Source organism: Peromyscus leucopus, chromosome 8b (assembly GCF_004664715.2).
Source record: "Peromyscus leucopus breed LL Stock chromosome 8b, UCI_PerLeu_2.1, whole genome shotgun sequence".
In the NCBI taxonomy this organism is placed as follows: Eukaryota; Metazoa; Chordata; class Mammalia; order Rodentia; family Cricetidae; genus Peromyscus; species Peromyscus leucopus.
The window spans coordinates 57,454,173-57,526,261 of record NC_051086.1 but is presented as its reverse complement, the minus strand read 5'-3'; the positions used below and the strand labels follow the sequence as shown (position 1 = coordinate 57,526,261).

General features: G+C 41.2%; 4 protein-coding genes across 4 annotated transcripts in view; 2 read left to right on the top strand and 2 right to left on the bottom strand.

The window, feature by feature from the left end:
• Positions 1 to 9,031: 9,031 nt before the first annotated feature.
• LOC114691588 (olfactory receptor 3A1) lies at positions 9,032 to 9,986 on the top strand. Its single transcript, XM_028867028.2, has one exon. It carries the CDS (start codon positions 9,034 to 9,036, stop codon positions 9,979 to 9,981), a length of 948 nt encoding a protein of 315 aa, XP_028722861.1. The 5' UTR covers positions 9,032 to 9,033; the 3' UTR covers positions 9,982 to 9,986.
• A 16,521-nt stretch (positions 9,987 to 26,507) lies between these two features.
• LOC114691587 (olfactory receptor 1P1-like) lies at positions 26,508 to 27,461 on the bottom strand. Its single transcript, XM_028867027.1, has one exon. The coding sequence runs from the start codon at positions 27,459 to 27,461 to the stop codon at positions 26,508 to 26,510; it is 954 nt and encodes a 317-aa protein (XP_028722860.1).
• A 23,350-nt stretch (positions 27,462 to 50,811) lies between these two features.
• On the top strand, positions 50,812 to 52,021 carry LOC114691586 (olfactory receptor 1A1-like). Its single transcript, XM_028867026.2, has one exon. The coding sequence runs from the start codon at positions 50,880 to 50,882 to the stop codon at positions 51,816 to 51,818; it is 939 nt and encodes a 312-aa protein (XP_028722859.1). The 5' UTR covers positions 50,812 to 50,879; the 3' UTR covers positions 51,819 to 52,021.
• A 19,219-nt stretch (positions 52,022 to 71,240) lies between these two features.
• LOC114691585 (olfactory receptor 1A1-like) overlaps positions 71,241 to 72,089 on the bottom strand; it is a 938-nt gene continuing 89 nt past the window's right edge. Inside the window, 2 exon segments of the mRNA XM_028867025.1 lie at positions 71,241 to 71,896; positions 71,899 to 72,089. The exon segment at positions 71,899 to 72,089 is cut by the window's right edge and continues 89 nt beyond it. Coding sequence (XP_028722858.1) covers positions 71,241 to 71,896; positions 71,899 to 72,089 — 847 coding nt within the window.

Here is a 72,089-nt window from a genome sequence, read left to right as displayed (position 1 = left end):
TTGACTAGTTATGGTTTTCTGTAATGGTCTCAGTCTGCTGCAAGAGAAGCTTCTGTAATGAGGGGTCGGGACTACACTTACTGGTATAAGGATATGTATTTGGAAATGCAGTTGGAAATTATGCTTGCTTAGTATAGTAACAGTAATAGGTTCTCCTCTAAGATCCATGGTGTCACTAGCACCAGGTAGTTAAGTAGGTTTCCAGTACCAGGCTTGATGTCCCCCAGTTGAATAGACTTGTACCCACTATCAAGAGGTCCCCAGACCTCCTGCTCCATATACACAATTCTGATGCTCAGTGTACTCACACTGGCCAAGCATTCTAGATATTTTGGGACCTATATCCACACAATTTCTGCCTCATGCACACCCTAGATTGTGAAGTCAGGAAAGCATGACAACTTGTGATACCTTATTCCCAGTAGACATCCCAGTGCACACTCACCAAGTGGGAAAGCAGGAGATTCCATGAGTCACTCACATCTACAATGCTACACACAACCACACACTCCAGTTCATGAAATTAACAATTATACAAATTCCTAAGCATTTAAAAACTCCAGCTCTTGAGCCTGGAGGATGCATAAAGTCCTTGTCCCTGGAACAACCTTTCACCAAACAGCATGGAGTCTGGTTTATGAGGTCAGAAGCCATGGGCCCTGAAATCCAGATGAGATCACCTTCAAATATCCCATAGATGAATCAATACCAAGCCTCTCCATGTCTGAACTTTTAAAAATAATGAGCTGAGCAAAAGTCCACAAAGCAAGGACAGTATCAAGTAGTAGGGGAAGAAAACTCACACAGGTTTTGCAAAAAGTCATAACCAGCAAACATTCTAGATGAGTAGATCCAATATAGAAACACTAGTGTTAGGAATACTCAAGACAAAATGTCTCCTCTAAAAACTACCAGTTCCATAGCAATGGCTGCCATGACAGTGACTTAGAAGATTCCAAACAGATAACTGAAAACAATGATATAATTATATCCAAAGATCTCAAAGAGGACACAAACATGTGAATGAATTTTAAGAGCAACCCCCACAACCCCCCTCCCACAAATCCTGAATGAATTTCATGAAAATACTAACATTTGGATGAAATAAAGAAGTAAATTAAGATAAGAAAATAGAATTCAACAGAGATAGAAATACTGATGAAAAAGAAAACTGTAATGATTCTTCAAATGAAAAATTCAATAAGCCAAATGATAAAAAAATCTCAGTGGAAAGTGTCACCAATAGAATGGATCACATGGGGGATGAAATATTAGGGTTTGAGGATAAAGTAGAATTAGACCTTCTGGTTAAAGTCAGTGACAAAAAAAAGTTTGACTGGAAGGAGCATATGAGATCCATAAGACACAGTAAAGACTCAATTTATAAAGTATGTGCATGAAGAAGGAGAATGTGGTGCCAAAGACATAGAAAATATTTCCAACAAAATCACAGAAGAAAAAATTTCAAATCTAGGGCAAGAGATGCCCATCCAGATACAAGAGACACAAAGGATGCCAAACAGGACCAGAGAAGAAACTCCCTGCATCATATTACAGTCAAAACACTAAGTATTTAGAGAGAAGAAAATGTGGAGTGACAAACAGATGGGCTAAGTCATATACAAAAGTCAGCCCTTTTAGAATAACTAACCAATTTCCAGTGGAGTCTCTAGAACCCAGAAGGGGCAGAAGGTTGTATTTTTAGTTCTATAAGAGGAAAACTGCCAGATCAGACTATTATACCCAGCAAAACTATCTGTTGCTGTAGGGGTGGGTTGTCTCTGTGATCACCATGGCCATTAACAATTCACAGGAGGCAAGAAGGCAGTTTAGTTCAACATGACTAAGTAGCCAGTGTTGATTCAAACTTTGGGAATCTGACCCCAAGTAGTTTATTTTAGGCATATTCAAGCACAGCACAATTTGGTGAAAGCTTTCCTGGTGGTAATTAACTCAGTCCTGTGTGCTCAATAAAGCACACACAAACCTCCTTGAGGAACAAAGTAAGCTAAGTAAAGATCAGATGTGACTACATCAAAACTCTTTGTAAAGTACATGTGACACCTTCCATAAAGATGGGTTCTATAGACTATCTGTGACACCATAAAGATGGAAAGATATGTTCTCTAGATCAACTGGAAAAACAAGCTCATTTTAAGAGTCTGGGGCAGGATCTGGTGTGGTCTCAGCCACAGAGATAGCTTAAAGGCTACAAGGATATTTACCACATCTGCTTCCAGCTTTCTGGACAGATAACAGGTTGGGCATCACTTCCTTTGAAGGAGTAACACTGTATGTTTAACATCTCTGGTTCCCTTGTGCTTGTCTGTGATCACAAAGAACTCTGCCTCCTCCATGGCACAATGCAAGGAGAAAGAGAACACTCGTCTCATTATGAATAGTTGGAGTTGCATAGGTACTTGATAGCCTATGGTTATGTATTTGTGTCCCAGTGCCCAGTGAATAAATAGGAACTGTGTCTCAAAAGGAGAATACCTGCCTCCAGAATGCATAGGTTTGCTCTGAAACACTAACGTTCACATTTGACCCTTCTATTGGTGATCAGAAGAGGCCCCTTAGAGCTTCTTACTGCCACTAATGCTTCAATTATGACTAGAGCTACTCGGCTCTAGGTCCAAGGGCAAGAATAGCTTGGTCTGGAGCCTGAAGTTGTTCCTATCTTCCCTCACTTTACACCTTGGCCTCTTCAAAACCAAAGATTCTTTATTTCTGTCAGGCCTCTTCTGGGGCTGCTTGTCTAACGTAACTTTAAACTGAAGCCAAAGGTTAAATATCTGTATCATCTTTTCTCATCTCCTGATAAAATACTGACTAGAAGCAATTTAAGTGGGGAGAGGTTTACTTTTGTTCAGAGTTCCATTATGACAGGAAGGGTACAGAGCCTGGGTAGCTCTGTTCAAGGCTGGGGGAGCTTGACGCATGGTTGTGACATGTTTCTTGACAGTTAAGGAAGCAGAAAGCTTAGGCCAGAAGTAGGATCAGGTTGAAAAGGTGGTGGTTTAAATAGGAATGGCCTCCATAAACTCATGTATTTGAATTCTTGGCCCCTAGGGAATGGCACTATTAGGAGGTGTGGCCTTGGAAGATCAAACTACGCCCAGTGTGACAGTTTTTCCCTCTGCTGCCTGGGGGAATGTAGGACTCTCAGTTCCTTCTCCAGCACCATGCCTGCCTGCATGCTGCCATGTCCTACCATAATGATAATGGCCTAAACCTCTGAAACTGTAAGGAAGCCCCAATTAAATGTTTTTTCTTTGTAAGAGTTGCCATGATCATAGTGTCTCTTCACAGCAATAAAACCTTAAGACAGTCACTAGGCTTCCCACTCCAAAGATTCCACAGATCCCAAAATAGGATCCCAATATAGATCCCAAAATAGATCCCATCAGCTAGGGACCATGTGCTCAAACATGTTAGCCTGCAGGGTGTATTTCACATTCAAAGCATAAAAAGACACAATTACCAGTACAAGACTAACTTAAGTTGAAAATTCAGTTCAGCCCTGGCTTGTCATTGTATTAGGTCATTCATCTAATAATGTAGCAGTAGCTCTTTCCCTTTTATTCAAGAAATATTTAGGAAAGCATAACTAGCTTTCTCATGAATTTTATTGATGTTTTAGCTTCTGCTGTCATTGAAATATTTTCACTATAGTATTTTTGGTTTTATATTTAGAAAAAAAACATTGCTGAACAATGAAAAGCCTCTACAGTCATACACTACATCCTTAAGTAGACTTTGGGGACTGTGGTGGTTTGAATGAGAATGGTCCCCATAGACTCATATGCTTGAATGCTTGGTCCCTCATTGATGGAATTGCTTGAGAAGGATGAGGAGGTGTAGCCTTGTTGGAAGAGGTATGTCACTAGAAGCAGATTTTGAGGTTTGAAAAATGCACACCATTTCTAGTTAGCTGTCTCTTTCCCTACCTCTTGCTTGTTCACCAGATGCAAGCTCTCAGCTACTGCTCCAGCACCATGTCTGCCTGCCTGCTGCCATGGTCCTTGCCATGATGATCATGGACTCTAATCCTCTGTAACAGTGAGGCCCAATCAGATGCTTTTGTAAAATATGTTGCCTTGGTCATGGTGTTTGTCACAGTGACAGAAAAATAATGAAGACAGGGGCCAAGAATCTAATATCAATATTGAGAAGTCAGCTTCCCACATAACAGGTTTGTACTTTTTCATGAAGAGAGTAGGTGGCAGGTTTAATAGAATTGTGTGAAAGTAGAAGCTAAAATTATGATTTAGCATTATAAACCAGGCTAATAAGCATGGATCACAGGTTGCTATTACTGGGATTAAGATGTCTTGGGCTCATCTCCTGTTTATCCTACATAGACATCAATAGTCATCACAAATATCAGAACTACCAATAGTATCCAAAGGTGCTATGCAAGCTGTCAAGGGAGGAAGTAATCAATAGTCCTATCCATCTGTGAAGCTTATGAACCCCAACAATGAACAGAATGGCATGATATACCTAAGAGTACAATAGGGCACCTATGCCTTAGAGGGAACCAACAACTGTGTAACTGTATTTAAGATCCACTTAGTAGGAGAGAATTCACATCTAGTACTATGAACCTAACCAACCACTCATGGCTGGTGAAGTCATAGACTCTAGAGGACAGACTACTACTGCCTGTATTCTACATTCTTATCCTTAGAGCCATAAATACCTTTAGTTTTCACCCCTCATCAAAGAAGCTTCTCTTTGCAGCAGACAGAGACCATTATAGAAATCTACAAGTGGACAAAACCAGAGAAAAAATGACAGTAGGGTGCCAATCAACAACTGATACGTCTACAATGCAACTCCTACATCTAGGCTCAGGAAATATCAAGGAAGAGGAACAGAAAAACAGTAAGAGCTAGAGGACCAGGCAGTCTGCTGTGAGGTAGTGTCTTCTAGAGATGACAGCGAGTTACACCAATGAAATATTTACAGTATGGTTGCCTAAACAATCAAGACCCACACCATCTCAATACTAGTTGACATCCCAACATGGCTGAGGGAAATCTCACAAGGCCCTAAACCTAGACAAAGAGCTACAGGCAATTAATGGCTTCTAAGAGAGGAAGAAAATCAGTCTTCCATAGGGATGAGCCCCTAAATGATCCAATCCCAGCCCTAAACATACATATATACAAGCAACACTAAATGGGACCAGTAGGTTGTATTTATATAATAATAATCATAATAATAATAATAATAATAATAATAATAATAATAATTTTAAAAGGGGTCATGAACTTGAGAAGGAATAGAAGGGCACAGGGGGAGTTTAAGAAGGGGAAATTGCAGTGGGAATGATGTAATTATAGTATTGTGTATGAATTCTAAAAAATAAATGTTAAATGAGATAAACAGAAAAGCTAATGCTGCACACAAAAATAGATCTAAATGTATACTGTGTGGTCAATGGGTCTTTTAGAAGGAGATAGAGAGGGTGCCCCATAGCATAGGTGTTGAGACTATGTCCTAAGAAGGGTACAAACAAATATTTAAACCTCTCATCCTCAGATCCAAGTGTGGCTATAAGAAAATGATTGAATCATTTTGAAATTCAATTTATTAATCTGTAAAATGTGAGGGATATAGGTACATGACAGAATCATTGGAAGGACTCATTGGAACTCAGTCAATCCCATGTAAAGTACTTCATATGTGAATATAGCAAGCATATAGTAAATATTATCCATTGTTCTTAAGTTAATAAAAATATTGGCCATTCCCTAAAAGGAACTCTGTGTATATTATAGAGTTTAATTCTCACAGGAAAACTAAAAAAGAAAATCAGGGGCGTTTCACAGATAAGAAAGTTGAGGCTACTAAGAAATGGAGCACAAGTCTGTCCATCCCTCAGAGCGTGCACTGCACCAGGGGTTCGGGCAGCTGATCAGTTGTTGAGAGGGCTAAAGAGTTTGAAGATCGTGTTGCACAGCTGCTCTGATTCCCTCTTCCATCATCTGTATCACTGAGGCTCTCAGCATCGAAGAGCCTGGCCTGAAACCCACAAGAGGAAACAACTTTGCACCCCCCCTTCCTGTTTTTCCCAGCACAGTGCTTCCAAGGCCTTTCCCAGGATCATTACAGGAATCCCAAGACGTAGTCCCCGTGGCCCTCACTAACAAGGTTCTTGGTGGGAACACATTTTATCCTTGAGGATTTGGTTTGGTTGCCATGGGCCTCTTCTGATTCGCCTCCTTTCTTGAGTTTCCCTTTCATCCTCAGACCCAAAGATGATTCTCTCCTCATCCACAAGCTTAGAAGTCAGCCTTGCTCAGTCGTGTCAAACCCTGTTTGTAGCAGGAATGAAAAGGAGCTGTTTTCTTAGCCTAGAGACCCAAACAGTCTTGGTGCCACCTCTAACTCCCTGAGTGGCTCTGGGGCAGCAGGCAGCCCTGCATACCCTGTCTGCAAAATTGAGCTTGAGTCCATCTCCTTTGCATGGCTGTAGACAATATGAGGGTGAGAACAAAGACACAGGAAAATCTCTGGGTCCCCATGTGATGTGAGACTCCATTGCCACACCACAGTGGTGTTTATCAGGGCTTCTATCTTTGACCTGACCTTGCCTGTATGCACACCCTCCTCCCATTTCTAGGCACTAATTGTGAAGTCCCAAGAGGCTGACACTATGATGGAAAATCCCAGGACAGAGATGCCTCAGCCTCTCTTTGTCTTGTTGCTCCCTCTCTTTCTCCCTTGCTCTCTCTATATACAGCTCCTTATTGTTTTCACTGAAGCAGAAGGAGTTTGTGTGTTTCACATCATTTTCCACAAAACCACATTGGTCCTGAGCCATCGCTGGTGAGTTTTCATGACCCTTGCTCTGCCCTTAAGTCACCAGAAAGGGATTTCAGCTGTTTCTTAGGTAGTTGACCTTCCTGGCTTTACAGATATGTTGAACTGTGTCTCAAAATCAAAAAAGATACTTGCTCCAGATGACAAGTCTTCTGCAAGTGAGTGAAAGAGCTGGTTCAGTGTCAGCAATGGTCCTCACCAGTGGTGGTGCTACTAGCGATGATCTTCACCAGTGATGGTCCTCTCAAAATCCAATCAACCACAGACTTCTGGATGGTAGTCTTAGGTGACTTCATACATGCTTATTCTCTTCTTGGTAGAGATCAAGGCAACAGCTAGTGTTCTGTGCCATGGCATGACTGGGTTTTATTTTTTAAGGAATAATTGTTCTGACTGTAAAAATGATTTGTAAAGTTTATATTAAAAGGTATTTCTGATTATCATCTCAACTGGAGGAAAACCAGTGCTTCTCACTCAACTCTATCCACCCTCCTTTCAAAGTCTAGCTTTTCCAAATTTATATTTATCCCTTAAAAATCTTTTGAATAATTCTTGCTAGTCACAGAAGCTCCTTTTTTGTCAACTGGTGCAGCCATCCATTTACTTGTGAAGTGGTACACAGATACAGTAGATCTATTCATATAGGTCCCAAAGAGAAGTAAGATATGGATTCTTCCCTTGAATTAAACTGGAGTGATTAGGTAAAGAGCTAAAAGATTTCTATAGGTTAGCAACATGTAGAATATAATCAAAGTGTGTTAGGATTGTGAAGACACAAGTGCACTCTGGAATGGGCAGGAACCGGTCAGGAAATAGCATCATTTGCACCAATCATGGAAATGTGCCATAGGACACTGCAAGAACATTCTATGCAGAGAAACTGCCAGAAGTAATGATGAGGATGCAGGAAATCAAGATGAAAAGCTGCTGTGGCTATGACCCACTAAGGCACTCACTTGAACTTCAACTACTTGCCTCTAAGGCAAGACCTGGGGTTCACAAAAGCCCAGCCACAGGAATTATGAGTGGAACTCTGAGTCATAGGAGTGGTTCACAGAGAGCTTCAGGAGGAATTTAAGAAAGGCAAGACCTTGAGCCCTTGAGATCCTAGGATTAACTGAAGTTAAGAGCAGGGGCTATAGAGGGTTAAACCTGCCCGGCCCATGTCTCTTGCATTATGCATGTTCATGTTTTTCTTGATGTGAACAAGGAATAAAATAGTACTCATTCTACAGTGATGCTGAAGGAGTTAATTAACTACTACAGTAAAGTCCTTGGAACAGTGCCTAGCCTAGAGCAAGCTTACCAGTACCTCATCTGGAAGTGTTATCAGAGAATGTCTCAAGAAAACTGTCCACATCCCAGGCATTGGCTGCTGCAGAGAAAGAGAGCTGTTTCTCTTTTGCTGCATTAGTTCACTGTGATGTAGTATGTAGTAGGTTTACATGAGCAGCTCCAGGTGTGACACACATAGCATTTAAAACTCTGTGTCAACTGTAGACAGTTTAGAAAGCTGGAACAAGCAAGGAAGTAAATGCCATCTTAGTTAAAGCCAGTGGTGAGATTGCGATTTCCTTCTCCTCTTTCTCTCTCTCTCTCTCTCTCTCTCTCTCTCTCTCTCTCTCTCTCTCTCTCTCTGTCATTATCTCTTTCTCTCTCTCACACTCTCTCTTACACACACACACAACTCTCTCTCACATTCTCTCACACACACACTCTCTCCCTCTCTCACGCTCACACACACTCTTTCTCTCTCTTACACACACAACCTGCTTCAATCTTATAACTTTATGCCATGAGAATTTCACTTCTTAAGGAAAACACAATAGTGATTATATTTTAAGTAAATAGGGACTTCTTAAAATTTTAACTCCTATTGTCTTGATAGTTCTTTTATTTTTGCAGATAAACATTTTTTTCCATCATACAAACTTTGATACAAGGTACAAACACACTGACACTCAAGAAACCCTAGTTCCTCAACAACAACAGGTTACACTTCTTAAATGACTTCTTGTCTATTTTGAGATTATTATAAAATGACATCATTTGGAGGGAGGGAAGGGAAGGGAAGGAGTGATGTAAGTTCCCCCTTTAAGTTTCTAATTGGTAAGCTTTCCAGCACCTATGATTTAAATTTTCCCAATTCATTGAGAGAGCTCATGGTTCTCCTGCCTGGTTGTTTCTTTAGAGGAACTCATGCAGCCAAAGCCTAGAGCCAATGGAACAAGTGTTACTGAATTCATCCTGCTGGGTTTGGTGGAGACACCAGAGCTGTGGCCAGTTGTCTTCATACTCTTCCTCTTGGCTTACATGGCCACAGTTGTGGGCAACCTCAGCATCCTGGCAGCTGTCTTGGTGGAACCCAAACTCCACACTCCCATGTACTTCTTCCTGGGGAACCTGTCAGTGATGGACGTGGGGTGCATCAGCGTCACTATTCCCTGCATGTTGGTTCGGATCTTGTCCCACAAGCGTACAATTCCATATGGAGACTGCCTCACGCAGCTCTTCTTCTTCCATCTGCTGGTTGGAGTTGACTGCTTTCTGTTGACAGCCATGGCTTATGACCGGTTCCTGGCCATCTGCCGGCCCCTCACCTACAGCACCCGCATGAACCACACAGTCCAGAGGATCTTGGTGGCCATGTCCTGGGCTTGTGCCTTCAGCAATGCACTGACCCACACCGTGGCCATATCCACACTCAACTTCTGTGGTCCCAATGTGATCAATCACTTCTACTGTGACCTGCCCCAGCTCTTCCAGCTGTCCTGCTCCAGCACCCAGCTCAATGAGCTGCTGCTCTTTGCAGTGGGTTTCATAATGGCAGGAACCCCCATGATACTCATTTTCACCTCCTACATCCACGTGGCAGCTGCAGTTCTGCGAATCCGCTCTGCTGAAGGCAGGAAGAAAGCCTTCTCCACGTGTAGCTCCCACCTGACTGTGGTTGCCATATTCTATGGTGCAGGCATCTTTAACTATATGAGACTTGGTTCTATCAAACTGTCAGATAAGGATAAAGCTATTGGGATTTTCAACACTGTCATCAACCCCATGCTGAACCCGCTCATCTACAGCCTCAGGAACCCTGATGTGCAGGCTGCTCTCTGGAGGGTATTTACGGGGAGGCGGCCAGCAGCTTAAGGGGGTCTCAAGGTTCCTTCCATCTATTTCTTTCAAAACTAAACCCAGGAATGTGAGTGTCTTATAGCATCAAAAACTACAACAAATGTTCAAAATTCTTTCCATCTCAAAGCTTAAAATAAGGGATAATATTTATTGTCCTTGAAAGAGGTCATAGCCAGGTATGGATCGTATGTACATAGGTTCTCCCAGGTCTTCCCTTTGATGAGTTCCACCTTTAGTCACCTTATTTTCCCTTGAGCTGGAGTTCCCAGAGTGTCTCAGAAAGCATCCTCCTCAGGGGTCATAATTATTCTTCAATTTCTGGAACCGTTGGTCTGTCTATGCAACCTAAGCCTAGAAGGGAAAAGCGCATTCCTGTTAGAAAATTCTTATAATATTCAGAGGAAATGGGGAGGGAGCTCTCTCTGTGGTTTCATAGTCCCTTGTAATTCTAGAGATCTTAGTATCTGGATGTAGTTCACAGACCTGATTGTAAATATTAAAACTCCACTCACATGTCAAAAAATTTACAATGCAAAAACGAGTTTCCCTCAATTACCATTCTTACATGTTCCTAAATTTTTGAAAGAATTTATAAACTAAACATTTAAGCATTTTAACCCCCCCCATTATAAACATTAAATTCCTCTCTAAATTCCTACTCTTCTCCATACACCTCCAAGATGTAAACCCATGTGTGAATGCAGACCGCACTGGGATGCCTCACCCTGTCAGTGAAAGAGGCCGGCTCTAACCTAGAGTGTTCTTACATCCCATTTTCTGTTCACCAGTCATCAATCCAGTCATTGTTTTGGTGCATCTTCCTCCTCATGTGTTTTTTAGACTAATAACTTGTTCTTGACAGTATTGCTATCTAGTTGATATTTCTACAGACCATCTCTACAACACTCTCTTTTGACCTGAATTTGTGGCTTAACTTCTCCGTGGTATTTGATGTGGGTAGACAGAGTGAAGGGATGGGCTAAGAGAGAGATGGAAAGAAAGGGTATGGAAGAGGGACAGAAGCAAGATTGGAGGTAGAGCATTTGTGAGAAAACATGAGTAAATGATGGAGAAGTAAGGAGAAATTAGGATAGAAGATCAAATAAAGAAGAAATAATAGAAGCGTTAGTGAAGGTGACATGGGCTACAGGGATAGAAGAGCAGATGGGAAAGAATGCCAACAAATCAGTAAGATATCAAGAGGGTGTTAAAAGATTTGAGAGGGATAAGGTTTATATGTCAGAGATGGATGATTTGTGCTTCCCATTCTGTGTGGTCCAGCAATAACCAGTTCTTGACAGCCCTGAAGCTGTTTTCGTAGTCCATTCTCTGTCCTAAGAAAACAATATCTCCAGTTTTTCTGAGTGTGGTAGAGTGCCTGGGGGGCTTTTCTGCCATTTCTCTAGACAGAAAGGCACCAATAAAGTCAGGAAGAATGTCTCCCAGATGAGGAAAGAGCAGGAATGAGGGGATGTTGCATATGAATCCAACAAAGATCGTTATTAACACCAGGTCTACATTCCTGCCTTTTGATTCATGCCTACTAATGCTGTCAAAAGACCGGTGGAAAAATGGGTCTTTAATCATCTTTTCTGACTCACCAGACAAACTTCAGGATACAAACAATGAGCTTCCTGCAAGGGCCTGGGGAATGTCACGTGTTCTCACTTCATATCCTCTGCTGTCCATGATGTTCTTGACCTCAAGCAAATTCTTGAGCCTTTCTTGATTTGTATTTGGCAGGAGGGACAAAGCAGTCATCAAGGCTCTCTCACCACTAATGTTGTCTGGTTCTCTTAGTCTACGTTTCTATACAGATTCTCATTCTATTAGTGCAGGGAACGGCCACTTCTTCACCTTCACTTCTCGCCACCAGCATCTAAAACTGCAGTAAAACACAGCTTGTTTGACTCCAAGACCTCAGAGCATCAGGCTTTCCCATCACCTGGCCATCCACACCTTGCTTCAAGGGGTGACTAGCCTAGTGACTCGCCATGGCACTGTTGCTATGAGAGAGCAATGGACATCAGTATCGCAAAGAAGCACTTAGGGCAGTGACCCCACTTTTCTGTTTACCCAAAAAGATCACAGGGTCTCTTGAACAATTTGGAAGCTTCCTTTTCTTTTGAAACCGATGTCCTGTTTATTTTTATTCCAAACTAGAAATCTCTTCACAATTTAAAGTTGTCATTAGCCCTGAAATACATCACATTGTAAATGCCCAAATGGTGCAGAATGTCACCATTGCCTTTCAACACCAGGGCCACTACAGTGGCCCACACACCCACTCACACTCACATTCAAAACACCACATTGCTTTGCAACTAACTTTCATCTTTTATATTATATAACTATGTAAATCAGTCTACAAGCATATCATATCCACTTTAATAGTTATATTATTATATGTATTAACAGTGGTCTACTTCATCAACTTGTTTATATTATTTGCTTTTGTAAGTGTTAATAATTCAGAAATTAATATTTATCTGTGTTTCCATACATATGCAATCCCCCCCCCCGTTACATTCCTACAATTGACATATAAGTGTGGGTGCATGTGCATGTGTGCTAAAGGAAATACAAAGACAAATTTAAACTTTGGTAAGTATTCTGTCTTTCTTTTTGCCAAAAAGTGTGCAGCATTTTACATCTTGATTGGCAGTGTGTGAGAATGCTTGTTACTGCACATCTTTGATATCACTGGGTATTATGACTGTATCTTTTGTCTGTAACAATTAAATACAGCATTGTGGTGTTCTTTAAGTTGAATTCCTTTATTAATGTGGCTAGTTATCTATAATAGATGGAGGGATAGATATTGATATATTTGTTATTTTCATTTCCTTTCAGCAAACTGTCTGTTCTGGTGTAAGTGAGGCACAGTAAAGAAACAATCAAATTGACCCCTCTATGGTTAGGGGGAGGGGTTTATTGTAGGTTAGAGAGAGAGAGCAGCCAGAGGCATCTGGAAGAGTCCAGAGCAGAGTGAAAAAGAAGCAGCAGGAAGCTGAGTGGTGGTGGCGGCTGCGGCGGTGCACGCCTTTAATCCTAGCACTTGGGAGGCATAGCCAGGCAGATGTCTGTGAGTTCGAGGCCAGCCTGGTCTACAGAATGAGATCCAAGAGAGGCACCAAAACTACACAGAGAAACCTTGTATCAAAAAACAAAAACAAAAACAAACAAACAAAAAGTAGCATGAACATAGACATGTCTTGAGAAGGGGGGGGCATGGAAAAACCATGTAGGTTATAAGGAGGACAAGTAGCTGAGGGTAGGGAAGCCTGTGAACTGGAGTAGCCTGGGAGTTTATGGTAGAGGAGGAGGTGAAAATGGCCAGAATGACAGTGTGGACTTGGAATGCATAACAGGTACATGCGAATAGGGACCAAAGGTGTCTGGAACTAGCATGGGCTTTGACATGTAAGGGAAAAGGTCCTGTCTGGCAAACAGAAACCCATTTCACAGGCTCTTGAGGGATGCTGCACCTTGTATAGTCTAACTTGAGCTGAATCAAGACTGTTATTTAGGGGCTATCTACTGCCTTTTGGGGAATTGCGGTTCTCTTGTACTTGATATCAGGGTTTTGGGGAGTGGGGTGTTTGCTCCTTTGATTAGTTTGATTACCTTTTAAAATTTACTTCCTTCATTATTAATTAAGTGAAGCTTATCTGGTAAGTGAAAATTGTACATATACATGGGCTAGTATGCTTTAATACCCATATACACTGTATAACATTTGCCGTGATTGGAAGACACTGTTAATGTTCCAAGACAGCACATTTACCATGTACTGTACACACATGATTCCCCAGTCCCATCTGTCTTTATCTTTTAGAGCCTCCACTGCCCAGATTGAGGTTCACATTTTCATCAAATTTATCATCTTTGTTTTCTGTCAAGCTTATAATAAAAGGAATTTTCCATTTAAACATTGTATCAGTGTTGTATCGGTCTGTAGTATGTCTTACGACTTCCTTGTTTCCCCTCAAGCCAAGAATTTGATGTATTTAGTGATTATTTTTGTGTGTAGTTAACTTTTATCTCAACTGATTATAAGTGTCTCATCGCAATAAAATGTATGTTTGTCACCCCTAAAATGTGTATGATAAACAACAAAAGGCAAAATACTGTATAAGATCAGAGCTGTCATTGAAGAGAGACTTTTGTCAGGTACATTTGCCTGACAACCAACATGTACTAGGAAAACAAACAAACCCTGTAGGAATTCCACAACTCAGAGATGCCAGAGGGAAACTTTGAACCTCTTAAATTCTAACAGAAGCAAGAAGATGAGGTTCAGATAGACAAAAGAGGCCAATAGATAGATACTTTCCAAAGGAAGACAAACAAATGCAGGATAGATATGCAACACCATCAGCCTTCAGAGGAAAGCAAATTAAAGCTACAAGACCACAACTTTGAGCTTCTCGAAGAGTCTGTTTCCATCAGCCTTCAGCCTGTTTCTTCATTACAGGAATGTCCTCTGGAGCTTCCCAGGAAACTTAGGCAATGATCCTTCTGGTCCTTCCTGGGTGCTCCTCTAATGTGTCTACCATCATCCTGCCTGAGCTTCTGCATGCATCTCAGTGGTTCATAAAGTCCAACTCCAAGCATCTTCACAAGGAGATCCAGTTCTGCAGTGGGGAAAGTTCTCCCATATCATATAAATCTCTCTATCTCATGACATCTAGCCCCACTCCTTGGTCAGAACTTATGCTCACATTTTCTCCAGGAACTGGAGGAATTCTCAAGTCTGGACAAGATGTCTAAATACTGAGTCAACTCCTTATTGCTACCGAAACACGTTTCTATAAACTGAATGCCTTAAAACCACAGAAGTCTATAATGTCATCTTTCTGGAGGCCAAATGTCTGGAACAAGTCCAATAAAACTAGTGTAAAGCCATTAGTAGGACGTTTCTTCCTGGAGGCTCTAGAGGAGAAACTGTTCCATGTCTCCTGTTTGTTTGGCTCCTGACAGTCTTTGGATTGCTGCCACATCCCCAACCCTAATTCCCAACAACTTCCCCTCAGCATGTTGCCTTTTCTTCTACACTAATGATTTCAGAGCTTTTAGACAGGTTATTGCTGGACCACACAGAATGGGAAACCCAAATCTTCTATCTCTGATGTATGAACCTTATCCCCTCCCTGAATCATCAACACATTCCCCTCCTGTTGATCCATGCTACCTCTTCCAGGACAACCCACCACTTCCAGAATCATGTTCAGACTCCACACCACCCTCCCAGTGGTCTGCTCTAATGAGCTCCCTGGGGAAAGCACTACATTCTTGTGGACTCACTAGAGAGCTGAGATTGAAGAAGCCTTCCCTCTACTCCTGCCTCCCTCCCAGGACCTCTTCTTGCTCTCAAGTTCAAGTTAAGTGTGAATGTGGGTGCCTCCCTGCTCAAAGGCCCTGGGCTGACATCTGGGAAAGAGGACATCTCCTTGGGAAGGCCCCTTCTAGTCCCCAACTCTACCTCTTGCTTCCAGGGTAACCAATAAAGACATAGTCACATTATCTGGGCCTCAGTGGCATCAATGTTCAGTTGGACTGGAATCATCTGCCCTAACTAAATCTGCATGAGAAAACCTAAATGGCAGAGAGTACGAGACATCTTGGCTATGTTAAGGGTTGAGATGTTTCTTTTTATATCTTTCCCCTAATCCTTTTAGGTCTATTGGAGGGCCAACTTCTGAGTCCCCAGACATGTCATTGCCTTGACAAAGGAAGTATCAGCTTGCTTCTTCTTCACTTATACCCCAGTCATCCAGTCCAATACCCCACTCTCCAGTTGGATAGCAGAGTGTGTGCAGCTCCTCAGTCTTTTTGGTGAAGCCTCACTGATGTTAGGACCTGTACAGTGCCCTGATGTCATCTTATGTTAAGCCTCCTTTTAGGAGGAAAAACCTGTCCCCCTTCTTCTGCCTCTCCCCCTCTCTCTTCAAGAGGCTGCGTACACCTCTGCTTTCCTTTCTCTCCTTCTCTCTCTTTCCTTTCCCTCTCTTCCTCCCTCTTTCTTTCTCTTCCCTCTCCCCGTCCCCTTTAATAATAAACCTTTCCATGTGGATGCTGTACCTGCATGGTGTGAGTAACTTGCTGCCATGCCCCCTTGGCTGCTGCCCACATGGCATGTCTCCTTGTCTCAAATGCTCAAGGCCTCTTGTGTGCCATTTCACAGCAACTCGTTCAATGCACAGTCTAGATGGATATGCTTACAGGTCCTTCCTTAGCTCTTATAAAACAGAAAAGGGACTTCTGTGCATATCACCTCAAACTTGGCATCAAACATGGTGTAGCAATGCCCCTGAAAGGGAAAATCCACTTAAGGGAAGAGGCAGGACAGTGGCTCAGTGACCCTGTCTCCTTTCCTGGTCCCCTTTCCCATGACTCTTCTTTCTATTGAAACTTATTCTCTGTAGTGTTGAAGAGCATGAGGGGATTTGCTGAGGCTAGTCCACTGCCCAGTCCTACTTCTGACATCAGACATCCTGAAAGCGTCCCTTGTTGAACTTTTCACCGTGAGAGTAAGAAAGACTTTCATCACTGTTCCAAGGGGGAACTGTCACTGCTCAGAGGAGCGTCACAGGAGGGCTCCTAGTGGGGCTCAGATGACTCTGCAATACTCTGAAGGCAGCTCAGGGGAATCAAAAGTCATTTCAGAATTCCAGTGGCATTCTGTAAGCTGTATGTTTTCAGTGTGTCAGGAGCCATCTTGTTACTTTTCTCCATTATCTGTAAGGAGAGACTTTCCCAATATAGACTTTGTCTGGAGGCAGTCTGTGGAGTTTGCTGGCATGTAGATTGCTACAGACCAAATGGTCTCACGAACATAAAGGAGCCCCTGCAACCACCCTGTCCCTGGAACTCATCCTCCATCTCCCTTAAGTCATGGAATTCACAGGAGTCTAGTCCAAGTTTCAGTGTGCTCAGAAAGTCTTCCAGGGCCTGCCTAGCTCACACTGATGCTTTCTCTTTCTTAAGAACCCTATGCATGTTTTAACCACAAGTTTGCTTGTTGAAGGATCGGTCAAGCTATCGGGGACTCTAGGGGTCCAGCCCCTCGATAGTCCCCTCCCAGGGTCCGGGAAGAATCTACAACCAGCTGATAATTACTCTTTGATGAGAAGAAATGAATCTATGTACACGAAACTCCTTAGTTCATACACTTTATTATTCTGTGATAGTTCTCTCTCTACACAGCTTCTATTCTGCTGATTTCTCTATATTTGTCTACTGTCCCCTCTAGGTTCTATCTTAATTCCTTAATCTAGTTCTGTTCCTTCTAGGTTCTCATCTATCTAGTTCTTTCCTCTATCAGCTCCTTTCCTGTCTCCTTCTCTCTCATCAGGCTCTTCCTCATTTTGTTCTTCCCCATCTGGTTCTTCCTCATCTTCCATCTCATTCCTCTAGTCCTCTCTTTTAGCCCTTCAATCTAGTTCTTCCCCATCTCAGTTTGTTCCTCTCAAGTTCTTACCCATCTAGTTCTTCCATTCTCTTTTTTCTTCTCTCCCTGTGCCCTGGAAGTCTCGGTATATAAAGGGAGAGTCCGAACTAAATTGTGTAAAGCTATTACTTAATGTCCACCTCTCCTAGGCGGTGTCTCCTTGTGGAATTTACCATAAGTCAGGAGACTTACATGTGGGCTGTTATCATTGTTAGTCCTTGGAAGTTGGGCGGCCCCCCCTGGGTGGTGTTTTCTGTAGTCCTTGAAAGTGGCTAAGGGAGATAATCTGATTCCAGAGAAAGCCTTTCCTGAGGCTGTTCTCCAAATACCTGAATGTGTATGTCCAGAGAGTGCTCAGTCTACGCTGTTAGTCCTTCTTAGGGGAAAGTCAATTGGGAAAACTATGAAGGTACACATGATTTTCATAACAGAAGACAGCTGATATATAACAAGCCAAGTAACACCAAAAACTCCTTGGGATTTGGCTTCCTCTGGAGGAATTCCATGATCCCTCCAGGTAGTGACTTTGCCATAACCAGATGAGTTCTTATGATATATTCCTGCGGCCTGTAGCATCAAGCGTGTTCTATCCTCAACTCAGCTAGAAGGAACAAGCTCCAAGAAGTTCTGTGTAATGGGCATTTAGGAGAGGTTGGCAGCAGAGGTAAGCTGTTCAGATGGGAAGGTTTCAAGGAGGAATTCCTTCTTGTGTCAAGTGTTAGACTGTGTGGATATGCAGAGTTGGGAGAAGCCATTGGGACCACTGAAACAGTATAAAGAAGAAGGTAGGAAACCTGAGGTCATGACCAAATGCTGAAATGAATCTGAGAGGACATAAGAATAGGAAAGAAGAGAGGAAACCAAAGGGAAGCCAATGGAAACTGAAGAAGTTAACTGTTCTCCACCATCCGTAAGGAGCTGTTGTTGGCTATCAGGTGTCAATTTGAAAATCATTCCAGTAGCCACTTTGTTTTGTTAAGACCTAAGGATATTTCTGCCTCCTCTTAAATCATGTGTCACTGGAGTTTTGAGAACATTTTGGAGATGACTGCATTCAAATCTTTCCTATGTGCTGTCTACACTAGAAGCCTTAATTGGAAGGCTGGTTGCTAAAGTAGCCTTTCACTGGCCATGGGGCACTGGTTGCTATGATAGCTTCTGCTTGGACATTGCCTCTTACAGAAGGGTTCCAATGAGATGCACACTACCTATTTGAAACTTCTGGACATGTAGTCACTGTAGGGTCCTTAAATAGCTCCAAATGACCAGAAGACATCTGATGCACAATTGTAGAAAGCAGTTTTATTCTTGAGAGAAAGTAGCATTCTGGGGCCTGCCGAAGGGGCATGCTGGCTTTGACCCTGGGGAGGGTAAGGCAGCCCTTCTTAAGCCCGCTTAGGGGAATTCCACCTCTGGTTAAGTGTATTTTGAAGAGATTGGCTACAGACCCTTACCGAACAGGAATCATTTTATGATTGGCTCATGACATCTGTTCAACAACTGTGGTTGTGGTGTCAGGGGTCTGTCTGCTGTGTCAGAGGTTTGTCTGACTGAAAAATAGCAAGAACAGTTCCAGCTTGTGGCCAAGTAGGACCCTGATTGACTATCAGACTGGACATACTTCCTCAGGGTCTGGTTGAAGCCAGATATCAGTAAACATAGGTAATAAGTGGTAGAGATTTTAGTAAACTGGACCTTGGGAAAAAAAACAACTGACCCAGGTCCCTTGAATTATTACATTCCCTGTGAACAAAGGGAGAGACCTCTGGAGAAGCTCTGGATAGCCTGGAAGGGATGGTGGCCTTCATATTCTGTAAAGAAGAAAAGAGGAGAACACCAAGATGAGAGACCCAGGCCCTTGCCCAACCTCTGCCTTGGCCATTCCACAGTCATGACAGGCTGTGGAAAAGACTCAACAGGATGTAGGCCCCTGGCTCAGCAAGATGTGCCCTTAAGCCTCCAACTTTGGGCCTATTTTTAGTTACTAAAAAACAAACAAACAAAAATAAACCACCAGATGTCCCCATATGGTAAAAGAAGCCAATTAAAAGTTACAATTAGCAGGCTCTTGATAAAGATAAAAATGTAGTAACTATAGCAACCACTGCAAGAGATAATAACTTTCCTGTAGCTGCAACTGAGCCATTAAGCTAAGGACAGTACCTCTGGTGGAGAGGCCCACCAATTCTGAATCTGTTCCTATGCCGTCCATAGACCCCCAGGCTCTCCTTGCTTTACTCCCCATAAAAACCCTGCCCCATTGCTACTCAGGGACTCTCCTGCTCTGCTGCTGCATCAGATGAATGGAGAGGCCCGAGTTAATTCACAATAAAGACTCTGTTTTTGCATTGGATTTGGTCTTTGGTGGTCTTTGGTGGTCCAGACTCTGGGTCCCTTCTCTGTTTTATAAGAGCTGAGGAAGGACCTGTAAGCATATCCATCTAGACTGTGCATTGAACCAGCTGCTGTGAAATGTCAACTTCTGGTCAGTTGAGCCCATTACTCCCCATATCTTGTTTTGCCAAGTCCAGGATACATAGATTTATTGTCCCAGCCTTATAAGTTCAACTTCTGGTCACTTCTAAAACTGTTAGTCAGCACTTACCTTTGGAGGAAGGGAGGAGGAAGTGACTCTCAAGATGGCTACTGATTTTTCCCTTTTACTAGAAAATGATGGCAGGAATCAGAAAGGTATATAAGGCATGAGGATCAGGAACTAGAGCCTTTTTAAGCTTTTAGTAGCAGTTCAGCTGAGATTCATTCTGGATGAGGACTCAGAGGCTTTCAATCTGAGGAAACAGGATTGGCTGAGAAGTTGGCAAGGTGAGGTTGGATGTGGCTTGTTCTGTTTCTCTGATCTTTCAGCATTCACCCCAATACCTGGCTTTGGGTTTGTTTTTTATTAATGAATCCTTTTATTAGATTCGTGCTACAGTGGAGTGTGTTTCAGGAGCAAAAGCAAAACCAGGACTCCCCAAAAATATCAGGAAAGCTTCCCATAAAAGACAGTGGCCTTTATCAAAGTTTTACCAGGGTGTCTTCTTCATCTAGCCTCTGCATTTTCTGCTCCCTTTACAACCTTTCATTATTTCATATGCAACCTAGTATCAATTCTACTTTTATTGTTTTTCCTTCAATAAATGGAAATTAAATGGTGGAATGAGCATACCAGGCCAAAATGAATGAATAAATCCAGGGAACCAGCATTGTGTGACAAGACTTTTCATGGGAGATGCAACACACACATATCCTCACCCCATGTCTACTCATTCCAGATAAGGAGCCCAGGACAGACCAAAGTACAGATACCACTAATGTAACACGAATCTTAAAAGTTCTTATTAATAAAAACAAACCTGAAGCCAGGCATTGGGGTCAACGCTGGAAGATCAGAGAAGCAGAACAAGCCACAGCTTCCTCACCTTGCCAATTCCTCAGCTGATCCTGTGTCCTCAGACTGGAAGCTTCTCAGTCTTCATCCAGAATGAATGTCAGCTGAACTGCTACTCACAGCCTGAAAGCTTAACCAACTCTAGTTCCTTGTCCTCACACCTTAAATACCTTTCTGCTTTCTGCCACCACTTCCTGGAATTAAAGGCTCTTGTTACCACGCCTGGCTGTTTCCAGTGTGGCCTTGAACTCACAGAGATCTGAGCAGATCTCTGCCTCTGGAATGTTAGGATTAAAGGCATGTGTGCCACCATTTTCTGGCCTCTATCTAGTGGCTGTTCTGTTCTCTGACCCCAGATAAGTTTATTAAGGTGCACAATATTTTGGGGAACACAATATCACCACACACTGAAGTCCAACTTGGTGAGCCAATGAGTTACTGGGGTTCCTTACAGTAATGTGGTTGAATAGGTATATGGGAGCAGAAATGACTCACAGACAGCTGCATCACTAAAGCCCACCTTAACATGGGTGACAGCTCATAAAATCTGGGAACCTGGAGCACACTGCACAACCTGCAAGCAGATCATCAGGTTGGATAGTATTCTTTCCAGGTGTCTCAGTTGGTCTAAAGCTCTTACAGGCAGCTGGACTGGTTTCTGCTTCTTCTAGGAAGCTGGTCTGGCCAGAGAGTCTTCTTTGCAGCTTGGCTTCCCTTGTCTGAACTTTTATTGTTTACTGTGGCATGGAAGGGCCTAGTGATTCTGGTCAGTTTCAGGGATTTCCTGAAGCTATTTTGAGTTGTTTACTTTCCTTCTTGAGGAGGTACACCCCCTCCCCCAAGGATGGGATGTTTCAATCTTGGAGGAAACTGTTCCACAACAAACATCAACACTGTTGAATACCCAGGAGAGGGCCAATCAGATGAGTCCTGTCAAAGAGATAGAACATGGGGATGATGAAGCTTTCAGTCTAAACTATTAGAGCTGCTAAGATGCAGGGAATTCTCTGTTCTAGTCATTGTATTCTCTCAGACACTGAAGAGAAGTGACTGGGAGTAGATAAATGTTACTCATAGACTTACGATTTTTAACTTGTGTTGACATCTGAGAGAAGCCTGTCCTTGCCCATGGCAATGGGACACAGAGCCCCACCAGTCAGTGGGGACTCACTTCACAAGGCTAGTAGAACGCAGATTTGCACAAAGAAGAAATATGAAATAACATTTTCTCATCTCTTGCTAAGCCAGATTTGGTTTCTGGCACCATGGAGCTGCCTGAGAATACAGAGAAAACAGAGGCATAGCATCAGGACCACATTTCCTTTATACATTCATCTTTTGGAGGCCAGGCAGATTCCATAGCTTGACTGCTATAAATAGTGCCACAGTAAAGAGGCATATTTCCTTCTTTTCAGTAATGTTTGTGTGTCTTTCTCCATCATTTTACTTTCAACCTGACTAAGGCATTTAATTTAAATATTTGAAGAGTGCTTCTTTTAGTGAGTCTCCTATTGGGAATGTTGTGCCCGAAGTCCAGACCTCCCAAAAAAACCACCAGGAGACCAAATCCAATGCAAAAACAGAGTCTTCAGTACGAGGTATTCAGGCCTCTCTGTCCATCTGATGCAGCAGCAGAGCAGGAGAGACCTCGAGCAGCAGAGTGGGAGCTTTTATAGTGGTTAGACAAGGGGTCTTAGGGGATTCCAAAACTGCCTAGTTATAGACTAGGGACTGGCTCAAGTCCTGGTTAGGGGTATCTGGACTGAACTGATTGGCTATTTTGGGTCTAGGGAGTTGTAACAATTAGTCTCAGCAAAGGACATCTGGAATTGCTTGTCTGTTTCTGATTGGCCTTTCTCTCTCTCTGTGTGTGGGTGTGTTCATGGTTCTCTCTGTAAATAGGGCAAAGGTCAGGGGCAGTTGAGGGGTGGGCATCCTGATTAGGCTCAGGTCTTTTTGCCATGGCTGCAATTCTGCTGAAGCCTGGGTCTCTCAGGTATATTTATTTTTAATCTACTCTACCAATAACTTTTAGGTGGTATACTTAGACCAGACATGTTTAATGTGATTATAAAAAATGTTCAGAGGTAAACCTGCTATTTCAATATTTGTTTGTATTTGTTTTGCCTGATTCCCTGGTTTATTTTCCCTTTCTGCTTGTGAGTTTCTTGAATAGTTGGTTTATCTACAGTGTTTTCAAGTATATTACTTTGAATAACTTTAAATGGTTACATGAGGTATTACATTTTATCCATTAAAACTCTTTATATTCTATATTAAAACTTTTATCACACTATACTGTTTTCATCATCATAATGCTTCAGATGAGGTATAAAAACTCCTTTTAGCAAGCCTATTAAAATAGAAATATGATTTATTTTTAGGCAATCTTTGCTCCTTTTTCAGTAGACAATGAGAAAGGATGGATATCACTTTTCTAACTAGGACACTTGATACTGATTTCTGTGAAGACTTATGCTTGCTACGTGCTATACAATGAACTAAATCCATGGACATTTACTTGAATACCTCTTAGTATTTCCATGAACAAAAATAAATGTTAATTATTTCAGTCATTCTAAGACAAAAATGCAAATTACCAAGAACACAGGCCCTGAATGGCTGAATGTACTCATTATAGTTGACATGCTGAAGTGTGAACCTAAGTGAAGGAATCTAGAAAGAGCAGTTGGGAATAGGGGTGATGAGCCTCAGTTACAGCCTTGGAACAGTCTACAGTACTGGGGCTATTTTCCTATTTGGTTGCACTTGCCACAGCCTTCAAGGGAACCCTGAATTATGGGATATATTTTTATCTCTATTTGTGAAGGAGAAAGACTGAATACATTTTAACACTAGCAACAGATGCAGTCCCCATGTTATAGGGTAGAAGTTGGCTGAAACAGGAACTACAATTAGATCTGAGTGACAGAGACAAGATTGTGGTGATATTTTGCTTGTATTCTAACAAATAAAGCTTGCCTGGAGATCAGAGTGTGGAGCTAGCCACTAGTTACACACAGAGGCCAGGCAGTAGTGGCACATACCTTTAATCCCAGCACTTGGGAGGAGGAAGCAGGAAGATTATGAGTTCAGGCCACCCTGGGCTACAGAAGATTGATCCAGTTTAAAAGAGAAACATAGCCAAGTGGTGGAGGCACACACCTTTGATCCCAGCACTTGGGAGGTATATGCCTTTAATCCCAGCCCTAGGGATGTGGAAACAGGAAGTGATATGGCTAGGCAGAGAGAGGAATATAAGGCAGGAGGAAACAGGAACTCACCCCCTTTCAGTCTGAGGATTCCTAGAGGTAAGCAGTGGCTGTGGCTTGCTCCTTTATCTCTCTGATATTTCAGCATTTGCCCTGATATCTGGCTCAGGGTTTTTTTTTTAAATTATTATTAAGACCAATTAGAATTCATGCTACAAGCATTGTTCAAAACAGCAGATGGTACACCTCCTGAGGTTCTCTTGAGTGTGCTTTCTGGAGTCACCACCTGGATCATGACATTACCACTGACCACCTCACCCCGTCTGAGGTCCTGAGTGCTGCTCAGCTCAAGGAAGCAAAACTGCTGTGTGATCCATCAACATTTGTACCAAACCACAGGCAGTGACTGGAGTCTCAAGGGTTGTATGTGACAAAAGCATATATAAACCATGACATGTACAGCCAGCCAAGGTTCATCACAAAATGAGAATCCAAATCGAAGACCCAATTAAGTCCATGAGTGGTACCAGTATGTCAGTAGACAGAGGACTATCAGCTGACTCATGTACAACTTATCAGGGGCCACATCGTTTGAGAACACTCACACTCCTTCCTCCAGTATTTACCAACTGCCAACAGCTCCTCAACAGTCAAAGAGAGAAGAGGGATTCTATGAGCAAGGGGCATCAAGATCATCATAGGGAAACCTACAGAGACAACCAAACCAAAGTAGTGGGAACCCATGAACTTTAAACCAACAGCTGTGGAGCCTCCATGGGACTGGACTAGGCCCTCTACATAAGCAAGACAGTTGTGTAGCTTGATATGTTTAAGGGGCCACCTGGCAGAAGGATCAGGATCCATCCCTGGTGCATGAGCAGGCTTTTTGGAGCCCATTACCAATGGTGTGATGCCTTGCACAGTCTTGATACAGGGGGAGGGGCTTGGACCTGCCTCTACTGAATGTACCAGGCTCTTCAGATTCACTATGGGAGGCCTTGCCTTGTTGGAGGAGGGAATGGGGGCTGAGTTGTGGGGAGAGGCAAGAGGGGCAGGAGGAGGGAAGAGAGGGGATCTGTGATTGGTATGTAAAATGAATAAAAAAATTCTTCAATAAAAATTTTTATAGATTTTAAATTAATTTATTTGCTTTAATGAATTTATATTATTATATAATTTATATAGTTATATGAATTTAATTAAATATATCACTTTCCCTCTGTCTTAAAGGGCTACACAGACTTTTAGAATTATGAACGCTGCAAATGACAGTTCTTATTAAGGAAAGTTACAAAAAAGGACAGTCACACATATTTAAAAACTGAGGACAGATTCTGAAAATGATCATCAGTGTCCTGACATAAACATAAATGGTGTAGGTCAGTCATTCAATATCCTCTTTATTAGGCCAGAGACTTTGTATACACAGATATGAATTTGCTGGTAGCAGAACAAAGAACATTTATTTAACACATATCTTTTGCACGTGGAAGGAGTTTATTCTGAAATGATGACGAACGGCATAGTGAATACATACCCAGTCACCACCCAGGCTTTTATTACTACCATCAGTGCTCTGTGTTGTGCATAAATACGTGAGCTATGCTTTCACACTCGGGCTCTGCAATGGGTTTGTTTACACCAAGGTCACCACAAACGGGAGCAATGTGTCTCTAATGATGATGAACCACAAGGTCACAAGAGGGTAAGAATCTTAGTGAAAGGGAGGAAAGAGTGTAAGGCCAGAGGACCTGGAGGATTGCTGCAAAATAATATCATCTAGACTTGACAGGTGTGTTACATTCATTAACCTTCAACAGCTACAGTGGCCCGCAGAAGACCATACCAGGTCCCACCCAGTTTAGGAGCTGCAGGCAGCCAACTGATGCTGAACAGGGAGAGCAGTTTTCTTATGACAAGCTCTGTGGCAGGTTGTTCATAGCCTACTATTCAAGCTACACCCATGTGTATGTGGAGAACACGAGTTTGACTCAGTAGGAGATAGATACATGTGAGTACATGTGTGGGGAGCATACAGTAGATGAAGGGGATATGAGTTTGATAGTGAAAAGTGGGGGATCATGGGAAAAGTTAGATGTGAGAAGGGAGAGTGAATATGATCAAAATGCATTGTACTCATGAATGATATTGTCCAAACAGTACATTTTCTTTGGGGCAAAAAATAAGAATTTTCAACTCCAGAATATTGTCCCCATAGAAAGAATTGTCTTGTTGTCTGACACTGACTAAATCATCATTCTGGTGAATGAAATTATAAATAAAAGGACAAAGATGCAATTTATAACAAATCGAAGATGAAGGAAAGATTTTTACTTTCCTTAGATCTAAGAAACTTGAGATGGGAAGTCAATGAGCAGGGCTGTGATAAAGCATATGTAGGATTCAGAATGGGACACTTGAGGTAGAAATTTCTGAAAGATCCTCAGCAGAGTGAATGAGGACACCTTCTGTTTCTCCGCAGGAGTCACTGGCCCCAGGAGAAGGAGACTTTGCCCCTGAGAATTCTGACCAGTGCTCCCTTCATGTCTTTGTTCCGCAGGCTGTAAATGAAGGGATTCAGTAGGGGGGTCACCACTGTGTACATGACAGCAGCTGCTGTGTCCTCTACCACTGAGTTGGAGGAAGATGATGAGGGGCACAGATAAGCCCTTATCACTGTCCCAAAGAACAGGGCCACCACAGCAAGGTGGGACCCACAGGTAGAAAAGGCCTTGCGCCTCCCTTGGGCAGAAGGGACCCTGAGGATTGCTGACACAATGCGGATGTAAGACACAAGGATGAGCAAGAAGGGGATCAAGATGACTGCACCCCCCAGATAGAGAAGCACAAGCTCATTGATACGGGCTTCTGAGCAAGCAATCTTCATCAGGGGTCCCAGGTCACAGAAGAAGTCTGGAATGACCTTCTTGGAGCAGAAGGAGAGCCGGAACATGAGGAAGGTGTGTGTCATGGCGACAACATTTGTAAGGGTCCAGCAGGCTGCCACCAAGAGTGAGCACCGCCTGAGGCTCATGATCATTGTGTAGTGGAGAGGGTGACAAATGGCCACAAATCGGTCATAGGCCATTGTGGCCAGGAGGAAGATGTCCATGTCTCCAAAAGTCAAGAAGAAGTAGAGCTGGGCCAGGCATCCTGCATAAGAGATGGTCCTGCTCTGGGAGTGGATGTTCACCAGGGCCTTGGGTACTGTGGTGGAGGTGAAAAGGATGTCATCACAGGACAGGCTGGCAAGGAAGAAGTACATTGGAGTGTGGAGTCGAGTGTCAGTAACAATGGCCAGGACAATGAGTAGATTCCCAGCCACAGTGACCAGGTACATCCACAGGAAGATCAGGAAGAGGAATCGCTGCTGCTGTGGCTGTTCTGAGAGACCCCAGAGGAGGAACTCAAAGGTGCTGGTCTGGTTCTCTCTTGCCATGAGCACAGAAGTCAATGAGGAAAATCTTGAGCTTTCTTTCTGAGATTTTTCACTCTAGATGAATGCTGAGTATACCCCTCTCTGAGCTCTAGAGAAGAATGACAGTGTTTGCATAGTAACCATCTGGTCCATGCACAGGATACTTAATACAGCCTACCCAAGATGCTCTTCCAGAACTTTCTTGCAAGATTCAATGATGACCATTAAAATAGTCTTCTTAGATGCTTTTCTACATTTCACTTGGCCAAGGTCTCGTTGCTTATACTATATTTCTACTTAGCTATGATCTAAGGATCCACAAAGATTTGTTCACCTGCTTTCATGTGTTCTATAGTCACTGAATGCCAACCCTGCATCTTGTTCAGTGCCAGATAATTAACACAGTAATAATCCTTAGCCTCAGACAGTTTTCAGTCTCAAGATATGGGCAAAAGTACCTACTTTGAAATCTTAGACCATTTGGGTTGAGCCTGCCATGCCCAATTCAACCACTCTTGGATCTGTGGGCGGCTGTTTTCATCTGAAATGTTCTGATCCATCTGTGTCTCAAACTTAATATTTTGAAGACAACAGTTCATGTTTTCCATTCTTCTAGAAATCTTGTTCCATCAATAAGAAAACTACTTAGTAAAGGCCTGTGATATCCAGACTATTCTTCAGAGATTCTGCGAAGTGGACAAAGGAAGATCAAAACCTCTGCTGTCTAGAATTGTAAAACTGGTGGAGTCATTTGTGGTTTTAGCTCTTGTGATTTTAGATCATGGGAGATGGAGGTAGAAAGATCAGCAGTTAATGGCTAGCCTTTGCTACATGGTGAGTTTGAGTCCAGCTTGGGCTGTGTGAGAGCTCATTTAAGGAAATGGAAAGATATAAAATGCTAAACAAGTTAATAAAACATGTGAATATGTACATGTTCACTCTATTTCAGTTCTACCAATGAATACACTTCCAATTTCCTTTGTAACTTACCAAAGATATTCTGCATAAGACTAAACCTAGTCTCACAAAACTAATAATGACTCAACTATGAACTCTCAAAAATTCAGTAAAAATTAATTATAGGACTTAAAGAAGACAGTGACAAAATTAGAAAATAAAAATGCCCCATCAACCTGGGAAAATTGTTCAATGTCTTTAGTAGACAATTTTGGTAACAAAAAATCTATTTAAAAAAAATTGCATTCCATAAAATATGAGATAGGTTTTTGCCAAGCAGGATCACTGAATGTATTGTATAACACTGTCACTTCCTCCTTAATAACTATGCATTGGTTACTACCTCCCTAAGATGTCTCCTAGGACTCTTCCTCCCCTCTAAAGATCACTATTCTACATTGTGTTGGGTTATTGTAGACTACCCATAAATATGTACAATTATGTTCCATTATAAAATTACATAATTTTAATTATCTAAATTGCGGAATGCTTAGAAAAGAATCATAATAATGTCACACACCAGAGTCTATGGAATATTATTAGTATAGCAAAGCAGAATACACTGTCTCAAACACCTTCACAAGATACAATAAATCAGACGGGTGGTAGTGACACATGCCTTTAATCCCAGCACTCGGATGGCAGAGGTAGGCAGATCTCTGTGTGTTCAATGCCAGCCTGGTCTACAGAGTGAGTCCCAAGACAGGATCCAAAGCTACACAGGGAAATTCTGTTTGGAAAACAAAAACAAAAACAACAAAGAACCCCCCCCAAAAAAAAAACAACAAAAACCCCCCAAAACCATAAACTACACAGGACAACAGCCAAGTGAAGGAAAGAAGGAAGAAGAAAATTCATTTAAAGTTGAAATGGAGCTCAATATCAGAAAACTAACAAAAGCATTTCTTAGTTATATCCAACAGTTTTTCTACATGCAAAGGAACGAATTGGAACCCCCTACCTCAGATCATACACAGCATTAATTGAGAATAGACAAAGACCTAAAATATAAGAGCTAAAACTGTAAAGTCTTGGAAGAAAATACAGGTCTAAATTGTCAAATTAATCAATGGTTTCATAGATATGACACCAAATACATGTCACACAATAACATGTCAGTAAAGAAAACACCATCAGATTACATTTAATTTTAATTAAATGTAATTTAATTTAAATTAAAATTTAATTTAAAAAAATTAAAATATTTGTGCTTTGAAGGATGATCCTAAGAATTTAGAGTGTGGGAGGGTTTTTTTTGGGGGGGGGAGGAAGGAGTTCTGTCCTCAAGTTCTCCACACAGCTAAGGATGACCTAGAACTACTGATGCTTCTGACTCCACCTCCTGAGTCCTGAGACTAGAGGTATGTGCCAATGTGCTCCATTTGGGGAGTAATTATTAAAATTGTATCTGTAACATACAAGCAACAGTTATAACTTGATAAGAAGAAAATAGCTAACTGTGATATATTTTAAGTATTTTCCAGCATATACTTTCCCAAGCAACTTTACTAAAACCATATGATGAGATATATTTTTCTTTGAGTCTATGTAATTGTTTCCTAGAAGGCATAACTGTCTGTGCTAATGTTTTTTTATAGAAAATATTTTCTGTGGACAACTACCAAACAAAACTGTTTCAAAGACAAACAAAAAGGAGAGTGGGAGAAACAAACACAGTGAGAAGCCACTTCCCATCCTCTAGGTCCTCAGGTCAATAAACCAGGTAACATCAACTGTCCCAAGGATGAGAAAATGCTGAGGCCCTAGGACCCTGGTGGTGGAATGTGAAACAGTGTGACCAATATGGAAAACAATTTGACATTTCTTGAAAGGCTGATCATAGGGCTATCTAGCCTAGTTACACCAAAGAAAATGAAAAACTTGGACATAAATTTCTTAGCATTACTCATTATACACGACAGCTGAAAACAACCAAATGCCTACCCTTGGTGCAGGAATCCACGGTGACACAGCAGTGCCCCTGACTCCAGAGTGCAGATGTCACAAGTGCATGGAAGTTGGTGCTGTTCTGCATCAGAGCTCAGGCTGCTTCCTAAGGACTCACACTTCCAACAAGCCCAAGGTGATGCTGATGCTGGGCAGGGAGGGTGTGGTACCCTTTGCAGCCAGTCCTTGCTGTTCAAAATGAGCTGCTAAAGACTAAAGTCTGCAATGGGAATCCTAGCAACCATGTGCAATGCAAGGTCCTGGACTGGGCTCCATTTGAGCAGATGGCTTGAAAGGGAAAGTTTGCAGGTTATCTAGAGAAATTTGAATAGGGACCAGACATAGACCAGAATAAAAATTATTATTAATTAAATTGGAACTGAAAATGTTTTTGAGGAGATATGTAAGATGCTTTTTAAGATACAGACTGAATTTTAGGGGTGTAACACCACAGCAACTATAGCTTGTTTTTTTAAAAACATATTTCAACATAAAAATATAAGTTATTACAGCCTATATAAGATACAGGCAACATTAAATGGGTGTTCCAGAAATAAAAACCTATTTTGTGAAATGAAAACTTAAGCTATGCTCCACAAATTCAGATGCTAAAGTCAAAGAAAATAAAATAATGAGAAAAGCAGCTGCAGTTATAAAAAATAAAATCCCAACATCGAATTCAAGCATCTGAGAAATCCCGAGGGATGAAACTTAAGTAACTTGCTGGAACCTGAAGCAATTTCTACTAAGATAGACTGATCCTACATTTATAAATATCAACACTTTTTTAGATTCTATGCATTTTTAAAGATTAAGAAGACATATAGTTATATATACTTGATTTTTTTTTTGTTTTTGGTTTTTCGAAACAGGATTTCTCTGTGTAGCTTTGCGCCTTTCCTGGGACTCACTTGGTAGCCCAGGCTGACCTCGAACTCACAGAGATCCACCTGGTTCTGCCTCCTGAGTGCTTGGATTAAAGGCGTGCGCCACCACTGCCTGGCTATACTTGAATTTTTAGTGTCAAAGATATTCATTCATCAAACTCTATTAATACTAGCAAGCATCTCTTGAGAACATTATGAGATACTGCAAGGAGTTCTTCACCTGATTTGCCTTGTTGACCATTTATCTTCATTTGCTTGTGAAAAACCTGCTGCTCAGAGATCTTGCCTAATGCACACAGTAAAACTTTCCCCAAACTCCAAAATTTGGATCTTTGCTTGGAACATATCAAGTTGACTCTTCCCTCTCATTTTTAAGTGAACTCAAAGCTGAGTCTCCCCTATCATAAGGACTTTCTCAGTGAGGTAGGAGCAGATGACTAACAATGTAACACCCACTCAGGACAATATGTATTATGAGCTATGTAAGGATCTATGAAAGGAGATTGTTCACCAGATGAGGGACAGATATACACATACAAACAATTTCCTCAATTTTGATTACCAAAACTAGAAATAGAAATTTTATAAAAATTAATGCAGTAAAATGTCAAGAACAAAATCTATAAAATATCTAAGAATAAATACAAGTAAAGCCTAAGAGCTAAATAATGAAAACCATAAAATTTTATATTAAAAAGAAATCCTCCTAATTTTAAAAGAAAGAGGGAAATACTCTAAGAAAAGTTATTATCATAAAAGCTATAATCTCCCTCAAATAAAAATATGATTATAATAAATTGCAATTAAATCACTTGTCTTAATTTTTTTTAAAGATTTATTTATTTATTATGTATACAGTGTTCTGTCTGTGTGCCAAATCTCATTACAGATGGTTGTGAGCCACCATGTGGTTGCTGGGAATTGAACTCAGGACCTCTGGAAGAGCAGGCAGTGCTCTTAACCGGTGAGCCATCTCTCCAGCCTCACTTGTCTTAATTTTTAAGTCTAATTTCAAATAATAATGAGCCAACTATACCTCAGTTACTCTCCATAATACTATTCACTTGACAATTCATGACACTCTCTATATACTAAGGTTGTTTTGTTTTCTTTCTTCTAATGTCTTTCTAAAAATTAATTATTTCTTTTATCTTTTGAGATTATAATTTAATTGAATCATTTTGCCCTTCCCTCCAAAGCCTGCTATACACCCCTCCTTGCTCTTTTTCAAATTCATGGCCTCTTTTTTTCATTAATTGTTGTTACATGAATATATGTATGTATGTATATACATATTTATACATATATGCATATATACAGATATATGCATACATAGATAACTATACATATATACAATATATACATGTATACATATGTGTAATATATATATTCTTGAAAACAAAAATACAACCTGCTAGGTCTGTATAGTGTTCTTTGTAATCATGTTTTCAGGACTGACCATCTGGTGTTGGATAACCAATTGGTGTGCTCTTCCCTGGAGAAGACAATTTCCCCTGCTCTCAGCATTCCTTAGCTGCCTGTCTTAGTTCTTTGTCACAGTTTGAAGTCTCCTAGATTTAAACACAGACACACACACATGTCTACATTAGTATGTCTATTGTTGTCCTTGTTCACCTCATGTTTTGACAATTATGTTGCCTTCTATTTTCTTGATAAAAGTCCTATTTCTTGCTCACAACTGTGTCTTCACCCAGACTGAAAACACAATATGCACTTATAGCATGCTGTGGTTGAGAACATAAAGCATGTCCCCGGAACACAGGATGCTAATGCAGCCAGAACATTTTGACTCATCAGTGTACAAGAAATGTGCACGTGGTGCCACCAGGAACAGACAAGGGTAGAGCTGGCAAAGGACAAGCGAGCATCTGAGCAGCGAAGGAGAGACTTCCAGGGTGCCTGGGACCTAAGAGGACCTCCTCCCCTGGACTAGGACTGAAAGCCCGGCTCTGTCAGACTTGAGAATTCAGGAGCAAAGAGACCACCCCAACCTGTGGATGGGACACTTCTAGGAAAACCAAGCAGCGTGTTCCTGCCAGTGCCTCCAGTTGAGGCTAGAGTAGAACAGAAAAAAGGGAACAGCAGACCTGAATCCTGCCGGTTCTTTATGGACCCTGATGCCCAAACTCCTAAATCTTAAATCCTCTCAGAGGGACTTGTGGACCTTGCTGTAATCCTGTGCTGATCCAGGAAGGTAAGGTCTGTGAGTGGCCTCAAGGTCACACATGAGGGGACAGCAGAACCGTGTGTGATCTCTATTCTTTTTGATTCCAAATGGCGTGCTGTGGTGTGACATGCTTTAGACAGAACAACAACAGCTTTTCAGAGTCCATGTTTGAACCAAAATTGCTTCCTGATGGTAGCTGTGGTTCAGTGACAGGGTCTTTTTCTCCATGGTGGTCTAACAGACCCTGCCCTATGGCTCCTCAGTTGTCTTTCAGGGCTAGCTCAGTCTAGGTGGTCTCCTAGGGACCCGTCCCTTATATTTTCCATAAACAGTCCAAACCTTGGTGTGTGTGTGTTCTGTTAGTCAAATAAAGTAGTTTTTAATTTCTTATCCAGGAAGAATAGTCTTTCTGGAACTAACTGGGTCGTCAGACATTAAATTTCACTGCCTCTATTTTAACACAACAATTTGTCACTATAATTGCTAACTCCAGCATTACCACCACGTGAAAGGTCAGCCCCTGCCCTTTCACTACCGCTGTGATTCTGCAGTGCCTGAGCCAATAACGTCAGGAGCAAAGAGATGTTCACTATGCATACAAGCTAGGAAGGCATGAGCATTGGGCATACACAGCTCTGCTCTTCCATTCTGCCTTCAGAAATTGTGGCACATGACAGTAACAGAAACAAACAGCAGTCACCCTGACTTCATGAGAGAGAGTTCCAGGAGGGACTCTCCACTGGCTAGAGAGCCCAAGAAATGTCACCCTCTCTTCTGTCTGCATCTGTATTCAATGGGCCAAGTACAGGCTTGCCTTGATACAGATCCTAGGATATAGGATCTAGCCCACAGGAAGAAACTTGTCAGGCAAACATGTTCCCCTGTCCCTCTTGAATACTCTCCTTTCTGAGTGTGTGCTTTAGGATGAGAGCACAACACTCACAGCCACCCTAAAGATGCACCAGGATTTCCTCTTTGTGAAGGGAAAGGCTTCTTTCACCTGCCTGCCCTCCTGCCCTCAGGGATGGCTCTGCTTCACTCCACACTCCTTGTCTCAAAGCCTTCATTGGCCACACCAGCCTTAGGGCTCCTCCTTCATCTGCTCTCCCTGCAGTTTGTTTTCCAGACACACACACTGAAGTGTTTGTTGACTGCATCGATTCTCATGAGAATTATACATTTTGGTTGGAAAGATTTGAAATGTATATCATCTTTCCTCCCAAGCATTGCAATTGCCAAGGCATGGTTATGATTTCCCTGTCTGTAGATCATATCTGTCAGCTTCTACTTGCTCCTTAAAAGATGAAATATAAACCTTATTTACATTTTCTCCAGGACCTGAAAGCCTACTTTTGTGCTGGTTAACAGGTGTCCTTTAAGGATGGTGTCTCACCCCGCTTATAAGCTCACCATACTGCCTGTGTGTGTCCCAGTCACCACCGCAATGACCTGTGGCCATTTCTTCAGTCCTCTGTGATCATTGATGTAACATGAAAAGTTCCCCGAGACTCTGAGGCTGTTTCTCTTTCAAGTGGAGTCTATCAAGATCACATACTGAAGCATCCTCTGGTGCCCAGGGAAGCCCTACACACCCCATGCAGCAGGACTGCAGAGTGAGCTCTGTTCCTCAACATCAGGACCCCAATAATACCACATGTAGATTTCCAGCCCCGGGCTGTCAGAGGACTTACCCATCTATTGATTTCCCAGAAGGACCAGTGTGAGACTCCATCTCTTGTGGGAAGCTAGAGCTTAGCAATTGCCTCAGGACCCACACATTCCCTCAGGAGTAATTTCTTGAAAAGGAGAAAGATGTGGTCCAGTAGCATTGGACTTCTTCCAAGAAAATTCATTAACTCTCTGTTTCTTGGACTGATGTAGAGAAAGCTACCCCATACAACTAAATTAAATCTCCTCTGACCTATGACTTTTTACACAAGCCCCTTAAAGTAAATCATAAGCTTCTGTTGTAATTGTTTCATTGTGTGGGCTTCTTAGATAATAGATATAAAAATATGTATATGTATAAGTGTATATTTATATACATATATGTATATATAGATATATATTAAATCACTAACATTCTCCTTTCAGTATAGATTTTCCCTCAGTCTTTGTACACTATGGTAATAGCGTGGTGTTGTAAAGAGGTCAGGGAATAAGACTCCAAGATTGGTAAAAACATGCCAAGAGTCAAAGAAGCCATTTTGAAGCATTCTTATTGGCTAAGTCTTGAATAATAGAACAATGAAATAATGATACTAATGGATCATAACTAAGTGAATAAAATTAAGATAAGTATATTGCACTGATATATGTGGATGAATGAGGAGAGGGGAAGGTAAAGGAAGAAAAGGAAAGGCAAAGCAAGAAAGAATATTCATCCTTAGGACAGAATTCAGCTAATACATTTGAAATTTGAAAAAAATCAATACTGGTGAAATACCATGGCAATATTTTTTGCAGTCTACTTATTAATGATAATAGAAAAGTAACATCTATCTATACCCATTTCTGTATATGTCACCCTTTCCAAATGATCACAATTACATGCCTACATTTGGACAAATCATGTGTCTTCCAATATGATATACTGCAAAGGACACAAAAGTGACTTATGTGTATTCATGGCCAAATGTATAGCTAAACCTATACAAGATGCTGGTCTAGGACGTTCCAGGCTTTGCTCCCCACCAACAACAATGGTCTAACAACCCCTGGAAGAAATCACTCCTATTCAAGTTCGGTTGATGTCCAGTGTAGACACCTCGGGCTCTTTTGGTGTGTAGAATATGGACTCTCCTCCCAAAGCAGCCTCATATCTCCCATCTCAATGGACCAGAGGCATAAAGGGGGTAGGGATGGGTGTGGAGGAGGAATCACCATAGCTGTGAGTATTGACTAAAGACTTTTCTTCAGAGCTGACTGATTCTCTCCTACAGTGAGAATTCTCGAGGCCCATGACAGCAAAGAAGCTGCAGAGCAATTGAGGCAACTCAAAGACTAGAAACTTCTCAGTGCTGCTCTCCAGTGCCTGGGGGTCCCATTGCTTATCACAGAGTCCCGTGTCCTCCTCAATTCCCTTATATAATCACACCACTGGGAGGACTGAACACTGAAATGAGCTGCAAACATAGATCCTGGTTTGATTTTCAGCCAATTTCTTTCTACAGAGGAATGTATAACCCTGCAGGTGTCCTAGGGGATTACTGGTTTTCTCTCTGTGCTCCTAGATGGCCACTTCAATATTGGCAGTTACCAGTGTGTCGTTTCCCTGCATTAATTCCCAGGATATCAAGAAGAACCCACTGATACTGAACCTTCATGTCATTGTCTTCATGGCTAATAAATGCCACAGCCACCAGATAACCCAGCACTGTTCCTCTTCCTGTACTTTATTGTGAGGGACCTTTGATGATCTCTAGAATAATCTTGTCATGGTGTTTGGAGTTATTCCTCCAAGAATGAGCTTAACTCTGTCATACACAAGCTTCCAAACACCCTGATCCTATCATCCCATTTTAAAAGTTTCATTTCTGGCTGTGTAAGTGGAGTTTAAGGGCAGAACCTCAGTCTATAGCAACCCCAACAAGCCAGGCTCAGTCACCCAGACACCAATTAAAGATACGACTAATGTACTGGGCAAGATAGCACACATCTTCAATCCCAGCATTTGGGAGGCAGAAGTAGGTGGATCTCTGTGAGTCTGAGGCCAGCCTGGTCTATAAAGCAAGTTCCAGGATGGCCAGGCTAACATAAAGAGACCTTGTCTCACGACAAACAAACAAGAAGATATGGGTTAGGGAAAAACTTATCACTGTATAGGACAAAGAACTAATAAGGTGATTATTGACCTCAAGCTCAGAGGTACTGATATGAGCTTTAAGCTTAAAAAGAGTAAGAGCTGGGATGGAGAAGCAAGAGGTTATGTAATTTTGCAATCCTGGTCAAAATGTGGTCCTGCCTATCAGTTGCTCAGCTTTGGTTCTGCACGATGATGCAACAAATGGTTTGTGTATTAGTTGCTGTCATTGTCCAAGAGGGGCAGTTTTGTTCCTGTAACATTGTCTTTGACCTTCATGTATCTATTGATAATATCAAGAACAAATCACTAACTTAAATCTTCTTCATGTCACATGAGAAATAGGATGTGGTTTATTTATTTATTTATTTATTTATTTATTTATTTTTTAAATTACACTCATCACTCATGATATTCATTACTTACATTCATGATATTAATCACATTTGTGGTGTTCATAGATTACATTTGCAGTATTCATTCAATTATATATATATATATATTAATTTTAATGTTGAATATCATTTCTTGAAGGGGGTAGGAGGTTAAATACAGGCTTACAGCACAATGGGAGGACCCCGTAGGGCAGAAGTTCACTACTGATGTTTTACAATCTTGCATCTAAGCTGTTAATGCCCTTTATTCAGGATACACAGACAAGGAACTTCCCTTAAGCATTCAGGAGCGTGGAACCTGGCAGGGAATTAGCATTGGGAGGATATCAAGGTCAAGGTCCACAAGCAAGGCAACAGTTACCCAAAATGGGGGCCAGGGCCCTACAGGTCCCCCTTTTATTAAAAAATGAGCTTCTGACTTGGGTTGCGTGGGATCCAACAGGTCAGCAGGTCACCTTACCCGTCATGGAGATGCCTGCCCAGGCCACACAGGTGCTCTGTCTTAGGTTGGTGAGTGCCCCCAGGTATTACCTGTCTCTGAATACTCATTATCATACCGGCTCAATCATGTGTGAGCTGCATGGTTAATTGCTGCCAAAGATCTCAAAGTGGCACTGGGCTTGTAATCTGTGTGTTCCATACAGAAAAGACCAACAGAAGTCCTATCTCACCCATAGCCAGTAGGCTAAAGGCAAATGAGCCATTCCCTTCCTTAACGAGCCATACTGTATGTTGGAGTCCTTGTAAGATAGTATCCCAAAAGCAACTGGATCTTGAGTTTATAAGTTTATAATTTTCAAAGCCAATCGAGATGTATTTAACTACTGAATTAAATTTATCATGCCCAATAGAATGAAAGATTAACTAACTGTGGTAGCTACTTTTGTTGCCAGGGTCTCCACTGTGCTAGCTGTAGTAAGCAATTATGAAATGGTAATCCTAGAAACAGTAGCAGCGGTGTGTGCCATTGTTATAACAGCAACAGCTGCAGCAGCAATGTCAGATTCTCTTCTGGATTGTGTGGACATCCACTGGCATGGATACAACTCCAGGAACACGAACCACCAAGGCCCGTTTTCCTTGATTCCAGCATGACTTTAGCTGGCAGCTCTTCTGGAGAATCCAATCTCATGGCTACAGTTCCTAGGCTTACATTAATGCTCGCCAAAGCTGGATGTATTGGGCTCTCAATCTCCATTGGCATCAGAAGGGTAGATTTTTTTCATGGAGACCCATTAGGTCTCTGTCATGTTGGGCTTCAGCAGCAGCCACAGGGTGCGTTCAGTGCTCAGGAATCCAAAGAGGAACCTCATTGTCCTGAGGAAAGACATAAACCAAACTCCGGGGCCACACCAACACTAGATCGGGTCTCCTCCACGTGCTAGTAGAAAGATCCTTCCATTGCTCCAGAGGGTGATTTGCAACAGGAGCCCTACAGTGTTTATCTGCATCGGATCCTCCAGCAGAATCCACCAATAAACTCCATCAGAATCCACCGATAAAAAAATGTAAAATATATAAAACAAGGGAAAGAATAGAATGTGGAGAGGAATGATGATGAGTCCCTAGTTCTCCTTTTTTTTTAACTTAAGTAAAATGTTTGTTTGTTTAATACTTCAAATTTTTTCTTTTATTTTTATTTTTTAAAATTAATCAAATTAATTAATTTTTCTATTATCAGCTTGATAGAGTGTGCATTCTTATCTTAATAGTGAGATGTTTCATTGAGGTTTGCTCAGTAATTGAGTAAAACTGAAATTTATTATAAGCCACAGTTGTCCTAGGGACCTCCATGCTGTATATATAGCCTCCATGGTTCTGTGGGTCGTAGTCTGATTGTTCTTTATTTTATATCTAGAGTCCACTTATGAGTGAGTACATACCACGACTGTCTTTCTGGGTTTGGGTTACCTCACTCAGGATGATTTTTTCTAGTTCCATCCATTTGCCTGCAAATTTCATGCTTTCATTGTTTTTCTCTGCTGAGTAGTACTCCATTGTGTATATGTACCACATTTTTTTCATCCATTCTTCAGTTGACGGACATCTAGGTTGTTTCCAGGTTCTGGCAATTATGAATAGTGCTACTATGAACATAGCTGAGCTTGTATCTTTATGGTATGAATCAGCATTCCTTGGGTATATGCCCAAGAGTGGGATAGCTGGGTCTTGAGGTAGTTCGATTCCTAATTTTCTGAGAAACTGCCATACTGATTTCCACAGTGGTTGTACAATTTTGCATTCCCACCAACAGTGGAGGAGTGTTCACTTTGCTCCAACATTGACTGTTATTGGTGTTTTTGATCATAGCCATTCTGACAGGTGTAAGGTGGTATCTCAGAGTCGTTTTGATTTGCATTTCTCTGATGATTAAGGATGTTGAGCATTTCTTTAAATGTCTTTCAGCCATTTGTGATTCTTGTTTTGTGAATTCTCTGTTTAGCTCTTTAGCCCAATTTTTAATTGGACTGTTCAGTATTTTGATGTCTAGTTTCTTGAGTTCTTTATATACTGTGGAGATCAATCCTCTGTCAGATGTGGGGTTGGTAAAGATCTTTTCCCATTCTCTTGGCTGTCTTTTTGTCTTATTGACTGTGTCTTTCGCCCTGCAAAAGCTTCTCAATTTTGAGAGGTCCCATTTATTATTTGTTGTGCTCAGGGTCTGTGCTCTTGGTGTTATATTTAGGAAATGGTCTCCAGTGCCAATGCATTCAAGAGTACTTCCTACTTTCTTTTCCATTAAGTTTAGTGTAACTGGATTTATGTTCACGTCTTTGATCCACTTGGACTTGAGTTTTGTGCATGGTGACAGATATGTATCTATTTGTAATCTTTTACATATTGACATCCAGTTATGCCAGCACCATTTGTTGAAGATACTTTCTTTTTTCCATTGTATAGTTTTGGCTCCTTTGTCAAAAACCAGGTGTTCATATGTGCATGGATTAATGTCAGGGTCTTCAGTTCAATTCCATTGGTCCGTATGTCAGTTTTTATACCAGTACCAAGCTGTTTTTATTACTATAGCTCTATAGTAGAGTTTGAGGTCAGGGATGGTGATGCCTCCAGAGGTTGCTTTATTGTATAGGATTCTTTTAGGTATCCTTGGTCTTTTGTTTTTCCATATGAAGTTGAGTATTTTTCTTTCCAAGTCTGTGAAGAATTGTGTTGGGATTTTGATGGGGATTGCATTGAATCTGTAGATAATAGGATGTGTTTTTTCCCAGCTGGAGTCTGTGAAGAATTGTGTTGGGATTTTTGATGGGGATTACATTGAATCTGTTGTAGATAATAGGATGTGTTTTTTTTCCCAGCTGGAGCGATAGCTCAGTCAAAAAAGTCCTGGCCATGAGAACATGAAGTCCTGAGTTCATTCCCCCAAATCTATGAAGATGCCTAATTTAACATTAGTGCAGCCATGACAGGCTACAAACTAATGGTACTGGGGCTAGGCCTCACCCTTATAATAACCAGGAAAATCCACGAATGTTACCCTGTGGGAGACCAATCAGAATTGAGACAAACAAGTACTAGATGCTCCAGACCCTTAAGGATCGCTTACATCACTTGTATAGAGGTTTCCAATTTCCTTGCAGCAACACCAGTACCAAACATGTTTGACAAGAATTCTGTTGTCCCATTCTTGCCCAATCAGGAGTTCAATCCCCATCTGAATCTGGAATTCCCCTTCTCCCTCTCCCATCCTTTACTCCTTAAAAACCCTGCCTCAACTGAGCTCCAGGCTCTCCCTGATCCAACTGCTGTGTTAGAACTGATGGAGAGCCCAAGCTTGAGCTTGCAATAAAGGCTTTTTGCTTTTACATAGGAATTCAGACACCTGGTAGCCTCTGGGGGGCTCATGACACAGGCATAACATTTACATTATCTTTTTAAAAAACACAAGTATGATCACACATACTGGAGCTTGTTGGCCAGCCAGCCTAGCCTACTTGATAAGCTTCAGGCCAGTGAGAGGTCTTGCCTCAAAAGGCAAATTGCACACCTCGGGTGGTCATAGGATGCAGAAAAGTCAAGATATGGGTCATGTGGAAGCTTCTTTCTTGCTATCTAACCCTCACAGGGAATGGAACCTGCTTTCTGCTGGAGAACTGTCACCAACAGTCTCATTCAGTTGTGGAACCTGCATGTGACATTAATAACTAGCTAGGCAAGATACACCCACTGGTGCAAGGGTGGCATTTCTGTTGTGAGGGTAACCAACCACTTTCTGACGGGATTTGATGCCCATTCCATCAGAGAGAATTCACATCTGGTACTGCAGGCCCAGTCAATCCCCATGTCTGTGGAGCTCGTAAGCCATAGCTGACATTTTGCTAAAGGACATGATCTCCATGTCTAACTGCCTGCCAATGGTCATGTTGGTACTCATACTTTACTGTGGCCGTCATTTTGGCCAGAGAAGATTTTTTATTTGTAGTGAGAAGCAAAACTGCAGAGATTCATTACTGATCAAAGTGCTAAGAATAAGCGTCTATGGCATTCAGTCCTAAATGTTCGTCATCCCCATAAAGACGTCACAGAAGAGAAAGTGTAAAGAATCTAAGTGCTACAAGAAGGTATTGAGTGCTGCAGACTGTTGTGTTCATGGCCACTCTAGGAGTATCTGCAAAACTTTGAGATCATTATCCCCCTGCCACAGAGGGGAGAGGGACTCTCAAAGCCCCACTTCTCCCCGAGGATCTAACATCAGCTAATTATCACTAGGGGATGGAGAAAAGCTTTTTCCAAAGGTGTAGCATGGATGGGATGCCCATGGCCCTGTAATGACCCAGCCATTGTTCTGTAAGTAACTCCAATGAAGCTCATTGAGTCTCCAAACAGAGACAAGGAAGTAGGAGAGGAACTAATCAGGAAGAGGAGGGAGAAGAGTGGAAGTGAGACAGAGGACAAGAAGTTATGAAAGGTGACTATGACAAAAGCATGCTGTATACACATGTGGGAATGCCATTTCTAAACAGTTAGGGCTAGAGTGAGACCCAGTATCAAAAAATAATAATAAACTGAAACTCATTACTGTGTGATTACTATATGTAAATGAAAAACATTTTAAAGAAAACCAACTTGGATGTCTCCTGAGGAACAAAGAGCAGATGGCCAAGCTTGGTCCATGAGAATTCCTCAAAGCGGGGACCTTGGTTTTGAGTCCAGTAACACAAGAGAAGAGTGAGGCCTTTAACCACCTCCCTAGGCTTTCGGTCTCTGTGATGTCATTTTACTCTCAGCTGTGTTGTGCTTCTGTATCAGGTTCCCTTCTGTGGACCAACTGCTCTGCTAACGCTGCACATTCTCTTTGGCATTGCTTGTTGTCAGGAATCTGTTTCTTAAGATTCCTTTCAGAAACACCTTTGAATTCTGACTAAATTGCTTATTTAAGCTATTTCTATGCTTCTTGTTAAATTGGGTCTGCTGCTTCCAGATCGATTTCACTTTTTCCAAGATCTGTTCAGTTTTTTGTTACTCTTAGATACTTATTTGACTGGACTCAGGCTTAAAGGCAGAAGTTCTCAGTGAGGACAGCCTATGTCTCTTGCAACCCATTCCTGGCATTTTTCTTTGGCTTCCTTCATTCTCTTGGCCAAGAGTTTAGCATATCTGCAGCCCCTCTTGGTTTTCTTCGTGCGTTGTATCTCAGAGTCACATGTCGGTGTTTGTTGTAGGACACATGGAGTAAAAAGATGCTGAATCTTGGGTGCTTTGGTCCTGGGCTTCTTAACCTACTTTGTTTAAGGGCTTTCTGACAACATATTGGTGGGTATTATCTTCTTTTGAGAGAATAACAAGCTTTCTGATTCTGCTAGCTCTTTTAGGTCCCAACAGACAAGGCACAGTAGTATCTGTCATTCAGGAATATCCTTCCCTGTCTCTCTGTCTCTCTCTCAATAACTGTGTTGAGAACACTCAGATTGGCATCCACAACCCTTCTGCGAACAGACTTGTGCTCCAGTTTTCCTTGGTCTGTAGTGAGAATGTCCCTTAATAAACAGCAAGAGCACTCTACCATGGGTCAAAATGCCTTGCTTCATGGGAAAACATCGCCATTCCCACCACTGGTTTAGACCACATAACCCTTTCCACTCTTCACCCAGAGCATCAGCAGCTACTTCTGTGGCTATGTGATTCTCATAGAATATATGAAGCTTGCCTTCATTGTCCACTTCAATGAGTTTCTGACAGCTGATGGCTGGGAAGGAGATATTCAGCTTCATCTCGACACTTTGTCATTCTTAATGTCTTCACAATAATTCCCAAATATTTTCATCTCTCTTTCTTCAATTGCCTTTCTGTTTCACGTCTAGGTACTTAATATATTATCATCACTCATTTTTTCTTTAGACGTGTTCCATAAACCATTCCTGTTTCTAGAAGGCATTCAATGGCAAGGAAAATAGCCAAGGCAGATTTTCATAGAGACATTTACATTTAATCTCCTTCACCTGAAGGAAAACTCCTAAGATAAGTTTTTCTATTTTAGAAGGAGAAGATGACTAAGATTCTGCGCATGAGCCAATGAAACCCATGTTCAATGTCCACAGAAAACACTGATAAGTAATTGAAGACTAAAGCCACATTTTCCTCTATGCCACTAAATAATTCCTTCCCTTCAGGGGTACCAAGGAGATAAAATGCAGAAGAGACTCTGAGAATGATGCACCCCTTGGTAATGTGTTTACCAAGAAGGAAACACTAATTGGATATGATGGTATCTGTGGCCACAGACCAGACAGCAGACTACAATTTAGATACAAAACAGCTAATAGCAGAGCCACCAGCATGATGTGATCTCATATAGCTATAGGAAAATACCATTCAAAATGTGTCAATATTGATTATATATACAGTTTGATATAGGAAGTAGAGCTCTGTCACATGACTCTTAGTGACATAGACAGTGAATATATAGTAAATTTTATATAGATTTATATATAAATAATCAAATAATAAGGGAGTTGGCATTTTGGCTCAGTGTTAGAGTACTTCTACAGCAAGGGCAAGGCCTCACTCTGGGTTCAGTCCTCACCTCTGAATAAAATAAAAATGGTAAAATTAGTTAATACGTCCTAAGTGTTAACTATGCGCCATGCACTCTTTTAAGAATGTATACAATTTAAAAATAAATACTATTTTAAGAATTATATACAATTCATTCAATTATTTTATCTTCATGAGGATGTGTTTATTCTTATTACTGTTTCCATTTCAGTGGTATATAAATAAGCAAATGTTGGCCCAAGGAAGCTATAATCAATATACGCCAAAGTCAGCAATCAGTGATCCAGCATAGGCTCACAGTATTCACAACTACTTTCTGCAGAAGGCAGTGACCTCTCTGCCATAGGAGGTACTAAATCATAGACTACAACCATCAATTGGGCTACTACAAAGGTGATGTATATACAAAGTAGTCTAGATGTCTGTAGACTCTTTCCATCTCTCAGAATCTAGAAAATCTGGAGATCTGCCGTCAGTGTGCTACCTTAAAGAAAGCATAGCTGTGCTCTAATGCCTCTCTGGTCAAATCCTAGTGAGAAGATGAATTGTGAGTTTTCTTTCTTTGAGACACTAAACAGCAGAAAGACCTATGTACAGGCTTGCAGTGTTGGACTCCAAAATCTGGGGGTCTCGAGTGGGCACCCCAAGAACCCAGACTCCAGTCCAGTTGATGCAATAGCAGGAGGATTTATTAAGTTTCTGTACAGAAGGGCTCCTCTGCTCCCAAGAACAAGAGTCGCATCTTACTGCAGCCCCATTGGGGCTTTTAAAGGAAAAACCCACAAAAGCCATAAGATTACAATTCCCAAACAATTTCGTTTCACAAGATCATGGTCTGGTTACAGAGTGATCACAGAGGGGGTACAGTTACATCAACAGGTACATTCTTCCTGAAACCTCAGGGGGTATATCAGGGCGGGAGTGGAGTTTACACAAAGGTCACAGTGGTCCTTCCTGGAACACCTGCAACTATCCCAGTCACAGTCGAGTGCATCTCTTAAGAGAAATCTTTTTACATTGTTATATGGTTGCAGGGGAGATTGAACAATGGCTGAGTCAGGTTGCCCTTGGAACTAGATTTTTAGTTTCTCATTTCCTGGTGCTTGAAGTTTCTCTTTTCCTGAGGCTTGGGGGTATAAGCCTGAAGGGTTAGGGTCTTTCAGCAGAAATATCAGATCTCAATTATACTAGAGTCCTTACAACTCCCAAGAGGAGTTCCTAAAAGAGTCTGAACAGCAGAGGTAGAGAAATCCCAACAGAGAGGCTGGCATAGGTCAGCCCAGAGCTTGAAACTTGGAGACACTCTCTCCAGGAAACTCCAAATCACACTTGAGAGGCACTGTGTCCCCTAAGGGCATATACAGAGGAGTTTCCATGAGGTTCAACAATTACTGTGACTTGGATCTGAATGAAGCCATGAGAGAGTGATGGTTCAGGAGACTTTATAGCCTGCTGGCAAGTTCTCAGTCTTATTGCTAAGATCCATTTGGCTGCAGTTTGAAGGGTCTCTCTTCCTCAGGCATCATCCAGGACAGCACTTTCTGTTCCTTCTGCTCATGGTCCAGAAATTGGGAGCTCAATCTTTCAAACTATCCCACTCTCATCTTCTCCATCTAAGCAGAGCCCCAGGATGCTGCTCTGAGCATGCCTGGGCCCAAGTGCTAGTGTAGCTGCTTGCAAAGTTCTATTTGTGGAACAAGAGTGAAGGCCACATGGCCAGGATGTCTTATAACAGTGTCTGTAGACTTCACGTAGATCTGAGGACATTGGAGAGAGAATACTTATAATGGTTTGATGTAGCCACACAGCAACAGGACCATGCTCTTTCTGGACCCACATAAAGTCCCTACAAGGTAAGTGGAATCATCATGTCTTTTTTTCCACATTACACATTGGGTGAAATGAATCACCAAAGGTCATACAGAGAGGTAAGATGGACACAAATCTCAGCCTGACTCTAAAACTTGAGTTCTGAAGATCCAATAGACAAATGGTAGACTGAGAGAATTCCTGCTCTGCTACATGTTCCCTGGGGCTTTGTCCATGAACACAGGGCTGGGAAAGGGTAGTTGTGATTTGGTTATTTCTGCTTCTTGAACTGTGCTGAATGTGTGTTGTGTGTCATGGACATGTGCCGTCCAGCCATGCAAATGCAGGGTCTTATGAGAGGAACTACAAAGATATATCTGCTCCAACTATTTGCAGCCTGGCAGTGGTACCTTTGCAGAGTCAAAGTTTCAAGGAGTGGGACTACTACAGAAATCTGCAAACACTTGAAGCATGTTTCTTTGGTCTTGTCTCTTGCACCCAGATGAAATGGTTAAGCAATTGGTCTCACCTGTCCTTGCAAAATTTTTCTCAGTACCATAGCTCATGTCAAAGCCCAAACACTCTCCAGGGATGTAGATATTAGCGGTGAGCTGTGTGTGAGACTGAGGCCTTCTAGAAAATTCAGGCCTCTTTTTGTTGATGTACATCCCTTTCTTATCCCTAACAGTACAAGGTTCATTTTGCTTCTTACCTGGGTTTCTACAGAAATCATCTATCTCCCCTGACAGAACTCTAACATCTGGTGCCATGAACCTCTGTAACTTAGCACCTACACTCACAAACCACTCTCCTCTTATTTTCTGTATTTTTTGTTTATATGTTGATTATATCAACCTTTTGGGTTGCAACTTTTCCTTTTATTCTTGAACTGTGTATTTTTTTTATAATTACACAATATTTGCAATGGACTATCCATCAAAATGTTGCCACATTAATTAGTGTATATGCTCAAATATTTATATTTACATTAAATAAAGGGCTGACTATCTCTTTTCAGAAAGAGTTAGTGGGTACTACATCCAGTGTGCTAATACTTATAAATAGAAAATTACTGAATAGAGCCCTTGCATTGGCTCAAAACCCTCTACAAGACAAACACACAGACTTCTTTTCCATGTCGATTCCTTCTTAGTCTTCAGCCTCATCTGTATCCTCTGAAAAAAAAAAAAAAAAAAAAAAAAAAAAAAAAAAAAAAAAAAAAAAAAAAAAAAAAAAAAAAAAAAAAAAAAAAAAAAAAAAAAAAAAAAAAAAAAAAAAAAAAAAAAAAAAAAAAAAAAAAAAAAAAAAAAAAAAAAAAAAAAAAAAAAAAAAAAAAAAAAAAAAAAAAAAAAAAAAAAAAAAAAAAAAGTCAGTATCTATGCATTGATTGGCTAATGTTTACCATCAATAGGAAAACTGTACTGATTCAGGACCTCTTAGACTCCACTCTTCAACTAGTAAATAAGAAAAGCTTCTGATATAAAACAACATTAACCCATTCTGAACAATTAATGCATAACTAGAAGCATAACCTGAATATAATAAAACTGAAACATCAAAAAAACAAATAAAAAAAAGAAAAAAAAAAATAAAAAAAAAAAAAAAAAATACCAAGCCATTCATCTGCTTCTCACATTCTCACTGACTTCACCTAGCCCCTTCCATAATAGCTTACTTTGCCTCTACACCTGCTCCCATGAATGCTCACACTCTGAACTAAATTGTCACCAACAGGTAATATCTTTATTTGAAATCCAATTTGTTATTACAAAGCTGGTGTTAAAATGCCAGAACATCTAGAGTGTACCATGGCAAAGACCCATGTGGGTTTAGTAGCTAGAATATTGTTTCATATTTGCTCCATTTTTTCTGTTTGATTTGCTTTTCAGACAAGGTATGTGTGTAGCCCAGGTTGGCCTGAAACTCTCAATCCTTCTGCCTCAGAATCTTGAGTTCTGGAATTACAGAAATGCTGCCACAATATAAAGCCTTTCCTAGTCTTTTACAGTAGGTACTATAGATACACTTGGAATTCTCTTTGTTTCCATCCCAAATCTTATTTTTCTGCCTCTCACTCCTACTCCTTCTCTCATTGGAGGTACCTTCCCACTCAGGCCTTGTACTTTGCTGCACACCAATGTATTATTTTATGTTAAAATTATTAAAGAGAAAGCACAATTTCTTATTCATTCTCTGTGGGCAAGTGATTTCTAAGTTTCTCATGTGGAAGTCACATCACTCCATGCTATACTGTTCTGATCAAGTATATATCATAAGAATAAAGATCTGATTTGATTCTTTTACACATGGAGATCCAGATTTTGCTAGCATTGTTTGTTGGAAATGCTCTTTTCTCCAGTGTTTATGTTTGGCTTCTTTGCAAAGAGTCAAATGGCTGTAGTTGTGTGAGTTCATATTTGGGTGCCCAGTTCTATTACATTCATTTGTGTGTCGATTTTGTTACAGTATTATATTGTTTTTATTTCTATGGTTCAGTGGTATAACTTGAAATCAAATACGATAATGCCACTAGCAAAATACTGGTCAGGATGACTTGATAATGAGGGTCTTTTGTGTTTTCATATGAATTTTTGGATTAATTTTTTTTATTTCTGTGAAGAATGGAGTTGCACATTTGATTATGAGTCTACTGAGTCTGCAGGCTGCATTAGGTAGGACAGTCATTTCCGTAATATTACCTGATCCATGACATGGGAGATCTTTCCATCTTTTAGTGTCTCCTTGATTTATTTCTTTAGTGTTTTAAAAACTTTATAATAGTTGTCTTTCTCAGCTAGGCTTTTTCCAAAGTACTTTATTTTGTTTGAATCTACTGTGAATGAGATTCCCCCATTGTCTTTCTCAGTATATTTCACTGCTATACAAGAAAGATATTGATTTTATAAAGTTAATGTTGTATCCTGTTCCTTTGCAGAAAGTGTGTCAGCTATAAGACTTTTCTGATGAGATCTTCAGGGTCTCTTATGTATAGAGTCATATCACCTACAAATAAGGATACTTTGATTTCTTTTCATATTTGTATACCTTTGATCTTGTCTTATTGCTCTAGCTAAGACTACAAACACTATGCTAAAAAGGGTGGAGGAATAGCCACTACTCAACTTTTGAATGGAAGTAATTCTAGGCTAGTTTTTCCAAGAGGACATTTGGATTGGAGTACATGACTGAGTATTCCAAAAGACTGCCTGTCCTTATGATGGTTACTGAGACGAGTGTGATTCCGGCCTCTCTCTGAAGCTATAAGCTCTAGGAACAGAGACTATGTCCTATATGTTGAATGAACAAGAAATAATTCAAATTTGTCCCATGTTTATGATTTTTCATCTGAAGCCAAACTGTAGCACAAATCTTACAAGGTCTTATTAATAAAACAAACCTGAAGCCAGGTATTGGGGTGAATGCTGAAAGACCAGAGAAGCAGAACAAGCCACAGCTTCCTCACCTCACCAATTCCTCAGCTGATCCTTTTTCCTCAAACTGGAAGCCTCTGAGTCCTCATGCAAATGGATCTCAGTTTAACTGCTGCTCAAAAGCCTAAAAGCTTAACCAGGATCTAGTTCCTGGTCCTTACATTTTATATACCTTTCTGCTATCACTTCCTGAGATTAAAGGCATGTGTCGCCATGTTTGGCTGTTTCCAGTGTGACTTTAAACTTACAGAGATCCAGATGGATCTCTGCCTCTGGAATGATAGGATTAAAGGTGTGTGTGCCACCTTTTTATGGCCTCTATATCTAGTGGTTGTTCTGTTCTCTGACCCCAAATAAGTTTATTAGGGTAAATATATATTGGGGGACACAATATCATGACATTTTCCCCTTTTTGTCTAAAATTAAAAAAGCTTATAACTAATACAAGAAAAACTATATCCAATAAGTACATACAATATATACAGTCAAGAATTACATTAACAATGTCTAGTCCATTAACATTTGACAGATTCAGATCAAAAACTCCATTATATTTATTAACAATGTCCAGTCCATTAACATTTGACAAATTCAGACAAAAATTTTCATTACTTATCCTATTTAAAACAAGTAGTTCCTTTAAAAAAAAGTAGATTCAATAATCTCCCTTTTTATCTTATCACCAAACTATGAATCTAGATAATGCAATGTGAACTTTAATTATGAAGTAATCAATCTTAGATGGTGCTGTGGTGGTATTGGTAGGGAAAATGAACTCTTCTGATCACAAACACCTTTGTTCTTAGACATTGTTAATCTTCATAGATAAATGATCATCTGTATCATTGATCAACAGGGGTTTCCTCAAATTATGTGGCTCTGAATTTCATGGACACACACACACACATACATATTGGGGGGAGAGAACTGTTGTATATGGGGAGTGGTAACACATGGATAATAATTGTACTAATGGTTCTGGGTTTGTATCTGTTTTCAGCTTGAAGGAACCATGAGAGAAGAGAACGAGTCTTCTACCACAGATTTTACTCTCCTGGGAGTTACAAGGCAGCCAGAGAAGGAATATTTCTTCTTCATCCTCTTCCTATTCATTTACCCCATCACAGTGATTGGAAACATGCTCATCATCCTAGCCATTCGCTCTGACACTCGCCTTCATAACCCCATGTACTTTTTCCTTGCCAACCTCTCCCTTGTTGACATCTTCTTCTCCTCTGTTACTATCCCCAAGATGTTGGCCAACCATCTCCTGGGTAGCAAAGCCATCTCCTTTGGGGGATGTCTGGCACAGATGTATTTCATGATAGCTTTGGCAAACACAGACAGCTATATACTAGCTGCAATGGCATATGACAGAGCTGTGGCTATCAGCCGTCCACTTCATTATGCAACAATTATGAGTCCAAGGCCTTGTGTCCTCCTGGTTGTTGGGTCCTGGGTGATTGGAAATGCCAATGCACTTCCCCATACCCTTCTCACAGCTAGCTTGTCTTTTTGTGGCAACAAAGATGTGGCCAACTTCTACTGTGACATTACTCCTTTGCTCCAGCTGTCCTGTTCTGACATCCGCTTCAATGTGAAGATGATGTACCTTGGGGTGGGGGTTTTCTCTGTGCCACTGCTGTGCATTGTCATCTCCTATATCCGGGTCTTTTCCACAGTCTTACGGGCTCCATCCACCAAGGGCTTCCTCAAGGCCTTGTCCACCTGTGGCTCTCACCTGACAGTGGTGTCTTTGTATTACGGGACAGTGATGGGCATGTATTTCCGGCCCTTGAACAGTTACAATCTGAAGCATGCATTGATAACTGTGATGTACACAGCAGTGACCCCAATGCTGAACCCTTTCATCTACAGCCTGAGGAACCGGGACATGAAGGCTGCTCTGAGGAAACTCTTCTGTCACAGTGCTTCTTCATCCTCCATGTGAGACCTCACACTGTGGTCCCCCATCAGAAGCCCTGGGAAATCCAGCTCCAATATCACCCCTGCAAGGAGCTGCCTATCATATTTCCAGCTTGAAATCCCTTCCTTAGGAGCCTTCTCATGGTTTGAGGAAGCATGTTGTATGATATTTTGTTTGTGTTCTGGTATATAAAGCTTGCCTGAAGATCAGAGAAGCAGAGTAACAGCCTCTTGGGGACTTTTTACCTCTAAAAAAAATCTCAGACCAAATGGAGGCATGCTGTTTCTGTGAATCCTCTGACTGAATGGGCCCGAGATCCTGTCTTCACCCACCTTATATTCCTGTCTCCACCTCCCTAGTGCTGGGATTAAAGGTGTGCACCACCACCACGGGATCTGTTTCTCTTTTAGACTGTTTCAATCTCGTGTAGCCCAGGGTGGCCTTGAACTCCTGATCTTCCTGCTTCCTCCTCCAAAGTGTTGGGATTAAAGCTGTGTGCCACCACTGCCTGGCCTCTATGGTTAACTAGTGGCTAGCTCCACCCTTTGATCCCCAGGGAAGCTTTATTGGTCAGAACACAAACAAAATATCATACAACAGAAGGAACACATGGAATACACCAATTTCAATGTATTTCTGCTTCCTTGGGCAGACTGGGTACAGTTCTCACCAGCCTAATGCTTGGAAGAGTGGAGTTGGGAGTACAAGAATTGGCTTCAACAAGGATGAAATAGGGCTGATACTATCTATTCTGCCTATGTCACAGGATGTGGTCCCTGTAGCTCATGCCTTAAAGACTACAGATCACTGTTTGCATGCATATTTTATCCATTATGTTCAATCACTCTGTTTGGCTTATAAGCATGTGTGGGCAAGACCTTCGACAACATACGGCACTTTCTTTACAATCTTGGACATTCAAAGTGCATCAATAACTCTTAATGGATACAAAATAAGTGGATGAAAGTACTAGTTTGTGATTATGGTTAGAGATAACTAGACCTGGCATTATCTACCTATCCCAATAAATCTTTAAAGAACCAAACCTAGGGAAGTGTTTATGTGCTTCCTTCACATTTAATATATTTCTAAGGCTCACTAGACTCCATAAAAAATTAAATAAAATGACAGCAATCATATTTATTATTTTTAAAAATAATTATTATGTGTTTTAATTACCTCAGTGGAATTTTTGGTTAATTATAACATTAAAGAAAGATGCAAGACTAAGACTTGGGTGTCTTGTAAGAACTGAGGAAGTCTGAAGTGGTGGCACACACCTTTTCCCCCAGCACTTGTAAGGCTAGTCAAGAGGACCTTGAGTTTAAAGCCAGTGTAGGCTAAACTGAGAATTTGGGGCTAGCCTAAGGCTTAGTACGATACTGTCTCAAAAATAAGTTATGCAATCAATACAAAACCAGTAAATCTATAAATCTTTATGACTGAGAATGCAGGGAAACACAGGGAGACCATAAAGAGAGAACTCTGAGGTTAGTAACTGGAAGGCTGAGGTCTTACTGGGCTGGGGGTGAGGATAGAGAGAAAAGGAGATGGACAGAGATGATGGACATCTGTGCTGTGCCAGTTGACTGGCAAGAGAGGCTAATTTAGTTAAATGAGAAGCAACTTGTAATCAGAGAATGAACTCACCTTGCTTCTTCCCTTCTCTTAAGCTCTCCTGCATCTCTGCATTGATTATGCCCAACCAGAAGCCAGAGGATATGACAGCCTGTTGTTGAGTCCATATGGATCAGTTTTCCAGAGCTCAGGTGTGGTGGAGACAGAAGACTGGCCCAGAGTCTGTTAGTTTCCTCCCTTACTGCATGACAAAATGCCAGATAGAAACAGTTACAGAAGCAAAACTTTATCCCAGTGCATGGCTTCAGAAGTCATGGTGGCGGGGGTGGCTCCATGTTTGGTCAGGAGTACATAGGGGTAGTTCACTGGTGTGGAAGGGGAAGCAGAGAAACTGACTGGAACAAGAAGTGGGCCAATTCTTCAGAGAGGCACCCTGTGCTGGCTGGTTTTGTGTGTCAACTTGACACAAGATAGAGTCATCAGAGAGGAAGGAGCCTCAGTTGAGGAAATGGCTCCACGAGATCCAGCTGTAAGATGTTTTCTCATTTAGTATTCAGTGGGGAAGGGACCAGCCCATGGTGGGTGGTGCCATGCCTGGGCTGGTGATCCTTGGTTCTATAAGAAAGCAGGCTGAGCAAGCTATGGGAAGCAAGCCAGTAAGCAGCAACCCTCCATGGCCTCTGCATCAGCTCCTGCCTCCAGGATCCTACCTGATTTGAGTTCCTGTCCTGACTTCCTTCAAAAACAAATAGCAATATGGAAGTGTAAGTCAAATAAAGCATTTCCTCCCCAACTTGCCATTGGGGTGATGCCAACCTGAGTGGCCTGTGCTGCCACCTGGGGCCATGGTGGCATCTGGACCTGAGCTGTTTCTGAGGACCAGGTCTGGGTCTGTGATTCTATAGCAGTTGAGTTCTGTGATAATGCCCATGGCCTGTGTTGCCACCAAGGGCCACACAGTTTCCAGGGTTCTGGCTCACTACATGTGTCCATGACGGAGACCAATGGAGGTGCCGTGGCTGGGGCCATGATAATCTGGGTGGCCTGCACTGCCACCAGTTACCATGGTGTCAACTAGGTTCAAGCTGCTACCAAGAGCCATGTCTGGGTCCAGGGCTCTACTGCAGTCAGGTTCTGGGTCGATGTCAGTGGCTCCTGTTACCACTGAAGGCTGTGCAGATGCCTGGGGTATGGGCTGACACCTGAGGCCATGTTGCTGTCCAAAGGTCACGAGGCCACCATGGTCATGCAGATCTTAGTACCCTGTACAGCAACCTGGGGCCATTGATGACACCCTGGCCTGAGCTGCAGCCATGATCAAGGTTCCTGGTACCAGCAAAGGCCAGGTGAATGGCTTAGATCTAGGTCATGACCTGGGGTCATGCTGTTGTCTAAGGGCCACCTTACAGCTGGGGAATGCCAATTTGAGTGAGCTGTGTAGCCACCTGAGGCAATAGTGACATCTAGGATGCCACTAAGAACTGTGTCTTTGTCTATGGTTCTACAACTTGACTCTGTGTTGATGTCCATGGCCCATATTGTCACCAAAGATCACAAGAACTCCTGGCTTCTGGGCTGCCACCTGTGATCATGTTGGAGTCTGAGGGACATGTTGCTGCTGGGACCATGCCAACCTCAGGGGCCTGTGCTGCCTCCTGTGACCATGAAGTCATCCTAGCCTGAAATGCTGTTGAGGGCCATGTCTGAGTCTGCGGTTGAACTGCAGCCAGGGTCTCTGTCTATGTCCAAGGCTTTGGTTACCATCAAAGATAATGCAGATGCCCAGAGTCCAGGCTGGCACCTGAGGTCCTCTTGGTGCTGAGGGTCATACTACCACCAAGACCATGCTGATCAGCGTGGCCTGTGCTGACATCTGGGGTCATATTGATACTTAGGCCCAAGCTGTGGCTGGGGGCCATTTCTGGGTCTGTGGCCCTGCTGTAGCCAGAGCTGTGTTGAGGTCTATGGCTCCCATTGCCATTGGGGGATGCTTGACTTCCTGGGGTCTGAATCACCACATGGAGCCAGGCTGGATCACCAAGGGACCATGCTGCTGCTGGGTCCATCAGGATCTGAGAAGACTGTACTACCACCCAGGGTCATGGTGACATCTGGCCCCAAGCTGCTGCTGCTGACCATGTCTGGGTCTGTGGTCTTGCAGCAGCTGGGGTCTGTGGGTGTCAATTGCCCATGTTGTGACAGGGGCCCATGCAAATCCCGTGTTGAACCATGTGTTGAAGTACAAGGGCCCTGCTGAGCTGGCCCTACCCCTCCCTGGCCCAGAGTGACTCACCCCTACCACAGGAGAGCTAACCCTGAACCTCCCAGGCCCTGGGATAATGGACCCTGATGACCTTGGCACAGGAAAGCTGATCCTGCCCCCCTCCTAGAAGAACTGGCCCCCCCAAATATGGGAAAGCTCTCTCTACTCTTCACTATGGGCCTGAAAGAGCTGGCTCTGTTCCTCACCGGAGAGGAGTGGTTCCAGTGGCCTGGACTGAATAACTCAGCTGCCAGGCAGGCACACATCCAGGTCTTGGAGTTGGCACACCCCAGTATCTACACCATCTATGACCTGCTGGAGTGTGTGAAAGGAGCTGATCCTGTAGAAGCATAGCCATAGGATCTCCATGACTTGGGACAATAATAGGATATCAGAGAGGGGTTTTGGTGGGGGTCCAGTATTGATGGTGTACCAGAAGCCAGAGGCCTTGAACCAGACCAACAATTCATTACACAATGAACATTTGCAAGTAAAGTTATTTGGACCAAAGTGTGTACTGCAGCTCCCAGTGCTCCTAAGATGAATGAAGAGACAATGAAGAGGTGTGAAAGATGGAGGAGCCAAGTGTTTTTCTTTTTTTCTTATTGCTTATTTTTATCTTATTTTTATTTATTTTTAGTTTTTCTTTGAGGGGGCACACTACAAGAGGGGTGGATATGGAGGTACTGGGAGAGGAGTGGAATCGGGGTGCATGATGTGAAATTCCCAAAGAATCAGTGATCAAAAATGCTTGTATACATGCATACATGCACCCACACAGACACCCACATGCATGTGTGTGTGCGTGAGCACACACACACACACACACCCTTCTGGTATCTCTTTAGTATTCTCTGACATTGGTGTTTTGGGGAGAAATACGAAGTCAATTTGAATGAGTATTTTTTTTTTTTTAGATAATCCTTATATTCTGACATTGATATTTCGTCCTTAAAAATGTCTTTTCAATCACAAACATGCAAAAATATGAACACGATCTATGAGGACATATGTTTCTAAATATTCTCCAGAATATGGGGAAGCTTTAAAAATTCAATTATTTTGCTGGGCGGTGGTGGCACATGCCTTTAATCCCAGCACTCGGAGGCAGAGGCAGGTAGATCTCTGTGAGTTCTAGGCCAGCCTGGTCTACAAAGTGAGTTCCAGGAAAGGCACAAAGCTACACAGAGAAACCCTGTCTTGAAAAACCAAAAAAAAAAAAAATTCAATTACTTTAACCGATACACCAGAAAACACAAATTGCGAGTATTAATAAAGTAACATGCAATCATTTGATACATCTGTACATTGAGTAATCTTTAAGTCAGATTAAATTCATCTCCTAAAATGTTTGTTTTAAGTAAATTTTATTTTTAAAATTAATTTTAGATTCTCATACAAAATAATGTGTGTTTCATTGTTGTAGCATGAATCTTAGAGTCCTATTAATAAAATCAAACCTGAGGCCAGTTATTGGGGTGAATACTGAAAGATCAGAGAGACAGAACAAGCCACAGCTAACCTCACCTGGCCAACTTCTCAGCTGATCCTGTTTTCTCAGACTGGAAGCCTCTGTGTCCTCATATCCAAAAGGCTCTCAGCTGAACAGTGCTTCTCAAAACCTAAAAGCTTAATCAGCCAAATGCTTCTAGTTTCTGGTCCTCACGCCTTATATACCTTTCTGCTTTCTACCACCAATCCCTGGGATTAAAGGCATGAGTCACCATGCTTGGCTGTATCCTTGAACACATGGATTTCTGCCTCTGGAATGCTAGGATTAAAGGCGTATGCTACCACTGCCTATCCTAAGTATCTAGTGGCTTTTCTATTCTCTGACCCCAGATAAGTTTATTAGGGTACACAATATTTTGGGGAACATAATACCACATCACATTGTGGTATTTTCATACATATGTGCTGTCATATTTTGTTCTCAGTCATTATAATCTCCATAATTCATCATTAAAAATTGTGAAGCTCTTTCTTTTTTCTTTTGAAATGTACAGTGATTGGGAAGGATCTTCCCTGAGCACTAGCTCTCATATTATGGGATGGTGTTATGCAAGATGGAAGGGAGAAAAGCAATCAGAAGTCTTACCCATCTGTAAAGCCTACAAACTACATTGACTGGGCCTGCAAGATACAGCCAATGGTAACTAATAGCCACCTAATTGGACTTAAGACCCACTTAGCCAGAGGGCTCAGGAGGAGAGGAACTTCAAGGATGGAGAAAGACACAAGGAAATGGAGCTAGGGGTGCCATGCTGGTAGATGTAGGTGATGGCTACATGAGGAACTTTAGGATTGGGTGGTATGAGATTTAGGTGTAAAATGCCCCTTTCAGGTCCATGTGTTTGAATGCTATGTCCCCAGCTGCTGGCATTATTTTGGAAGGTTATGGAACACATCTACTCACCCCAGATAGGAAACACACGACAGAGGTATGGATACCACAATAGTCCAAGTTGGTGAACCAATGAATTTTACTGGGGTTTGTTGTGCTTTGAATAGGAATGGTCCCCATAGACTCATGTTTGGCCCATAGGGAGTGGCACTATTAGGAGGTGTGGCCTTGTTGGAGGAAGTGTGTCACTGTGGAGGCAGGCTTTGAGGTCTTATATGCTCAAGCTACACCCAGTGTGGCACACGGTCTCCATCTGCTCCTTGGGAATCAAAATTTAGAACTCTCAGCTTCTTCTCTAGCACATGTCTGCCTGTACACTGCTATGCTTCCTACCATGATAATGGACTAAACTTCTGAAGCTATAAGCCAGCCCCAATGAAATGTTTTCCTTTATAAGAGTTGCAGTGATCATGATGTCTCTTCACAGCAGTAGAAGCCTTAACTAAGACAGAGTTGCTTACAGGAATGTGGGTGAGGAGTTACAGAAGCAGAAGTGACTGAAATGCAGCTGCATCACCAAAGCCCTCCCAAACATGGGGGACAGCTCAGAAAACTGGGAATCTGAAGCACTTTGCACAGCCTGCAGGCAGCTCAACAGATTGGAGAGTGGTGACTCTGGTCTAAATCTCTTCTAGGTAGCTCTGCTGTTTCTGCTTTTCCAGGCAGTTGTTCTTGTCTCATAGTCTTCTTTGAAGCTTAGCTCTCTGAGTTTTCTTTGTAGCATTATAATGGGTCCTTTTTTAAAATATTACTAGCTCTCTAATGATGACACAGAGACTTTTTATTAATTATGAAAGTGTGGCCTTAGTGTAGGCTTGTTGCCAACTAGTTCTTAAAACTTAAATTAACCTGTTGATACTAATCTATGTTCTGCCACATGACTTGTTACCTCTCCTCAGTACCATACATCCAACTTTCTCTGTCTGTCTGGCAAATTTCCCACCTCAGATTCTTTTCTAGAATTCCTTTCTCTTCCCAGAAGTCCTGCCTATCCTCTCCTGCATAGCTATTTACTGTTCAGCTCTTTATTAAACTAATCAGAAGGTACTTTAGGCATGAGGTTAAACAGAGACAAATCTCCACATAGTGTGCAAAAAGATTATCCCAACATCTCCCCCTTTTAGTCCAATAGAAGGCTCTTTCTCTACCATCAATAAACTATATACAATAAGAACAATTATCTGGGCCGGGCAGTGGTGGCGCACGCCTTTAATCCCAGCACTCGGAGCAGACCAGCGATCTCTGTGAGTTTGAGCCAGCTGGCTACAAGTGAGTCCAGGAAAGGCGCAAAGCTACACAGAGAAACCCTGTCTCGAAAAAAAAAAAAAGAAAAAAAAAGAAAAAAAAAAGAACAATTATCTGATAAGAATTACATTCACAATGCCCAGTCCATTTGTATTTGGCAACTTTGGAGAAAGTGCTCTTTTATCTATCCTATCTTGTGAGTCCAGAGTTTTGTACCTAAACCATTTTCTATCATAACTTGTATTACCAACCTAAAAATATCTTTTTAGACCTTAAAACATTTTCTTAGATAAACAACATAAACTTTATATCTCTCAACCTTTATAAACTTATACATCTCTTTTGTGAGTTTCCTTTTTGAATTTGGTAACAAGAAAAACTGTAAGAATATAACTATCCAGTCTTCAATACCATTAGAGACCTGAGAATGATAAATATTACCTGAGTAAACAGGAAGTGCAGAGCAAGCAACTTCTAAAACTATAGAAATGAGAGACAGCTGGCTGCCTGGACAGTCACCCAAGGTTTCTCTGCAATGTTGGAGCGCTGATCTTTGGCACATAGGCCTAAAATATCTGACAAACTTTTCTGTGAAACAGGAATTTTGAAGGATTGGTCTACCTTGTCTTGGCAAAGTTAAGAAGTTGTCTTCCTTTGTGTCCTGTTTGTCCAAGTTGGACAGCATACTGTTAAAGGTTCAGGCAAGGGCAATTTCTTGCTTCATTTGAAGCAAACTCCATATGGAGGTTCTTCAATGCCCACCATCTTCTTTGAAGTAAATTGGTGCTGCCAGGAGCAGATGTGTCTTCTCACTGTCATAAAAAGCCTTATGTTATTAAAACACCTTAAATACCATATTCTGTAGATCTCTGAAGTGTTTGAAGACCAATTATCTATCTAAAACATATCTGTTTAACCTTGAAAACATACCTAACATGACTACAAATTTGATTGTTATAGGTGACTAACTACTGACCTGCCTTTCTTAATTATCCTAAACAGTTTGTAAGAGTAGCTTTCAAGGGCTAGGACTTTACATTACATTTTTAAATGAGTTGCACTGGCACAATACTTTAAACAAGAGTAGAAACATATATACAGTATGTTGTAACAAAAATAAAGCTAAATTTGTATCAATATACAAAAATCCATACCAATGTAAAATATTTGAGACTGGTAGTTGCTTTTTAGTTTAAAAGTAGATTCAATAATCTACCCTTTTATCCTATCATTCCTATAGTTCCCCTTTTTCTTTTCATCACTTATCCCCTTCCCCTTTTTCAACACCAGACAGTAGAGAAAGAAGGATAGAGGAAAGAAAAAGAAAGGAAGAGAAATCTGGATCTAACCTTCTTTGCCTAGTTTCCTCCTTGACCATGACCAATAACAACTTGCAACCAACCTCCCTTGCCCAACATTAACAAACAAAGATAAAAAACAAAGATAAAAAAAACCAAACCACTTACCCCATCTCTCGTGAATGGGAGCATCATGTTCTTAAAATTGCTTCCTGCTATCTGAGGGCAACAGCATCTTTAGGGGACCCTGAGAAAATTGGGGTAATGGTCAAGTCCTGGGAGAGCTAGCTGTATCATTTTTTTTGTCTAGTTTCTGTGTGATGGGAAATTGCGGTGCTTAACTGAAGTCCTGGCTGGAGTAGTTTGTGAGTCTGGGCCATCTTATGTAGCCACATTGAAGTTGTCCTGGATGCAGATTTCTGAGGAAATGGCAACAGAAGCATTCTGTGAAGTTGGGGCACCTGGGTTACTTTTCTTGTCTTCATTGGTAGCTGGTTCTTTTTTTTTTTCTGAAAACACACAGACTTTTAGAGATAACATATATATCTGCATTCCGTACATAAGTATGGAATATGTGGGGTGCATAAATCAGCTAAAGATGTTTTTTTTGTTCTATGTTTGAGCAGGTAAAAGGCATCTGTCAACTTTATAAGTCTATTTGGACTGCATAACCAAACTGTAATCTAAATCTCTATCCATGCCATATGAAATGATGACATGTAATAATAATTTATGAAGATTCTCTAGCCAACAACATTTACCACGTCTCATTCAGTCTCAAAGATGTTCCTATGTAGAAGGATCAGGATATACATCACCTGTCTTGTAGTTTTTCTTGGTTTCTTCCTTCAAGTCTGCAGCCAAGACTTTCAGGAGGTCTTCCCTAGTCAAATTTGATCTTTATGAATTTTGAAGGAATCCATAGCTTTTTGTTTCCTATGGAAACAAAGATATAACCTCTCTTCCACTCAACACATTTCCTGACTTCTATTCTGAAGTTAAGACTTCCTTATAATATATAGGCTGGTTTAACTCACCAGTTTTTCCCCACAATCCAATGTGTCTCAGCAGCTGTTGTTTTTTGCTCATTAGCACTTAAAAAATTAAAGTTAATAAAGCACTATGTAATTTATCTCTGGGCATCTTTATTATCCCTTTCTGTTTATTAAGCATCTCTTTTAAAGTGTGATTAGATATTTCTACAACTGCTTTTCCTATAGGATTGTGTGGCATTTCTGTAATATGCTTTAAATTGTAATATGCAAAAAACCTTCATTTTACTTGAGACATATGCTGGAGCATTGTTGGTCTTAATTTGTGCAGGCATTCTCATATTAACCATAACTTCAAATAAAGGTATAATCGCAGAATCAGCCTTTTCAGAACTTAAAGCAGTTGTGAATTGAAATCCTGAATATACATATATGGTATGGTACACATACTTTAATTTTCCAAACTCTGAAAAATGAAATGTATCCATTTGGCAAATTTCATTTCTTTGGGTACCTTTTGAGTTACTTCCTACAAGTAATGGAGTTTGGTTATACAAAGAACAAGTAGGATATTGCCTTATATTTCCCTTGGCTTATTGCCAAGTGATAGAAAATATTTCTTTAAATTTTTGCTGTTAACATGGTGTTTTTTTATAAAATTCTGAGGTTTTTAGCACATTTCCTATTAATAGCTGATCAATTTCATCATTATCTTGTGCTAGAGGGCCTGGTAGACCCATATGGGATCTGATATATCATATGGAAAATGAATGATTTCTATTTCTGATTACTTGTTGTAGTTGAATAAATAGTGGAGTTAATTCTGAATCATCTGGAATAAGCTCAATGATTTCAATATATAAAACAACTCTTTCTGCATATTGGGAGTCAGTAACTGTATTAAGAGATTCTGGAAAAATCTAATAATACTATGAGAATAGCATATAATTCTGAAGAATATGGACTTTGAGCTACTTTACTTATTTTTTCCGACTTATAACCTGTCTTTCTCAATTTATTTGCATCAATATAGAATGTAGGGGCTCCAGAAATTGGTGACCCTTTTACTATATGAGGGTGCCGCAGACCACCCAGAGGGAGACAACCACTGCGGGAGAACCAGGGAGAAGGCTCGAGGAGAAGTCAGGAATCGGCGAGGAAATGACAGACAGACACACAATGTGTTGATGTGCTGCTGCAAATTTACTTCTGCAAAATCAGTGCTTATATTCTTTTACAATCAAGGAACTTGGCAGGGGATTACATCAGACTTTTAACTTTTACAATTACTTAGAATCAGCAAAAAACAATAACAAAGTATATCAGTATCTATTTCTGTGTAATGCAAGAGACAATAACAAAGTACATCAGTATCTATTTCTGTGTATCACTTCCGCAGCTTGGAGTTCATTGCGGTTGTTGCTTAAGGGCATGATCTCAGAATTTTGTGAAATCTGTCTCGCGCCAAAGACCACATCTGTGGGAACCAGATTTTTACCAGCCAAGGTTTAACTCACCCTCTATATACTTTTTGTATAATTTCATTTATTTTTTCCTCACTCCTATATATCCACTTATCCTTCCAGTTGTCATATACCCTTCTATACCAATACCTTAGGGCTGGCTTCATATTTTCTATGATCTGCTGTCTTTCTTCTTTACTATAAAGGCACCAAGGCTTTCTAGTCCTGGCTAGCCTTTCCATAAAAGACAAATCACTCCAAAGTTGTTTCTTTCCTTCATGATTCACTCATCTATTCCCAACTTCATCATAGCCTCCCGTATATTGGAGCAGCTCTAGGTAATTTCCACTCTCAGGGGTCCACCTAGAGGCTGTCCACCAACGCCCCCCGACACAGAAAAGACACACTGAGAAAAAGCATGATTAGTGCAAACAAGGACTGTTGCCCTGAGATCCTCAGGCTGCATGACGACCGTTGATTGCGGGGAAACTGCCTGAGGCCCCGCTCCAGGAAGCTTCAACCTCAGCCCTTCAGCTGCCGGACTCCAGCACAGCGGCATGTTTTGCTACAGCTACACAGGTGTCACAGCTGTGGGCGTAGCATGAGGGAGAATCCAAACAGTTATTTTTATAAACTGAAGTCTCTTGCTTTTGGGATATTTGTTGTTAATCTCTCTCAAAAATTACTGAAAGCTCTTTGCCAATGTTCTTTTTCTGCCCATAATGAGATAGTTTCAGCATTAGTAAAAGGAATCACAATTTATTGCTAAGTCTATTCCTAATTGATGAAGTCTCATTTTTCTTTTCAGAATCAGTTCAGAAACTTTTACTAAATAGGTCTTTAATTTTTTTCACTCTGTTTATGTGGTAAAAATATCCATTTTAAGGTATTATATTCTCTCTGCATAAAAATTCCTATAGGAAAGTGAGTAGAAAATAGTATGACTAGGATACAATCAAGCTCTGGATTCAAGTGATCCACATGTGCATCCGTGTAAAGTTTGAAAATTATTAAGAGTTTATAATTGATCTTCCTGATTTGTACTTTCTGTGGCTGAATTTTCTTTAAACCTATTTTATATCCTAGGTAATTAGTAGAATACTCTCTATGTATTTTTTTCAGGAGCAATTTGTAATCCCCAATAAGTCAAAATTCTCTTTAACTCATCAAATATTTTTTCTTAAGGTATGTGTGTCTAAATTAGCCAGTAAGATATCATTCATAAAATGTTAAATTGTAGAATGGAGGAACTATTTATGAATTATCTCTAATGGTTATTGTACAAAATATTGGCACAAGGTAGGACTATTTAACATTCCTTGTGAAAGAATTTTCTAATGGTATCTTTTGACAGGTTGAGAATTATTGTAAGTAGGTATTGTGAAAGCAAAATTTTCTCTGTTCTTTTTTTTTTTTTTGGTTTTTCGAGACAGGGTTTCTCTGTGTAGTTTTGGTGCCTGTCCTGGATCTCGCTCTGTAGCCCAGGCTGGCCTTGAACTCACAGAGATCTGCCTGGCTCTGCCTCCCGAGGGCTGGGATTAATGGCATGTGCCACCACCGCCCGGCTAATAATACACTGTCCTTTTTTTTTTTTTTTTTTTAAATTTTCTCTACCTTGCTCATGCAAAGGGATTGGGAAAAAGCAATCTTTTAAATCAATTAGTATAATAGGCTATGCCTTATGTCATAAAGAAGTTAAAGGGATTCCAGGTTATAAGGAACCCACAGACTGAATGACTCAATTGATCTCTCTCAGATCTATTAACATCTCCATTTTCTAGATTTCTTTCTAATGACAATTATAGGAGCATTTCAAGGGCTGGTGGACTCTTCTATATGTTGAGCCCCCAGCTGCCTTGGACTAGTTGTTCTCATGCCTGTAACTTTTCATCTGTCACTGGCCACTGTCCTATATAAACAGGCTTGTCAGGTAATCATTTCAGTGGTAGGGCTGTTGGTGTTCTCTCAGTAGTGGCTCACCCGTATCAAGTTGAAGAGCCAACCTCTCTTTTGTCCTGCTTATGGACACATAAGTCTGTGACTGTCTTTGATAACATTTACAGATGTTTTTATTAGGAACATCTCTTTTATAGCCTATCTCTGAAGTTGGAGGAATGCTAACCTGTGCTTTCCACTGTTGTATGATCTCTTCCCCATAGATCTATGGCTACATTAGCCACATATGGCTTTAATTTTCCTATTTGACCTTCTGGTCTTATGCATTTAATCCATTGTGGACTTTGTCCCAAAGATTCAATAAAGAAATCATGTTAATAAAAAAGAAAAGAATGAGTTCCTCCTGAACATAGGGCTTTAAAAAAGACTATTAGATGTGTATAGGTGTTTGCCCACATGCATGGATGTGTACCACACAAGTGCCTGGTGCCCACAGAGGCCAGAAGAAAGTGTTGGATCCAGTAGAACTGGAGTTCAGATGTCTGTGAATCATAGTATGGATACTGGGACCTGAATATTGGTTCTCTGTAAGAGCAGCCAGTGCCCTTAACCATTGAGCCATCTCCCAGCCCTCAAAATTTACATTTTTTGCACTTAACAGTTTGTTGCTAATATTTAACAAAATTGCATTGTCCGTGGGCCATTCAGGAAAAATAAGAGATTTCTCTTTTGTCTGCTGTACTGCCAAGGGTACTGTGCCATGTCTATATGAAGGGACCAAGGAAAACATCTGGACTTATGTGTAGTTCTTCATAGTATGTCCATACTTTGTAAATAAAAGCAGCATTGTGTTTCCCAAAGAAGCTACCACTGAGAATCCGCACCCTGGGAAGTGACAGTTTGGACCACTTTTCTAAATGTGGAATGGGAGGTAGCTGCTCACAGATCCCTGAAGAGAAGGCTCAGATATTTGCCATCCCTCCTTCAAGCCTGGGTGACTCACCACACATCTTTTTTCCTGTTTAGTGTTTCACCAAATATGACTTTGTGTCAAATTCTTTATATTAAATCTTCTGGTTTAAATTCACCATGTGAGAATTTTTATTTCCTGACTGAATACTAAGCAATCTTCCTTGGCACATAAGGTATATAATTGTGATAGTAAATATTGGTTGCCAGCTTGCAAGATCTAGAGTTAACTGATGCAAAGCTTTGAGCATACCTGTGAGGTAGTCTCTAGATTGGGTTTGTTGAGAGGTGAATACTCACCCTAAATGTGAGCAGCATTATTTCATGGGCTGGGGCTGTGAACTGAATGAAAAAGGAGAAAGCAAGTTGAGCACCAGCATTTATCTCTTTCTGCTTCTAAACTGTGAATGAAAGGTGACCTCACACTTCTGATATGATCTTCCCTGCATAATGGATTTTACCTTTGAACTGTGAGCCCAAATCAACTCTTCTTTATATTACTTTTGCCAGGTACTTTGCTACAGCAACAAGGAAAATAACGAATGCAGTAGTCTTTTCTGGATTTAGCCCTGTGACAGTCGGACAGTGGTCCTGTTAATATCACTCCAGGAGAGCATGATTTACAGCACCAGGGGCAATGGGCTGAGACAGTGACTTCATAGATAACCTCAACAGTTTGTGTTTGTTCTTACACTTACAAACATCCCTACAGATTCTTAAAGGAAATGAGGGAAGGACTAGCTCTGTGTGAGGAATCATGTGAGTGTGAGCTTAGCAGTCAGGTTTTTGGAGCTGTGCTAAGTCTCTGGAAATTTCCATATTTTCTTTGAGATTTTTCTGTTTGGTACTTACTATTTTTCTACAGGAAATATATCTAGTTCCATCTGACCTTGTCAGGTTGACCTATAAAAGCAGAATTCACCTTATATTCATTCTGGGATTCAGCTTGCTACAGTTTTCCTAAGTAGTTACTATGTGTTGTATTGTTTTGTAAAACTTTTAAATTTATTAATAATTTATTTTGGGGTGTTTATGTGTGTCTGTCTACACTTGTGTATAGGTACACATTCAATCATGTGTGAGTGCACATGGAGGCCAAAGTCTGATGTTTTTCTCAATCACTCTCTACCTTATTTTCTAAGAGAAGCTCTCCCATTGAACCTGGAGCTCATTGATTTGCCAGACTGATTGGCCAGATATTCCCAGGCATCCTCCCAACCACACCTTCCCAGTTCTGGGATTACAGAGGCATGTGGCTATACCCAGATTTTTTTTTACATGATTGCCGGGGATCCAAATGCAGACCCTCCTGCTTATAAAGCATTTTCATCAACCTGTTCTGGAAATTCCCCCAATAAAAGACCCTTTCTTTCCCTATCAGTGGGTCCTTCACTCAGATTTGTATTCATTCACGACCAGATCCTTAGATAACTGTGAAAGCTCCCAGCTTTGGTGCATTATAGTCTTGAAAACATGAGAAACATCATCTTTAATCATTCATGGACAAGGTTTTGAAGTGTACACCACCTATAGAAGATGATAATTTTTTATTTTCTGCATGATTAGCAAGGCAACTCATGCACAGTTAGAAGATGTACTCTGTCTATTTCTTCATGGTGTAACCATGTTTGGAAATAAGACTGATGAATACTTATTATATTTTGAAAAGAGTTTTCCCATTTTCTCAAAGGGAGAATCTATTGATGGCATATTAGAGTTCTACCATGGTTCTGTAGTGACCTCTGAATTAACTTCCCTATTCTGGTAATATCATCCATGTGATCAGAACAGGTAGCTGAATCTCAGCCTCACCTTCTTTGGGCCACATTCAAGGAAGATGGCCACATTATTTTCTATACTGTTCTATCCCTTGACTTATTATAGGGAACCCAAGTATTTGATCAGTACATTTTAGATTATACCGAATTAAACTAGTAATTACTATCATCTGAGTAAGACTTTGGTAAGAGTATCCTTAGAGACAGTCTACTTTAATTAAATAGAAAGGCAGAATAGAAATACATCCCCAGCACAGTTTCTTTAAAATTTAGAAGATGAAGCACTGGGAAAGATGGCAAATTTCTGCAGTCTCATTACTTAGAAGATAGAGGAGGAAGATGGAGAGTTCAAAGCCAGTCTGAGCTACTTATGAGACCATGCCTCAAGAAACAAAACAAAGCAAAAAGACATTATTAAGGTAAGTAAATTGTGTCAAATCTGATAACCTCTGATAATCATTAGAGTAAACTTCAGAAACTATATTTATATCGCTCATATCACCCCCATTCACATTTATGTGATGCAGGTTCTATGACTGAGATTGTGAAGATACAGTCATATGTTAGGATAGTTCTTGTACACACAGGCTTGTAAGCCTAGCAGAGGTGATAAACATAGTAGTTAAAGAAAAAAGTTATCATGTAGCTTTGAAGCATGAGCTACTGTGACTATAGCCTGTGGTATTTGCAGGACAGAGCATTAGTCTGATTTTGACATATGAAAGTCAATGCTTCCCCAACTCCACTTTGCTGCTCAGTGTGTTGTGAGACATGAACCCAGAGCCTTGTGCTGCACTCTGCCAAGGGAATAGAAATGTGTTGCAATCAGTTTGCCTCCTGAGACTATTATTGCAGTCTTTAGAGAACCAGTTCCAAGATTACACCCAGGATGTGATCTATGAATCTATGAATGTGGTGAGATCTAAACTTTTTCTATGTGAGGGGAATTAGGAAAAACATACATGTTCCAGTGGTGACTTTCTCTTTTACTTCATCTTAAACAAATTATCTTCCAATAGAAAACTCTAGACAATATATGATTTGCATTTTCAGGGTCACATAGCATTTCTTGAGTAAACAATAAGAAATAGAACCAAGAGAAATCACACAGTTTCTCTCAGGTTAGGGATGTCACACTGACCAGGTGTGGTGAGGAACCACGACAACTCTCAGCTGTCAGCCAGTTTCCTTACATGCAGTCTATAAAGCAATCATGTAGCTGTAAGTGGTTAGCATTTCCCGACAGAGAGTGACATTGAAATTCAGGACCTAAATAATAAACAGTTAGTTGGTTAAACCTTGAGCCTTGTATCATAAAAATAAGATTAGGAGTATGTGCAGAGAATCAATTACTGCAGGGTGTTAAGTCTTTAATGTTATCAGCCAGGCTTTTGCAAGCAAAAAACTGGCACTAAAGTTGTTTCATGCTTGACCTTGGTTCCACAATCAAACATTTAGGAACTTGTCCTTGTGCATTTCATTTACAGGGGCAACTAGTCTGCTTTGAATTTTCTCAGAGGTTTTAAATCAGCTAATTGTGTGTAATTGTCTTGAAGCCATGGAATAAAGGCCTGATTATGAAAGTATATTTTATTCACCAAAGTTACACAGTATACAAAGAAGTCATCTTTCTGTCAATTCACAGACATAATTGTGCTCCCAAAGTGTAGAACACACTACCAATAAGCTGTGGGATGAACCCCACAGCTATTTTTTTAAGAGAAGAATTGTAGCAGTACATGAGAAAAGTACAGAAAGAAACAAAACAGCATTCATAGGCAGTGGGCTCATAAGCTTTGCTTGACAAGGTTCCTCCATCAGAGAGTTATTCATTTGATAGGTTAACATTATGAATATCAGTAGTCATTTGCTGTATATTATTTTTTTGTATTTTTCTTTATTAAGAAATTTTTTATTCATTTTACATACCAACCACAGATCCCCTCTCATCCTTCCTCCTGCTCCCCTTCCAGCCCTCTGCCCACAACCCATGCCCCATCCCCTCCTCTGAAAATGTAAGGCCTCCTATGGGGAGTCAGCAAAGCCTGTTACATTTGGTTGAGGAAGAGCCAATCCTCTCCCCCCTGCATCAAGGCTGTGTAAGGTATCTCACCATTGTAATGGGCTCAAAAATAGCCAGCTCATTCACTGATCCCACTGCCAGGGGCCCCTTAAACAGACCAAGCTACACAACTGTCTCACTCATGCAGAGGGCCTAGTCCAGTCCCATGCAGGCTCTATAGCTGTTGGTCTAAAGTTTATGAGTTCCCACTAGTTTGGTTTGGCTGCCTTTTTCTGTAGGCTTCCCCATCATGATCTTGATGCCCTTGCTCATAGAGTTCCTCTACTATGTTCATAGCAGCATTATTCATAATAGGCAGAACCTGGAAACAATCTATATGCTCCTCAGCCAAAGAATGGATAAAGAAAATGTGGTACATATACATAATGGAGTACTAATCAAAAGTAAAAAAACAATGACATCATGAAATTCACAGACAAATGGATGGAACTAGAAAATATCATCCTGAGTGAGGTAACCCAGACTCAGAAAGATAAACATAGTATATAATCACACATAAGTGGATACTAGATGTAAAGCAAAGGATAACCAGACTGCAATCCACAGCTCTAGAAAAGCTAGATTACAAGGAGGACCCTAAGAGGGATGCATGGATCCCCCTGGGAAGGGGAAATAGAAGAGATCTCCTGAGTAAACTGGGAGAAAGGGGAGGGGGGTAATTGTAGTGGGTAGCTTTTCTAGCTATGACCTTGAAACACTGCTCCCTAGAAGATGTAACAGGTAACTTCTCTACCTTCCTATGACCTTCAGGTGGGGCATGGCCTCTTGGGACCCTTAAGACCTGAGATGCATGTATGCATCTCTCTCTCTCTCTCTCTCTCTCTCTCTCTCTCTCTCTCTCTCTCTCTCTCTCCTCATGGTTTTTGGGTGCTGAGAAGGACCAGGCAGAAGAACAGTGTGGACCATAGCTCTGCTTTCCAGGACCCTACAATAAATCTCCATAGCGAACTTTATACCTAATAAATTTCTTGCCCTTTAGGCAGATTCCATGGATTTATTGCTTTAGGCAATAGAGAGTAGAGGATGGGGCATAAGAACATAAGGGAATGGGATGCTCGAGCTGGAATATGGATGGAATGGGAAAGCAATCAAAGAGATATCTTGATAGAAGGAGACATCATGGGGATAGGGAGAAACTTAGTGCTAGGGAAGTTTCCAGAAATCCACAAGGATGACCCCAGCTTAGACTAATAGCAATAGTGGAGAGGGTACCTGAGCTGGCCTACTCCAGTAATTAGATTGGTGAACACCTTAACAGTCATCATAGAGCCTTCATCCAGTAACTGATGGGAGCAGATGCAGAGATCCACAGCCAAGTACCAGGCTGTGATGTATATTCTTATGGCCTCTGGCAGACTATCAGAAGGCTCTTGAAGGAAGGATTTTAAAGCTGGAAATATGACAGGCAGCTCCTTGCAGGGGTGATATTGGAGCTGGATTTCCCAGGGCTTCTGATGGGGGACCACAGTGTGAGGTCTCACATGGGGGATGAAGAAGCACTGTGACAGAAGAGTTTCCTCAGAGCAGCCTTCATGTCCCGGTTCCTCAGGCTGTAGATGAAAGGGTTCAGCATTGGGGTCACTGCTGTGTACATCACAGTTATCAATGCATGCTTCAGATTGTAACTGTTCAAGGGCCGGAAATACATGCCCATCACTGTCCCGTAATACAAAGACACCACTGTCAGGTGAGAGTCACAGGTGGACAAGGCCTTGAGGAAGCCCTTGGTGGATGGAGCCCGTAAGACTGTGGAAAAGACCCGGACATAGGAGATGACAATGCACAGCAGTGGCACGGAGAAAACCCCCACCCCAAGGTACATCATCTTCACATTGAAGCGGATGTCAGAACAGGACAGCTGGAGCAAAGGAGTAATGTCACAGTAGAAGTTGGCCACATCTTTGTTGCCACAGAAGGACAAGCTAGCTGTGAGAAGGGTATGGGAAAGTGCATTGGCATTTCCAATCACCCAGGACCCAACAACCAGGAGGACACAAGGCCTTGAACTCATAATTGTTGCATAATGAAGTGGGCGGCTGATGGCCACAGCTCTGTCATACGCCATTGCAGCTAGTATATAGCTGTCTGTGTTTGCCAAAGCTATCATGAAATACATCTGTGCCAGACATCCCCAAAGGAGATGGCTTTGCTACCCAGGAGATGGTTGGCCAACATCTTGGGGATAGTTACAGAGGAGAAGAAGATGTCAACAAGGGAGAGGTTGGCAAGGAAAAAGTACATGGGGTTATGAAGGCGAGTGTCAGAGCGAATGGCTAGGATGATGAGCATGTTTCCAATCACTGTGATGGGGTAAATGAACAGGAAG

What these genes read in the sequence shown, in the direction of transcription:
- LOC114691588 (XM_028867028.2), top strand. Translation starts at nt 9,034, where the DNA reads ATGCAGCCAAAGCCTAGAGCCAATGGAACAAGTGTTACTGAATTCATC.
- LOC114691586 (XM_028867026.2), top strand. Translation starts at nt 50,880, where the DNA reads ATGAGAGAAGAGAACGAGTCTTCTACCACAGATTTTACTCTCCTGGGA.
- LOC114691587 (XM_028867027.1), bottom strand. Translation starts at nt 27,461, where the DNA reads ATGGCAAGAGAGAACCAGACCAGCACCTTTGAGTTCCTCCTCTGGGGT.